Source organism: Hypomesus transpacificus, chromosome 14 (assembly GCF_021917145.1).
Source record: "Hypomesus transpacificus isolate Combined female chromosome 14, fHypTra1, whole genome shotgun sequence".
Lineage (NCBI taxonomy): Eukaryota > Metazoa > Chordata > Actinopteri > Osmeriformes > Osmeridae > Hypomesus > Hypomesus transpacificus.
The window spans coordinates 5,726,299-5,797,486 of NC_061073.1; the positions used below are offsets into that span (position 1 = coordinate 5,726,299).

Sequence of the window (71,188 nt, forward strand, 5' to 3'; positions counted from 1 at the left end):
TGTCACAAATACAGCTGCATAAACACACTTGCACACACACACACACACACACACATACACACACACTCACAAACACACAAGCACACCTATGTGCTTTCTGTCTCTCACTTTCCTGTTGGCTTTGTTTTTGTTCATCCAAATATGCCTTGGTCTGCCTTCTGTAAGCCCATACAGCTCTGCTCGTGCTGACTGGGTTAGAGCATTCTTTCTCTGTCAGTGGTGTGTGGGAGGGAGAAAGCCAAGTTTTGCCAAATGGGGTAAAGGTGGGTCTTGGGCAGGAGACGTTGAGTTTAGATCTAGGCCCTCGACTGCTGAAATAATAGAATTCACAGCAAAGATACAGCTGGAATCGCTGGTGCAGATCACCTTACTGTGAAAGAGAGACTGATAGCAGCAGGAAAGCAAATGAACATGTGTCAGCCATCTGGAGAACTCACCCAAACACGATGCATCCTCTGAACTGAAACAAAGGAGTCCTTTTAGTTTTTGCAAATATTTGTTCCTTTTTGTCTTGTTTTTTAACTGCACCTGCATGCCCAAGATGTTTCATGTTGCCATAACTATATCTGAAATCAGTTATTTAATATCATTTATCTTGTTCTGCTAAGCCTTACACTACACATTCATGCTACAGATTTTGAGAATATCAGTGTTTTAACTAGCCCTGTGTTCTGGCTCTACAAATAATGGCAAAACATTTGTTGTTTCCTTAGAGGAGGCACTTCGTGCTGCATGTGGTTTGTCACATTATATACATTGTTAATCTCACAGTTTGACTGCAAATTTGGGTAAATACACTGGATACAGTGGAACAAGCAAGGCTCATACTCTCATACGTCTTTCCTCCTTTTTTAGCATACTGTTTTCTTTCACACATTAGATTCATAAAAAGTAGCTTCCATATCACTCAAGGGAAACCCAAAGCATGCACACATCTGCACATGGTATGCCGGTTGTTGAAATTGGTCCCTTTTGGAGTTAAGTAAATGTTTACTTGCTAAATGATTGAGACCATTAACCCACACCACGTATATCCCAACACTTAATTTGGACAAACTGCATTTGGAAGACAATAAAATAAAATGTCAACCCTGTTCCTTAGCATAAATAGCAAATAAGCAGGGTTTATTTTAACTGCATATAGCATGTTGAATTAAATTTTCTGGTGAGAGTACCAGACTACATGTTGAGACAAAGAAGATAATGGCGCCACAGCCTGCAGGCAACTATGAGTCATTGGTATTATTTTGGCATTGGGAGATGTGTTGGGATTGAACCTCATTCTGTTTCATTTCTTTTGGCTAAAAGGTCTGTCTATCTGTGTCAACTGCTGCTGCTATGTCACAAAGAGCTGACAAAAACACCAATGTTCTCAGCCCTCTTCTTTCGTTAACACCTGACTAAACACTGGCCCCAAATGTCTCCATCCCTCATACTTCTACACCAGTCTGGTTCAGGCAATGCATCTGCAAGTAAGAGACCCATCCAAAGTGTTAATCTTAATAGTGACTTTACAATTTATCATTCCAGCATGTAACTCATTCTGCATATTATTTAAACTCTTTGCTCTTTCAGGATTTATATAGCTAAGTTAATTATATTAGATTCTGACAATAGCTAGGGACAATTGTGCACGGACCACGTTTAGGGACTTACAAACTACGTTAAAGCAATTACATTATCATCTTACAGAAAACAATCAATAACACTATGATTTAGCCCTGAAGAAAGGTCTGTTGTCTGGCTGGGGTGGTGGATATCTCTCGAAGTAATTTTCCTGTAATCAGCTGTCTGTGGGCTCTTTAATTAATATGGACCCTGAGCGCTGACATTTCCATGCCTCATTAACGAGACACAGACTACTTTATGGAGACAGAGTGGACTACATGGGTGTAGAAGGAAATGAACATGTATCACGTAGAGTTCCATGACACTGGACAAGAATAGCAGCAGTTTTCTTAAATGTTCTGGAAAATCTGATGTGTAGTATTTACGTGACAGCATATAATTAAATAGCATGATCAGATTAAAACAATTTGCAACACTATGTCATCAAGCCACTGCAACATTCTCAGCTATTTTGATCATTACACCCTAGTGTGTACACTACACATATATTTATATGTAAAGATCTACTTACAAAAGTAATATTTTTGCTTCATTGGCTGAGGCTAGTGATAGTCTCTAAACTTTGATCAAGCAATTGAAACATAGTGTTAGCTACAAGCACAGTTAGGTGATTATAATTTACAGTGTATATGTGCCATAAGGTTTTAACAATAATATGTGTGTGAAAACGGACAGTCCCATAAATAGAAAATGTAGGAAGCAGCTTTTCTAAGGGAGTTAATTTGTGAAGAAGAGAGATCCCGGTGAAACAGTGTCTGTAAGAGTTTCAGTCCATCCCATGGGCTGATAAAAAAAACATTAGATCATATTTGGATTTTGGGTTAATGACTTGAATCCAGCCTCTTTATTTACCAGCCCAGACTATCGCTGTAAAGGTCTTTGTCCTTACAGGAGAAAACCAGCAGCATCAGCAAAGAATGTGAGCTGTGATGTCATTGGGATGAAACATCAAGAACAGCCAGTTCTGTATGATGATTCCAAATCAGTCTCCGGATCACACAAACAGCTTTGAAAAGCCCTGTTTTTCACCATCGCCAGAGCATTAAAGCTGCAAAATAATTCCTGGCTGACGATTATTGGCTTGCAGCTGAAATAACTCTAGCTCTTGCTGCGGCCATTGTGACAGGATGCCACAAAAGGAAGGGTAAGACTTAGACCCTGCAGCTGTGCACACAGGACGACACTACGGGACGCTAGTAAAGTTCAACAGCCAAGCCGGAGAAACAAAGAAATAAAAGGGCTCCAAAGAATGTCAGACCTATTGCTTATTTTCCAATGCCAAAGTCCCAGATGTTGGTGACGTTCAACTTTATGTGGAAACAAACATAATGTTGGGTTAACAGACTGTGGATCACACTGAAACTGATCTGCATTCCCCCAGGTGTCTGCTCCCTTGTTGAGAGACATGTTATTGTGTCATCACTCTGTGTTTCCATTAGTCAGTAGTGGATGTAGAAGATGAAATATCAGGGAATCCATGACTGCCTATGAATGAGGCTCTCAACCAATCCCTGGGTCTTGTACTTGAATGCTTTAGCACACAAAAAGCCCCATACAGCAATCAAAGAGATAGATACATTTCATCAAATGTTATGCATTATTCAACCAACACCAACATGCACCCATACAGCTCTACCAAATTGTGTCAATCACAGCTTCAGCTTTACTTATCTGTCGTTGTATCATAGACAATACTTATAGACACAATTGTCACATACCCGGACACATGGAGTTTTTACAAAACACCTTCAAATGCATTTATAATAAGAGTCCAATCTATCATTTTGTCTTCACAGTTTTATATTATTCAATATGTATGGTTAGTTCATACATTTGAATCAGATTTGGAATTGCAAATCCTAGCAGAAGCTTCTCCCTAGAGTGCGGTTCAGTATATTGCAGCACAGATACCCCTGAGGAAAAATATGTTTTTCTGTGAAATGCTTCTGTGTCATTTTCTTTGGTGCATAGTCATTTCCTCTTTTACATAATGTGACAAAAGGTTATTGCCATAGTCTCATTTACCATTAAAGGCTACATCCACAATTTAGAGCTTGCGATATAGAGTATCTGTGGGATGAATAAATGATTAGAGACAACTTTAAAAAACAATGCACAAGACAAACATGTGCATTGTACTGTATATGTCGATCATTTTGAGTTCATCTGCAAAGCTATGATGCGAATGACTCCTGCTCAATGATAACGCCAACATAATATCCAAGCCCATTCAAAAACATATATTATTGTTACTTTATATGTGGATTTTAGGAAGTAAGACAAAAAACATCTGTTATAATAACTGACTCTTGTGCTGTACATCTTCTATTAACAAAACCTTGTGGTTTAACTGAACTAGAGCTGTTTTTACAAAACTCCTGTCGAACATCATTCAAAATGGCAATTCTTTTCTGGGGTGGCTACGCATTTACCTCATGGTCGTTCAGTTGGATATGCAGTGTCATTCATTCTGACCATGCTAGGACTAATTAAACTAACAGTATATTCACATTCTCTTCTGGTTTAGTGCATGTCTAGAATTAAACAGTGTGAATAATTCTCACAGGATTGATGTCTGGGTTTTTGAAAAAAGACTCACCTTCACTGCCTTGAATGTGAAAGTGTTTTTTATAATGAGGGTTTAGGCATTCTAGCCCATTCCTCTGTGTGTGGAAGGCTCTGCCAATTTGCAAGCTTCCTGCATTGATATTGTTCTTGTCTATATCCGAGTAATTCTGTGCAGTGCCTGAACTCTACACATCACTGGCAAATAGATTTTGGAATTCACTCTCACACCTTATCATCAATGACAGTGATTCTGAGCACACTGTATTCATTTAAGATGTCTGTCATTAACATAAATCCTTTGAGACCAATCTCATTTGGGCTTTGTGGTAGCCATGACAAAGATTCACAGTATCAAGGATGGGAACATGAGATCATTCAGCTGAAAGAAACTCCAAAACTCCCATCTTAAAACATAGCATTACTTTGTAGACTGCAGTATAACAACAAGCATACTGTTATATGGTTCAAGACTAAATTCACTGCAAAGTCTGTGGAATGAATCAATCAACAATATAGCCTACCTTCCAAAACACTGTGCAGATTCACATGCTCTCAGTCAAAACTTTGACTGCTGTGGGACTTGCTTTACCACCTCTGATCCCTCTCTTGATCCACCATGATGGAAGTGTCTGCCCAGATGGACGTTTTGGCAAGATTTGTTGTCAGTGGGACCAGACTTGGATCCTCCACAGTAAAAGAATGGATGTCCATACATTGTTAGGCTTTGAACATTAAACAATCAAATATATCTCTCTACAATGCTTGTACTATTTAGAGAGAATTTGGAGTGTTGCCTTTTATAATGTTTTTTCAAACATTGCCTTTTACAGTATAATCAAGGAATCTCAAGATTTTAATACACAAGTACCAAAGGGAATAGTTGTTGTTTGTCCTTAGAAACTTGCAATACGAATTGCAAACAAACATAATTACAGTCACCTGTCAACTGTTGAGAATTATGTTGATGAATTTTTCATGAAGTCCACGTGAGCAGGAATTATCTCATTAAACACTGTGTGGAAGAGCGATAAATGAACATATTTATTTCAGTTGGCACAGAAATCACAGGAGGGATTGTGCTTCTCAGACAACCTTGACAAATCTGTCTGGAATATGTCTGAAAATGTCCTGTCACTTTTGCAAATTTAGACAACTTCCTGATTCATTCTTGCAGCCTAATTGTCACACATGGCCACAGGTAGGGACAGCTGTGTTTCTACAGCAGCATCATGTCCTTTCCTTAAAATGGCTTTGAAAAGCCTGTATACAACTGTGTTCACGACTCAGCTCACAAAACGTGTCACATTTCCTAATTAGTTCGCAAATCCTGCAAAACAACTATGGGCACTTAAAACATACCCACAACTTGGGCCTAATTTAACAAATAAATTATGTTTCCTGCACTCATTAGTTTTCCCATGCACACAAATCACATTGTGGAATTCCCCCCAAGCAAAAGAGCCAAGGCTGAGAATGTCAACAAACCTGTATACTTAAAGAGGCCATCATTGCAAGTTTAGATTTATATGAAGTAAATGATCAACAGATGATTTTAATACTGTCTTTTTGAATATATTTGTATTTATTTTTACATATTTATTACACATTTGGACTCTCTTGGACAATCTGAACAGCCAGGCAGGCATACAGGAAAGTTTACATGTGACATTATTTTCATCCCAACCCCAATTCAATCCATAACTCCAAACTAAATACACACATACGTGTAGCTGCAATTTACTTTTGCTGCTTCTTCTGTAAATACAGGTAAATATTTTTCTTGATCGGTCTGCTGTGTAGTGATTAATTACAATGATTGGTTTATCTGTTACCACAGTTGTTTTATCTTTTGTTGTCTCTTGTGTGACCCTAGTCCTTTCTACTGGCCCACTGCTCTTTATCAGCTCTTGTCAAGGTGGAACAAATGCTGACCCAACCTTGCCACAACTACAATGACATATAAGGTTGTTTAAAGAAACTCCAATGTTGGACCTCTGTGAAGGCATGGATCTTACAGCCTAGGTGTAATAGGCCAATACAACCACTATCAGAATCTTCCTGCCAAAACGGAATGGAAAAGCCAAAATTCAAAGGAAATCATAAGACCCCAAGGGTGAGCTGTATTGATCCTCCCTTTCATTTCAGTTGCTAATAGTTACATGGTTGATTGTGTTTGATTTGTTTGAGCCAATCTGAAAGTCAATGAGTAGGACATCTCAATAGCTCATCACCCTCCCCCCTCCCCTATTTATTTTTAGAAATAAATCGTTCAGCAAATCCCTGCGTCTACCACTGCTTCCAACTGCCTATTTTGGTAAAGCAAGGCAGCCCCTACACCAGCTGTGTTTGAGGCAGGGGTCAGTATCCGGCACTTCTAAAGCCATTCTTTTCACACTGGGGTGGCAACCTTTCATGTGTAAGCTGTTACATCAATGTAAAAATGCTGCTTTTCAATGGCCATCAGTGAAGAGTGGATCTGAGCTGTGACCGATGAAATGACTGCATTGCTATGTCATCAGCAATTCAGGTTCAGACTGTAATTCCTATTGCATGACTGTCAAGAAGCTATGTAAATACTATATTTTTTCTGAAATGGTCTCCAAGATGTGTTTATGACCACACACATAGCAGTTCTATCATATCAGGTTTGTGTATATGGGTTGGTGTTACATTTAATTCCTTTAGCAGACGTTTTTATTCAAAGCGATGCAAAGATCAAGGATCAGAAGTGCATAGTTCTACAGTATTTCAGTGGTTAGTCAAGGGGTCAGGGGGGTAGATAGCTGAGCGGTAAAATAATCTGTCTTTTAATCAGTAGGTTGCCGGTTTGATTCCCGGCTGTGTCACATGTTGTTGTGTCCTTGGGTAGGGCACTTCACCCGACTTGCATCAGGGGGAATGTCCCTGTACTTAGTGTAAGTCGCTCTGGATAAGAGCGTCTGCTAAATGACTAAATGTAAGGAAGAGTCTGCATTCATTGCCACATCGTCAAGAAACCATATTTCTGCAACCAGGCATGGAGAACTAAAAATAATACTACAGTGCAACAAAAACGTCTAGATTACTTAATTACAGTGCAACAATGTGTTTACGTGTTAAGAAACCTTGTAAATGACTTCTACCACGATACAGTTTGTTTCTTGCCACCCACAACTATAACTGACCAACAGAGGAAGGGGTATGCTACTTAAAGATCAAAGTGTCCATCCCCTGACTTGGGGAGGTACGGTTGTTTGAATGTAATCACTTGTGTAATACATTTTCCTGATCAGAGGGAGACTGGAGCAGAATGATCCATTCCTCCTCACAGTTATGGGGTGGGGGCTGGCCTTGTACCTCTTGCAGAGGGGGAAGGAAATTTGAGTTTGATCCTAAAACACAGGTGCAGCCATATGTTTTCCCGTTCTGTTGGTGTCTACTTCTGTCTTTGAATGTACCTTTGATTTCTATTGCGCCAAATTCTGTTTCTAACACTTTTGTGATTTTTGTATTTGTTTATGCTCTTGTCATCAGTGATGTCCAGCCCCTTTTGCTGTTTGTCCTTCAGTCCAGGCTTGCTTTAAATCTGAGTTGACAAGAGTTTGTTTGATGAACACAAATCACAATATCACAATTTTGGACCCATAAATTGCATGGGTAAGCCTAGGCCTATATGTAGACTACAGTTTAATGTAACAATGTTTTTAACGAAGTCCGTTTGTGGAGGAGGAGCACAAGCCAGTCTGTCAATTGTAATATTAAAATTAGTTTCAGAAGCATGTGTGTGAATACTGTATTGAAACCCTTTCCGTCTACGGGTTTAGTTATTGTGTCAAATGGCGTGTGTGATAGGAGAGGGGTTTCAGAGGCGTCATGCTGAGCCGATCATTGTCTCTCTCACACTTTCTAACTAGCTGTTTCACAACGCTGAGGCGAGGAACGAGCCAGCTATATCAGCAGTAGGCTACATGCGGATGAAAAGCAGCGGTGCCCCGAGGGCTCTTTCTTTCAACGTCGATAGCTTTTTCTCCAAACCAGTTGCTGGAATACAAACACATGGATGATAAGAGTTGGAGTCAAAGGATTTGTAAAATTTGTAACTGTTTCTCGTTGTCGTGGACTAAATGACCGATTGGCAGATGAACAGTTGAAATGAGTCGACGAGACCAGACTAGCCCATCTCGATTGAGTATTATCAAGTGATATACTTTCAAGCCACTACCGTTTACCTGGATCCATCACGAAGGACAACATGCGTGCAAGGGTGCATTTTCCACCGATTTTGACAACGGTCTGTGCATGTGCTGTTGGAGTAATCTGACTACTTATGCGTAGGCTACTTTGGTGAGATTTCTGGGGTCTTCATTCGCCTTTGCCCGTTCTCCCGCAGCCTAATTCTAGCCGAGTTTGGAGAGCTCCATGCATTCGCGAAGGTTAGTGATATGCGCTTTGTACCTTGCACATGGCATGCATTTTAAATACGCTTCCAAAAGTAGAGATGTGTGTTGCCAATAATCTAGTAGGCCTATAACAGCGTTTCTTAAAGCTTTCAAATTTTCGGCGCGGACAAGTCTACTGTCAGTCTGTCACTCGCCCATCTCCAATGTAGCCTACATGATTGTTGACCTTAACAAATGTCTTTCATCTCATATTTGAAACACTCAACAACAACAAATGTGTCAAGCTAATTATCTACCTGATATTATCTTACTTTATTTAACAGAAACAAACCTCATATAGGCTAAACAAGCTCTACGTGAAAACGAAATCATTATTATTGGAATCATATTTCCATTAGGCCTACCTTATTGTAGCCTATAACACGCATTAAATTGACTTGTCTCTTTTCATTCTGGCTACGTATTTATCAGCAAGTTGGCTACGTAAGTCTGTATTAGTCTACAGGACTAGATATCTATTCCCAAGACTGATTAAGCAGCTTTAACATGGACAAAAAAATGTGTAGCCTAAATGCATCTGGATAGTGGCTGAACTGTCGGCCGACTGTCGGTTGCTATATTGTTATTAGACTACAGCGGCAATTTGGCAGGTCACCATGTCGTGTCCTCCACATTTACAATCAACTGACCCCATGTGCGTTTGTCATAATGTGGGGTTTCATATTCAGAATGAAAAGCGCCATCTATTGGAAAACTGTGCAATATACTCGCATGTGAGATTGCTAATACTACATTTTCATATTTCAGCGCAATCCCTGTTGTAGCCGATTGAACAGAACCGGGTCTAAAGGCCTGTGGATTTCAATTGACGAGGGCATACAGTAGGATTTACTCCACTGCATGAGACTTGTCCCCCTTGTAGGCTAAACCCAGAATGTCTGAACTGAATTATGAGTTTTGTCGGCCACAGCATTCATATGGCTACTAGTGTGTAGTAGTAGATTTGGATGTTGGCACCATTTAACAGATTATTGATGCAGTCTTGTCTTAGTTCCTGACAAATTAGATCAATTTGATTTTTTTTTCCTGAATTGCACCAACAATTCAACTTACATACTAAACACTTTGTGCCATTAGACACCTGAACTGCCTGACATGAAACAGCAAAGTGATAGATGAGCTTGGCCAGATTTGACAACAGATGGATTTCAATGCACTAAAATACACCACCTCAATGTGATTTACTTCAGTAATGACCCTCAACTCCCCAAGACAATCCATTTAGCAGCATTGTAATGTTTGTTAACCATCTGATGTTACAGGTAGCTGTTATAAGCCCAACCATGTAATTTTCTGTATCTTCAATTGTAGTTCCAATTCAGAACACCATACTAATAATTTCCCTGTAACCAAGTGCTTTAACTCTACATAATGTTTTGTGTGTAGGCTAATGTAAAGGATATGTGGTCTTATATGAAGCTATAGCCTACACCAGTAGGCTATCCACACCAGTTTGGACATTTAGACCTAGTTTTAAAATGCCACAACAATGTGTTCCTTAACTGTGTTTGTATTTACTTTAGTAAAATGTATTAGGAATAACCTCATTGTGTAACATAATTGACAAATACATTAGGATAAACCTTTTCTGCACCTAATGACCAACTATTTGTTGGCTACTTATATATGATTTGTGGCTATTAGCCTGCTGTTAGTATGTAGTTACGCTATTAAGACCCAAGGCTTTTCAATCCTACAATGCAACATTAAAGAACACGGTTTGCATTGTGTGACATTAATAATCATGATTATATAAATATTACCAAAACACGAAAAAGCATGGATGAGAGGCTTAGCCAGAAATGTTTGGTCTACACACTCTTAATTTCTTACATCTTTAGCAACACATAGCCATCTATTCCAAGACATTATACCTCTCTACAGTCTACTATGTATAGGTTAACATAATACATGCAACAATTCAAAACAGGTTCTTAGTATGACTGTGGGTCAACGTGACTTCAACGCATATGACGAACAAGCCCGCACACTGAAGCGTAACTTGAAACTGAGAAGGGGCTGAGGGCTGCTATAACGCCTTCTCATTGGTCCAGTCAGTAGTACGCTGCACCCTGTTGACACTCCCTAAATGGAAGATCGATTGCCAGCTTTTACTGTGTTTTTGAGAAGTAAGAATGCATTGAATAGCTTGCAAACTGGAGAGAGTGAATTTAACATTGGATCGTTGTGCATTCGTCTGTACTCAAAGAATGATATCGACAATTTCTCAACAGTTATGAGATTCCACCAAAACTTTTTTTCTTCAACTTGATTTGGTTTGGACAGGGATAGGAGAGAAGTGCGACCCCGATCTGGATGGATGGTTATGGGGAAAGGAGCAGGATTCTCGGCGCTTCAAGTCGGCTGGATCCTTGTTTTGTTTCTTTCCCTCTTTCCTTCGGGTAAGTTCTTAAAGTATAAAGTGGTGTAACCACACATTATGTTTAATTGACGTATTCAAGTAAGTATCGTTAGTATTTAACTCTCATGAAGAGGTGCTACCTGGGCTACTGGGCTAATACGTAGTAGCCAAATAGTTGCCTGACACATCGTGTCCTGTTTTCTCAGCAACAAAAAATAAATGTTTGTTGCCACAAAACATGCTTTGACAAATAGGCAGGGTGTGTGGTTCTACTTTAAGCGTGGTTTACATGCCTGGAATGTTATTAACGTTAACATTTAAGTTACACGGGCAACTTAACTTATTTCAGGGATGATTCAAGACAAATCCTTGTCAAATATGTCTGTTTTTTGTGTTATCTCTAGATTTGAGTAAACTGAATCTTAGTTCATAATATCCTATTCTATAGCGTCGTAGCGCAGTAGGCTGGCTACCTTCAGCTACTAAAACCCCGTGGTAGTGTTTTGTTTGGGGGAGGGGGACACTATAGGATTGCAGATTAATTCCTCATCAAGATTTTTTTACTTTCACCTTTTGTTTGAGATCTAAATAGACAGACATAATATTGTGGACGGATCACATGTATCCCGTTCACAGTGTCATTTTCTAATGAGCGGAGTTGGTTAATTTAAGTTGTCAACTAATCTCCCCCATAAAGACTTGAAAATGCCTCAACATCTCAAGAGTCGCTTCACTCAACTCAATTTTCACTTTTGGCAACTCTTATCGTCCTCTCTTTCAAGTCACTTAGGCCTACTGTCAAACAAAGAGTGATACGCCTCATGTGTGACTTCAAGGTGTTGAGACATTAGATCAGTGTTTTTTTATTTTCAGTATAGAATGGAACACTTCAATGACCGATTGGCAGATGAACAGTTGAAATGAGTCGACGAGACCAGACTAGCCCATCTCGATTGAGTATTATCAAGTGATATACTTTCAAGCCACTACCGTTTACCTGGATCCATCACGAAGGACAACATGCGTGCAAGGGTGCATTTTCCACCGATTTTGACAACGGTCTGTGCATGTGCTGTTGGAGTAATCTGACTACTTACGCGTAGGCTACTTTGGTGAGATTTCTGGGGTCTTCATTCGCCTTTGCCCGTTCTCCCGCAGCCTAAGTCTAGCCGAGTTTGGAGAGCTCCATGCATTCGCGAAGGTTAGTGATATGCGCTTTGTACCTTGCACATGGCATGCATTTTAAATACGCTTCCAAAAGTAGAGATTTGTGTTGCCAATAATCTAGTAGGCCTATAACAGCGTTTCTTAAAGCTTTCAAATTTTCGGCGCGGACAAGTCTACTGTCAGTCTGTCACTCGCCCATCTCCAATGTAGCCTACATGATTGTTGACCTTAACAAATGTCTTTCATCTCATATTTGAAACACTCAACAACAACAAATGTGTCAAGCTAATTATCTACCTGATATTATCCTACTTTATTTAACAGAAACAAACCTCATATAGGCTAAACAAGCTCTACGTGAAAACGAAATCATTTTTATTGGAATCATATTTCCATTAGGCCTACCTTATTGTAGCCTATAACACGCATTAAATTGACTTGTCTCTTTTCATTCTGGCTACGTATTTATCAGCAAGTTGGCTACGTAAGTCTGTATTAGGCTACAGGACTAGATATCTATTCCCAAGACTGATTAAGCAGCTTTAACAAATAGGCAGGGTGTGTGGTTCTACTTTAAGCGTGGTTTACATGCCTGGAATGTTATTAACGTTAACATTTAAGTTACACGGGGCAACTTGACTTATTTCAGGGATGATTCAAGACAAATCCTTGTCAAATATGTCTGTTTTTTTGTGTTATCTCTAGATTTGAGTAAACTGAATCTTAGTTCATAATATCCTATTCTATAGCGTCGTAGCGCAGTAGGCTGGCTACCTTCAGCTACTAAAACCCCGTGGTAGTGTTTTGTTTGGGGGAGGGGGACACTATAGGATTGCAGATTAATTCCACATCAAGATTTTTTTTACTTTCACCTTTTGTTTGAGATCTAAATAGACAGACATAATATTGTGGACGGATCACATGTATCCCGTTCACAGTGTCATTTTCTAATGAGCGGAGTTGGTTAATTTAAGTTGTGACTAATCTCCCCCATAAAGACTTGAAAATGCCTCAACATCTCAAGGGTCGCTTCACTCAACTCAATTTTCACTTTTGGCAACTCTTATCGTCCTCTCTTTCAAGTCACTTAGGCCTACTGTCAAACAAAGAGTGATACGCTGTGTTGGTTGTTGACGTTTATTTAAGATTAAGATTAGTTTATTGCCATTTATCAGATAGATGGTAAATGCCTTTTGTTGCTGTGTGGCGGGAGGGTTGACGATGTGGGGGTTGGAGGAGTTGTGCGTGTGGTGAAGCCATCAGCAAGCCATTATTCAACCTCATGTGTGACTTCAAGGTGTTGACACATTAGATCAGTGTTTTTTTATTTTCAGTGTAGAATGGAACACTTCAACAGTTTTTGTGTGTTTTAAAGTATACTGTATGTCAATCAGTGAAATCCTAGGCCAGTAATAAAATATTGGATGATTAGATAAAGTGTAGATAGTTGTGTAGTTACACATGTGCAAAGTCAATGTGAATAAATTCATTTCAGTTTGTTAGAAATCATAAAAAAAATAATGTGTAAGTTAAGAAGCATTCACGTGAAATAACTGTTATGGATCTTGTCATAGTGCAGAGGTGCATTCATTATTTCTTATGCTCCAAACCAATAAGTCATGTAATTTAAGTCAGGGAGAATGCTTTTTGTAAATTATGTTACTCTTTGATTACCGTCATCTAAAATGGACAGGTGGAAATCTTATATATCCAGTTTGACCTGTGGAATGGTGAGACCTCCTTTCTGTTTCACCCTCTGGTCCTGGACCAGCTTCTTTCTGGAGATCCTGTTCCTTTTAAGGGAGCATTCAGGGCCTCTAGCCTCCCCCACCCCAACTCCAATGCTGATGAAACTCAACCTAATCCCTTCACACAGGGCTAATATATGACTCCGCTGGTATCCTTGCAATGGCAAATTACATTGTCTTCATTCACAGACAAAACCCCCTCCTGGTTCACTGATGCAAAGTCACCACCCCCACTCCCCAGCTTCCAGTCATTGGTGTCTCTCTTAGTATTCTGTATGGTTCTTTAGCCAGGACAAACCTTTTATGTAGTTGTATGCTGTTCATATGTCTATAGAATGGTTGCCCTTATGCATGTTGACAACAACAATCTGCTCTGTAAAAACATACATCTTCATTCAAGGGTTCTTATGCACCAGATACCTACACATGCACAAGTGAATGAACAGTGATCATTTTGTGAATTTGGCCTTTTCTCATTTGAATCTCTAGTTTGGTCAAAACTGAAACACATTTTTAAATTGAGAACCTGTGTACATAATGGAGCTAACACTACAGGCACTTGGAAAAACCGTCTTTGGGGAAACTTCTTTATTTTTATATTGAACAGAGTAGTTCAATAGAAATGCATGATCAGTTTTTTTCAGAACAAAGGATTTGTCAAGAACAGCTTTTGATTTTCTGAAGGAATCTGAAAGCATGGCACTTTAGCTGCATTTGAAAGTTCAAATGTAGACAAGGGATACATATTACCATGACTCTATTTAATGGACTACGCTGGGTTTCTCCAGAGTTTGTTCTAAAGCTGTCTTGTCCTCCTCCATAGTGAGTCTGCAGTGCAAGATCCTCAGGTGTAACTCTGAGTTCTGGGCATCCACAAGCTCTGGCCCAGAGGAGGAGTTCTGTACGGCGCTGCGAGCTTACAACAGCTGTGTACGGCGGACAGCACGTACCTGCAGGGGTGACCTGGCCTACCACTCAGCCCAGCATGGCATTGAAGACCTCATGAGCCAGCACAACTGCTCCAAGGAGGGGCCTACCTCACAACCTCGGACCCGCACCCCGCACCCGCCACCCCCACTTCAGCCTGAGCCAGACAGCCAGGAGCGTTCAGATGGGCCGGAGGTATGCCACTACGAGCGGAGCCTTCCCAAACATGCAGCTCCACCCAACTACACCCACTGTGGCTTCTTTGGAGACCCACATCTTCGCACCTTCAGTGACGACTTCCAGACCTGCAAGGTAGAGGGGGCTTGGCCTCTCATCCACAACAAGTACCTGTCTGTCCAGGTGACCAACACCCCTGTCGTGCCTGGTTCCTCTGCTACTGCCACCAGCAAGGTGAGATCTTCTGTACTGTTCTGTTGACACAACTCTCTGTTAACATGAATACAAAGCAAGTACCTATAGTATATACTTAATATATACAGTAGTTATTCATGCAGCTAGTTTGTAATTGTTGTCATACAATAATATTATATAAATATGTATCTGTAGAATTTGAGCTATTTTATTATGCTAATTATTTGGAGTTGGGGTTAGGCATACATCATTTTTAAATGGAAGGCTTTCTGTTACTTTTTAAATAATTAGAGTTGTACACATAGTCGTGGAACTCTTAATAGCATGGACTCTGGTTAGTGTTGGACTGTGTCCACAGCTGAAGAACAGGCAATGCACCAAACAATTGCCGAGATCTTGATAAGCTTTACTAATGATATGCCACTTTTGTAAAAGCAGGAAAACATCAAGTGCTTTCTCCTTTTGCTTTTACTTTAGACAACTAAGACTAATGTGAGGCCGGCTTTGTAGCAGTCTTAATGCCTATCATTGTGTGTATGTGAGTTTTAAAAACTGTTGTTTTAACTAAGTGCTCAAACCATGCAGGAAACTGCAGTATTTTCTCCACATTAGTTGGCCCTCGTACCTCATAAATTATCATTGTTTTGTTTCACGGTACATTGGGCAGCCTGGAGGGCTGCCCCTGAAATGGCTGTCTGTAGAACATAAGGTGAAAACAAAGAGCTAGCAGCATTAGTAGCAAATTCACTTATATGCTATCCACAGTGGGTCCGGTTTTGGCAGTCCCTTGCAGAGTATCCTGACTGGAGGCTGTACGGCGAGACATAAGAGGACTTTGTTCGTAATCATGTAGAGCACAGACCAATTTTCTATAATCAAGATCTCCTAATGATGCTCTATTTAGCATTCAAGACTTTTTTGTGCACTTGAAGTAATGATATTTTTACATAGCTGCACTCTGTACCCGGAAGCAAAGGAGACAGGTTTTTAAGTTCTTCAGTCTGGATAAAGGGAAAACAAGGCAGCCCTATGCCACCTGTACAAACAAGAGGCATTAGTTCTGTGTTGTGCAGACCCCTACTGCAGAGGGAACCGTCTGGAGCAACACTACTTTCACACAGAAGATGGGTTGTGTCTAAATGTGTGTCTCATATATATTAAATATTAGTTAAATATATTAGTTCAGTTCGAAATTATTGCTAGACATTTTAACTCTTTAAAATGTTTAAGTTTTAAACTTTAACGTTTAACTCTAAGTTAAACGTTAACTCTTTTAACGTTTAGTTTAACTCTAAAGATAAAAGAGAGCAAGTGGACAAACAAATGCAGACAACCATGTGGTGAGGGATTGGGGTAGAGGAGGTCTTGACTAGGTAATAACAGGGCATTTATGGAGCTCTATTTACCCCTTCCCCCATCCCTTCCCCTCCATCCCCAGTGCTGCCAGATCAGAGCCCCCTGGCTGTCCTGGGGTCACTTCTGTGACAACGGCTCACTGGCGTCCTAATGAAACCATGCAAGCCGAGTAGTGTCCAGCCTTACTTAATTAGCCGCAGAGCACGCTCTTCCCTCCTGGCTCGCTGCCACTCCCCGAAGCACAGTTCTGGGGTTCAGAGGCAGGTTCCTCAGCACTATGAATGGCTCGTCTTTGTGTCTGCAAACTGGGGCCTGATTTAACATGGCCTAGACCCATGTTTTTCTGAGGGCGTTTACTTTGGCCTCCCCCATGAGCTGTAGCTGAAATGTGACACTTAAGTGAGGTGGTGGGCTAGATGGGTCCAGTGATGTTCTCAAAGCAGAAGCACAAAGACACCTCCGAGCTATTTGTGGAGCACAACTACCAACTCATGTCTGCATAAAAGCGATGATTTGTCCTTTGGAATATATACCATACGTCATTTAGAATTCACACAATGAGCTAAAATACAATTAATCGAATGTCAGATGTCAAAATCTGATTCTATGGATGTTTGCTATATTTATTCCCAAAAAGAAGACAAGAACATGTATACCCAGCCTTTCCATTCTGTCAGTAACAAATATAACTTTGGGTTTCTCCTCATGTTCAGCTGACTATCATCTTCAAGAACTTCCAGGAATGTGTGGATCAGAAGATGTATCACGCAGAGACAGACGAGCTGCCTGCTGCATTCGCCGATGGCTCCAAGAACGGCGGTGAGCGCCACGGTGCCAACACCCTGCGCGTGGTGGAGAAAGTTCCGGGCCAGCACGTTGAGATCCAGGCACGCTACATCGGTACCACCATCGTGGTCCGGCAGGTGGGCCGCTACCTGACTTTCGCTGTGCGGATGCCGGAGGAAGTTGTGAACTCGGTGGAAGATCGAGACAACCAGGACCTGTACCTCTGCCTCCACGGCTGCCCTGCCAACCAACGAATCGATTTCAGGAGTTTCCGAGCCCGCGCTGCTGAGACCCATGGTCCAGGCAGGGTTAGGACTGGCAGCCCCCCCCATGGCTTTACCTACCAGTCAGCCATGACCAAGTGTAAAGAGCGCCTCCCGGTGGAGGATCTGTATTTCCAGTCCTGTGTGTTTGACCTGCTTTCCTCTGGTGACATCAACTTCACCATGGCGGCCTACTACGCCTTCGAGGACGTGAAAATGCTCCACTCCAACAAGGACAAATACCACCTTTATGAGAGGGATGCATTTCTGGGCAACTCTGCACCAAGGAGGCCATATTGTTCCCTTCCATTCACCCTACTCAACATCCTGGCTGTCTTGTTGTGGATTCAGTGTTGCTGCGTTGATCCATAGACCTCCACTAACTCCATCTTCATGTTTTACCTGTCAGTGAGTGGATGTGAAACCATGCTTTCACCGTGTTGTTCGTCAGCTCACTCTACCGCTCCAGCTGTCCTGAGTGACTGCTGGCTAGAGTAGTCCTACCAGCAGGGCCGACCACACCTCTCATGTGCATTCGAATCCATCTCAGCCATCGTCTCATTGTTTTTGTTGTTGTGCGTTGAATTCCAGTGCAGGTTCTAGTGGTAGCGGCAGGAGCGAGCCCTCCTCGCTCCCAGCTACAGTACGATAGCATGGTATTCAGTTGGTTTAAGGACTAGTTCTTTGATGACAAGCAGTGGTGAGAGAACCCAACTCCCCAGACCTCTAGACATTCAGCTGGGATTAAATCCCACATTCCCACCGGGGGCTGCATGCCTATGGGAAGCGGGATGAGATGATCTTCTGCAGAAAGAAGAGTTTGCTGATCTCCTCCCTCTCATTGGTGCCAAGCCAGAGGAGCTCTCTGTAGCTAATGAGAGGGGGCTACAGGACATGACAGGGGCTTTTGTTAACCTCTGGCTAGAAGTCGCTCCCTGTTTGTTTCGGCTTTTTCGGCACAGCACAGCACTCAGCCAAACGGATGTCAGAGCAGAGAGTCTCGTTGTCTGCTTTGGAGATTAATAGGTCATATTGTCAGGTCTTTTGTAACATTTTGTCTGTGTGTGTGTATGTATTTGCATGTATCTGTCATTACATACAGTGTGCGTGTGCGTGTGTGGTGTGCGTCTCAAAAGTGAAAGAAACTTTCTTTAGGAGACATAAATCCTACTGTCTTAATATTGCACCCAAGGTTCCCATATAGACCCGACATGGTGGTCTTGGGTCATTTAAAACTGCCTCTGTTGGCCAAGTAGTTACTTTTAAGTGAACAAGCGATAGTAAAAAGAAAAAAGGATTAATTATGTTGCAAAGATCCTCATTACACTCATTACATTACACTATTGCTGTTGTGATCAGACACCGTGTTTATAGTGATACGTGTCTTCTGCTAAAGGATGTAATTAAGAATGTAAATTATAGCACCATTAAGAATATAGCCCTGACCAATCTGTGATAGGGGGACAGAGATGCAAAAACTCAGTAATGTTTACAGAGTGGAGACTCATCTCTTTGTTCATTGATGAACCAACCAACACTCTTATACAATGGCTGACAGAGGGGCAAATTCTTTGAAGTGAATGTTGTCGTTTATTTCTTCAATCTCGACCGTCAACACTTACCAGCATAGGCGGAGGACGATGCCTGCATCTAGCTGAGAGAGGTATGGTCACACTGGGCACTCAGTCAAGAACCAGAGTTGGGCTTGTTTGTGAAAAAGGGTGTTGACATGGCTATGCTGTAGGGAACGTATGACTTGCATCTGTCTGTAGACCTGTGAATTTATGGCGTAAATCTTTGCCAAACAGCTAGCCCTTGTGCCAACTGTTTCCCATAAGCTGATTTTTTCTTCCATCTCTTTTTCTTTCTCTCTCTTTCTTTAGTCATTTACTGTTTGCTTGGTGTTAGAACTTTTCAAGATACTAACATAGTGGAAAGGCATATTCAAATCACAGTAGGATGCAGTCCTTGCTTTGTAACTTCCCACTTTGTCATTGCTCAGACAACTCTGTGGTATTGATCCACCATAACATCGATCTTACTAGTAAGTCATTTTATTAATTACTTGGAAGACTACATTTTCTCCACAGACATCAATAGTCACTTTGGATGGATTCATTTTGCACTGTTCCATTTCTGCAGAAAACATACCCTGAGTTCTTGTCTTTTTCACAATATGATACTTATTCTGTACAATACACAGTATTTCTGAGACAAAGCTAAAGGGTAATAATTCCCAACACTGAAGTATTTGGCAGGTCTAACTACTGCTATGGGAACATGGACAGGTGCAGATTGTCATTAGTCTGGGAAAATATCAACAAAGTGATCAAAGAAACAAAACTGATTGTAACATTGAATCTATGTTGATAGATGTAATATGCATTGTGAGTTTTACGTATGGTTCTACATGTGTAATGTGAGATTGTATATGTTTGTGAGCTGTTCTTCAGTTGGAATATTGTGTTTATTTGTTGTGTAGAATTTATGACTATAGTTTTGTATTTGAGAAAGGGTTTGGTGAATGTGAACTTTCTCAACAAACAAAAAAAGGAATTTGTAAAGACATGAACACCACAATATGTTACAAGTCGCAGGGATCATACCTCAGACCTTACGAATGTCAGTACGATCTCTGTGTAGCGTTGATAACCTCCGGGTTAGGTTTACAACACTCCACTTGCTTGAGATGAAACCAAACATCTTGGATTGCATTCACGCTGATAACTAAAAAGGGAATAGAAGAAAGGATTTTGTGGTGTTCATGTGTTTGATTTTGAAGCACTTTATGTTTTCTTTTTACTCAGCTCTTACTAGGTTTGAACTTGATTGTGAATAATAGAGGTTGTAAAAGTTGTAATGTTAAAACTACGGAGGAAAAAAAAAACATTTTCAGAATGGTAGACGCCTGAGAGATCAAACTGTGTTTGTATGTAGGAAAAAAGTGGTGCAACCCACCATCTGTTTATATTGTAAATTATTTATTGAATAAAAGATAATGTGTCTTGTTAATTCTGTTAGAGTTGTTTTTCTCTTCTACTTTTCTCAGCCAATCCGAGAGCATTTTTCAAAAAAGAATTATTTCACTATTAGCTTTGACTGCCACCTGGTGTACCATTGAGTAAACGCTTAAAATTAACTATTAATACCAAGAACACACTGTCAACACTTCAGTTTGTTGCATGAAGAATGGAGACCTTGTGAAACAGCTGGATTTGTGAGACCACAACCATGTAAGACTCTATCTTTCCAAGCTCAAAGTTATTTGTTTGTACCCAAACCAATCAGCATCCCATGAGCAACTATTGACAGCTGTGAGTGTGGTCCAAGTTAGCCTGTGATGGACACTTTTTTATGCCTGTCTTTTCCAAAATGTTTTCAAATATGACTTACCAGATGATTGTGTAACAAGCGAGTCAGGTTATGAGGTGTACTCCATAAATAAATGTAAATAAGATTTTACCTTAACATTTTTCAATTACCTGTGTACACTAACACATTTGATCTAAAATGGTTGTGTTCAATTCAATGAACTCTTCTGGATAAAGAAACACATTATCAAAGCTTTGGACAAGTTTCATAATGTAGGAAAGTTTATTACATGTATGCCTCATAAACATATTTACAGTCACATGAGTGTCTATGTCACAAATATAAATAATTCAGGCATGTTTTCAAGAACATACAATCTAGGAGCTGTAGAACAACATGGAAAAGGGTGGTGTTGGCTTGTTACTGTAACAGAGTTTGCCATTTCTCAAGAAAGGCCATTATACACAGATTCCTGTGTAATCATGTTTGTCATTCCCCCAAAATTCTCGAAGGGATGCAGCAAAAGCACATGACAAACTCAATAATTTTGTTCCCAACACCAGAACCCAATCCAATAAGCATCACTCAACTGTTGAAAAAAAATCTCAATAGAAGTGAGTGCGGAATACTGCAATCATTTGTGTGTATGTGACTACAGTGATGTCCATAAACCCATTTACAGAGCAATATATACACTGAAATAAGGCACAGATGGAGAAGCACACAGAAAAACACAGAATATCACGGACTGGAGCTGGGGCCAGTCTGGTTTGGCACTGGAACGAAAAGACCAATAATAGCCAATTACCAGGCATGCGTGTCCACTCCATTCTTCCTCGAACAATCTACTGAATTCTAATATTACCATCCCTGTTCATCAAAATGTATTCAACCCAAAAAGAACGTGTGAATGAGACTATCAGACATTTTAAATACTTTATAGGTGGAGCCAACCAGTAGTGCAGTGCTGAGAATAACATGAAGCTGAAGTAACATTCATACAGACATACAGATTCAAGAAAGGTGACAGAAATGGCTTTCCTCACACAGCTACAAAATAAAGCTTGAATGGACATTGTTGACAAAATTATAGTGTTATAGACCTTTGCACATAAAATTCAATACCCCCAATACTGGTGATAAGGTTATTTTCCCATTAGGTTATAACCCATCAGCAAATACTTTGGTCACTGTTGACTATGTGTTAAGATTGTAATGACGTATACATTATGCGAAATACAAAATGTCCTAAAACAATTTGAATAGTACTTGAGGACTAAGTAGCCTTGATTACCTATTATTCCTTGATGATTTTTAAAAGTGGATGCAACACCATTTCGATACCAGGAAAAAGTATATCTTGAAATATGATAATTCTAAACAACCTGGACAAGATGAAGATGAATTGACCGGTGAAGGTGTGATTCACATAATCCAATGCAGAATATCTTCCAATCACACCTGTTTAAAAGTAATTTAGTTTAACAAAAAGGCGTTGTTCCTTTGAGAATAATCCCATATCTATACCATTCAAAAGGCCAAATACTTGAGGCACTTTTTAAGAGTTTCAAGATCAGTCATCATTCATTTTTAGGCATCAAAACATTTTCATAATTAACAGTCCATGGGACCAATCCTCTTTAAGCATTACCCGGACCATCCAACACAGAACAAAAACAACCAAACAATAAAGCGTATCTTTCACATATTTGTTTCCTCACTTGTTGGGGCACAAGCATAGTATATTATCACAATCACACATTGGGGAAGGAGGGGGGTTTGCTGGTTTTCAGAGTTGGTGTCATCTCCCTTCCGAACAGTGAGGGCACAATCGACCCCGTCAGGCCTGTCCATCAGCAGCATGCGTCTTCGCCCCCTTCCTCGTTCGTTTCCCGATATGAGCCCCTCAAGTCCAGCCCCTCCGTTTGCGGCAAGGGGCTTCACAACTTCCTGTTGTTCCAGGTCCCATCTGGCCCGTCCCCCTTCTGCTCTGCAGGCCGCTCGAGTGGCGAGTGGGAGTCCTGGGGGGACTTGTGGGCCTGTGGGGAGCGTGGGTCCAACAACGGAGGGGGTTTGTCTGAGTGTAAGGGCCGGTAGTGCTCGGTCCCTGCTGGGGCCTGGCCGGGCCTGTGCTCGGGCATCCTTCTGAAGTCCTGAGCATGACCTCCTCCGCTCCCCTGGTGGTAGTTAGGACGGAACTCGTCCGAGCGTCTCCTTTTGGGGTCCGGGTGCCTGTAATGACAATCAAAATAAAAAAACTTACCTTTACAGATCAGACTTTTTACCATACCAGCTTTCGATTAACACAAATTCTATCCTGTGAAATTAACATGGATGGGAAAACGGTAAGTAACTCGCCTGTCGTAATAGGTGCGATGACCTCTGTGATCTCGGTCATTGTCATACTGGTCGTACGGCCTCTTCCGGGGGGAGCTGCTGCTACGGTAACTGCCAGAGCTGCGATAGGAGTCTCCATGGGGACGACGGTCGCCATAGTGATGGTCCTTGTATCGTGGCTGGTCATACGGGTGATGTCGATCCCCTTGCCAGGACTGGTTGCTGTTTCCAGGATAACTGTATTTACGTTCTCTCTGCCAGTCTCCCCTATCTGTAACGAACGGACCAACACATGCATGTTTTTAGAATGAAATCAGTGCAGCTTCATGAAACATTTGACAAAAATATCAAAAAGGTTGTATTCATCTCACCGTCATTTCCAAAGTGTCTCTTGCTGGCCTGGCTGTATGGTTCTCTGTGGTGTCCGTGCGGGCCTGGCCCAGAAGACTGGGCTATTCCTGGGTGAGACTTGGAGGACGGCTGGGTCCCCGTAGACTCTCGACTGGAGCCAGAGGTCTCGGACCTGATGGGCTTCTTCCTACCCGAGGGGTCATCCTTCTTCCTCTGGTCCTTCTAGAAAGGTCCCAGGGCATGTTAAGATCAGTCAGTACGACTCCAATGTTTAAGTCTTAAACATCTAACTGCTTTAGTACTGAGGTAATAGGAATACTAGCAGGGACAAACAGCTACTCACGTCTTCCTCGTGTGAACGCTTCTTCAGAGCCATTTTGTAAAGTTTGTGAAGTTTCCTCGCACCAAACTCCGTGAACTTGGACACAAAGATCCAGAGGTTTCTGAAGAGGACACAAGAACACACAATGGGGTTTCAAAACAGACATCGACCTCCCCTGAAAAATGACTAGTGAGCGTGGCTAGTTTCGTCCACGACTTACCGACGCCAGGTTTTGACGTCCTCCGGGTCGCTGTAGGACTTGAGGCACTCGGTGATGCGGTCTCCTATCTTCAGCAGGCATGTTCCTGTGTGCTGGAGCTGCTCCTGGACAGACAGGCCCTCGTCAGGCTTATCAAGCTGCTTTAGGGCCTTCTTAACTGGCCTCATGCGCTCCTTACACTGGGGGAAAACACAGTTTAACATGAAAATCTGTTTAACATCCTCCATTACCACATACATGAGTGAGGATGTCTGGGATGACTCAAATGAAGTTTTGTAGATAATATCATGGTAGCTGTTATTATTTTATTATGATATAATTTGTCTTGGACTTGTGGTCTCCATAATGGTTGTGTTTGAGCAGCAGAAGAGAGTGTAAATAACTGACTATGCTGAAGGTCTCCTGGTCCAGCTCCTCGTCCTCCTCTCCGATAGGAATGGGGTCGTTCCCAGCAGTGATGTGCACTGGCCCTTGGGGTTTGTTCCCTTTGGCTCCTTTAGCCTGAGAGGGTAAGAACACAAAAACAACCTTAGAGCACTACATGCAAACACCTCAAATACAATGACGCCCTGTTCAAACCCCTGTGAAAAAATCTATGATTATCTTTACATTCATCTGCAATGTCCAAAGACAAACAACAGAAACAAAAAACTGTTCCTGACAATTGTTCCAAAACAGGAAAGGTTAGTAAGTGTGAAATGGTATACGTGCACGACAACGATATGTGGCGCTCGCAACGGAAAAATACCTTATCTTTTTTGCCCTTGGGACGCTTTTTGTCTTTGTCCCCTTCTTTCTCTTTTTTTGAAGTTCCCTGTTTTTCTTTGTTCTCTTTGTTATCCTTCTTCTTCTGTCTCTTCTTTGATGGAGATTTCTCTGCTCCATCATCCTTTTAGACAAGGAAATGAACAAATAAATAAGCTGGAAGCAATTGCCGACCTTTAAATACAATTGGAATCGTGTTGCTGACGAGCTCTACATCAGTGTACTAGTATGGAATTCCACCGTCCCAAACACTCACCTTCACCTCCCCTTCCTCTGAGGGGTTGTCTGACAGACAGGGGGAGGAGATGTCATTGCCCTGCTCATCTTTAGGGGCCTTGTTCTCCTTCTTCACTCTGGGTTTTCTTTTCTTTGCTTTGGTCTAGTTGTGTGTGTGTGTGTGTGTGTGTGGGGGGGGGGGGGGGGGGAGATTAAACAGGTTAGTTAGCTTCCTTTGTGTAAGCTGTGATTCTCTCATCCTCCATTTTGCGGGTCAGCGGGTTCACGACAAGAGGTCGTTTTTCTACTCACCTCCTCTCCTGATTTAGACTGATCCTTAGTGTCCGCCTCCTTCTTCAGCAGCTTGAGGAGGTAGTCTGCCCTGGCCTGGAGCTGCTTCCCCTGGGGCTTCTTGTTCGGGTCATCAGGGAGGATCTATGAAAACAAACCGGATGTTAAACAAACACCCACTTCAACTGTCACGTTCACATATCCAGTGACGCCGTGAAAATTAACCTGTCTGTTTGTGCGTGTACCTTGTCGGCAAGTTTTATGTCGGGGTCGGTCTTGATCAGGTCCCAGTTGCCGTAGCCGTGTTCATAGATGCCCAGCAGGAGCTGCGTGTCGTCTTGTACCTCCCAGTCCACGTCGAAATGAGCCACTTTCACTCTGCAGGTCAACTGGAACCTGTGTCGAAGAAGATAGAAGAGTCAAACTTATTTTCTGCTGACATTTATGAGATTAAAAGGTTGTGTGATGCCCTATGTTATACTCCACGCTGGTGGCCAGCTTACTTGCTCCTCTCGGCGGGATTGGCCGGTACAGCTTTGTGCAGTGGCTCAAACTCCTCCTCGTGCTGGATGATGGACTTGGCGTTGACCTGCACTCCCGAGATCTTGATGTTGATCCCTCGGCGCTTCCCGGGACCTTTGGCTGAAGGAGCAAACACAGACGTTTCGATAAAAATAAACAAAAACGACGGGCGCACAAACACGGAGAGGTCAACGTTTGCACCAAGGAAAGAAGCGGACACGCACCTTCGCTGGGGTTCTCTTTGAGGTGCTCCTCGTGTTCTTGCACTGCAGTCACACAGCTGCTGTGGATAAGATCACCCAGTCTCTTCAGGTCCGCTATGGACTTGTCCACGAGCTCAGAGTCCCTGGCAACGCCCTCTAGTCTGTGAACGAAAGACACTGTTACGGTATAAACAACGGACCAACAGTCAAAGGGCTCACTTGCTGACCCGACTTAACAATGTATCGGTGGTAGCAGAGTGGTGAAGACCTTTCTAGAGGAGATCCGAACTTCTTGTACGCCTTAATGAAGCGTCGGATCTCGGCGTCGGTGAAACCTTCCACGTTGTTCTTGCGGGCTCTGGGCCGGCCCCTCTTCTTGGGCTTCTTGTCATCCTCACTGTCGTCGGTCTCGCTCTCGGAGCCCGACGAGCGGTGTTTCAGCTTGGAGCCCACGTCGCTGTCGCTGTCGTTGGCCTGCGCCTGGCAACAAGCACACGGCCATCAGACTACCTCTTTACTTAGAATGGAGACCCTTTTTGTCCATGCAGGAACCCACAAAACCTTTCGAGTTATTATGCAGGTATGAATATTCGTTCATGCACCACAAAGGATTTGGCGGAGTTCCAGAAGCTAATGATTCGTTAAGGAAACCTCTTGGGCAGTACATTAGGCACACATACACTACGCGCACAGTAGCACCACAAGGGGTAATATACCCGGAGGAGTACTCATTAAAATCCCATCAGACATCATACATGCAGAAAGCAGGAGAGGATGAGAGTGCGTAGCTCACCACCCCCACCACCAAGGGAACGTTACAAAGAGGTACCAGCACTGAAGTGTGTGTAAGAGAGAGACCAACAGAGAGAGGGAGAGAGAAACAGAGAGAGAAAATGAAAAGAAAGAAACAGAGAGAGCGAGAAAAATAAAGAAAGAGCACGAGAGAGAGAGAAACAAAGAGAGGAACCTGCATTAACGTCCCTCACCCTCTTGTTGGAGCTCCTGCTGCGGGGCAGCATGTAGATGTCCTCCATCTCCCTCTGTTTCTCCTCCTCCTCCAGCCGACGCCTCTGGTCCTCGGGGATGATGTCGTCCCAGTCCTTTACGGCCCTCCCCTCTATCTCGGGGGCGCTCTCCTCCATGTTGGAGAAGTTGGCCACCTGTTGGGAGGAGAAGAGGGCAGTGTCGTCAAGTGCAGGGTCGTAGAGCTACAGGTGTTTTCAAACCGAAGGCCTCGCTAAAGATTATACGAGCAAGCCTACCTTGAACTGAGAGAGGAGCTCATCTGTGGCACTCGATCCCTGGTCACTTTCTCGTGTTTCAGCCAATCGCAAGATCTCATCAATATCCATCTCCTGGGAGGGCAAAAACGTTGGGGTCAAATAACAATTTGCTTCTGGAAGGATTTCGTTTTCAAGTTTCGTGGGTGACCCTTTTGTAAATCTATGCAAAACCTTAAAACTTCTACTTTCTGAGTATACCTGTGGTTCAGACTCCTCTCCTTCTGCCTCTTTGAAAAGATCTCCTGCTCCAAACTTCAGGATGGCAGTCAGTTCCTCTTTGTTGAATGGGTTAGAACTGTAAAGCAGGCATCAACAATGAGTGCCTGATAGACTGTTTACCAAAGGCTCCTTCAAAAGACAGAGTATTCAGTTGGTTTACACACTTTGAATTTCCAGAGTTGTTCTCTAGAACAGTTCGACCAGTGGTGTCCATTCTTTGGATGACAAGATGATCCAAAACCATCTTCTTCTTGGCTCGCTCAATAATGTCCTCTTCCACTGTTCCCTTGGTGACCAATCGATAGATGTTCACCTGAGCAGCAAGAGGGACATTTTCAATATTCTAAACATGGAAAAGAATATCAAGAATCACGTGTCCTCCATAGTAATTGCGAGTCCAGGTTTTAGCTGTGCCCTACCTGTTTTTTCTGGCCAATTCTGTGAGCTCTGGCCTGAGCCTGCAGGTCATTCTGGGGGTTCCAGTCAGAATCAAAGATCACCACTGTGTCCGCAGATGCCAAGTTAATCCCCAAACCTCCAGCTCTAGTAGAAAGCAGGAAACAGAAGTCCTGGAAGGTAGAGGAGAAAAAAAACATCACCATCTTGAATCAACAACTCCAGACACACTTCATAAACACAGACAGCCAGTGAGACTCCTGTCAACTCCACTCTGACACAGATTTGGAGCTAGAAATTCCTACATCCAATAATGCACATTTTCCCTGCTCAGAGCTGCCGTGTACATCACATTCAATGAAATACTGTCTGGCATACCTCAGATCCTTCAGCATTAAAGTGGTCAAGGGCTTGTTTTCGGATTTCTCCCTTTATGGATCCGTCCAAGCGCTTGGGGGGGGGGGAGGGGGAGAGGAAGACAAAATGTTACATCTTGGGAGAGTTTTCCAAGCTTACACTCTTAAGGTTTCTTGTTGCACCACAGCGTTAAACATGGTGTTGTGGAATCCATGACTTTGATTACTGTCAAAGAACATTGCAACGGTTCACCCATGCTTAGACACAAGTCTGTATACTAGCTGCCCCGTTTCTCTGGGTTCCTTCCAGTTCTCATAAAAAAATTACTCGGATAAAATTAACCAGATTTGTTACAAGCCTGCTTGGTTATGTGTGCTGCAACACTGAAACCCGATCATGTAAGGTAGCACCTAAGCCAAGCTTGCCACAGCCCTGTGAGCATCCTCATTATGAACGCAGTCACTATCCACAGACAGGATATAATAGATGTAATGAGGACCAAAGAACAAGTGAAACATGGGAATGAGGCCATACAGGAGTGTTCTGAATAGCGTCTAGACTCCTCTGGGCTGGGGCTGGTGGGGGGGACGGGACGGGACACTCACCTGGAATGGGTAGCGCTTCTGGGCCAAGTACTCTGCCAGAATATCCAACATGCGCACCATCTGGGAGAAGATGAGGACACGGTTCCCTCGCTCACGGAGCCTGGTCAATAGCTTGTCCAGCAGCACCAGCTTCCCACTGCCCCTCACCAGGTTCTGTGGCACACACAGTAAGAAAGGTTGAAACAGACAACCAGCCAAACACAGGGAACCAGAGTCAATACACACATAAAAATGGCCTCAGGCGGAAGCCTATGTTTCGCTCAAACCTCTTGTCATCCATTATCGCTCGCCGCTGCCATGAGGCCTAGAGGCGTGCACCTCAAGCCATTGAGAGAGACAGTCAGTCGTACCTGCAGGTGTTCCTTCTGTGTCTCGTTCTCCCCCTCCTCCGGCTGCTTGATCAGGAAACCGTGGTTGCAGCACTTCTTCAGCTCCATGATGATGTTCAGGAACCCGGAGGAGCTGCCTCGAGTGCCTTTGGAAAGCGCTCTGTAGTTCCTGGTGAGGATCCACCTGTCAGACGCAGCAGAAGCGAGACGACAAGGAGGCAAATAGACAGAGAGGAAGCTTGCTTTAGACATGACACCAATCGTCAGCAGAGGAAGGCAGTCAGACGGAGAGCGAGATGGAGGGGTAATCTGGACAGGGTTTGGGCACGCACTTGTAGAACTGTTTCTGCTGGGCTGACATGTCCACGCGGAGGATCTGCTCCACCTTGGCAGGAAGGGACTTCTCCACATCCTTCTTGACGCGCCTCAGGAGGAAGGGCTCGAGGACCTTGTGGAGACTCTGGTAGCCGTTATCGCTCCCTTTCCCATGCTCATCGTCAAAGTCATCCCAACTTTCAAACCTGCAAACAAGAGCAGGAGAACACATGCGGTGTTGCTGTGACTTGAGGTGGCAAGCCAACGGAGATTGAGGGGAGTTGTCAGTTGAAGGGAAACGAGAGAGCCCTACTTGTCAGGCATCAGGAAGTGCAGTAGGGACCATAGCTCTTTGAGAGAGTTCTGAAGAGGAGTGCCAGTGATGAGCAGCCTGTGATTCGACCTGAAGTCCATGAGGGTCTTGTATAACAGCGAGTCATCGTTCTTCAGTCTATGGGCTTCGTCCACACCCAAAAAGGCCCAGTTGATGTTCCCCAAAACCCCCTGTAAGATAAGTCCGTTACAAATAAGACAAACTGGAAAAAAGGGCGCAACAACGTAAAATTTGAGCAATCACTTACTATAAAGTTATTGAAAAAGAACCCAGAATATTCTGATGCCTTACCTTGTCTTTCAGTAAAATTTCATACGTGGTCAAAAGTGCATTGAACTTGATTCTTTTTGTCTGGTGGTTTACCCACTCGTAGTCGCGGATCTGGTTAAGACAGAAAAATATTGAAGATGAACATTTCAGAGTCATCTTGGGAGCTCTCATAACAACTGCATGTTTGGTACGAGCGATGCTGCTTACTGATTTCCTACTCATAACATCCCCCAAATAGACCACCACGTTCATGTCAGGGGCCCAGGTTTCAAACTCCCTCTGCCAGGAGGTGAGTGTTGACAGGGGCACCACCACCAGGAAAGGCCCATAGAGCTGGTGCTGGTGGAAAAGGTAAGACAGGAAGGAGATGGTCTGGATGGTCTTTCCAAGACCCATCTCATCGGCAAGGATAACACTGTTGCACCTGCGGATCACAATTACAGATTGCTCATACTGCATATGCATGTATTTATGTAATGTATATATTTATTTATTGTTTTTTAATTTATAATACAGCACAGTTAAAGTATTGCTGATTCTCAGGTTGTTACCTGCACCAGGAATGGGCCAGCCAGTTGAGTCCATCTAACTGGTAATCTCTCAGCACCAGGTTCTCATTTCCAATGTACGTTGGTTGCTTTTTCAGTGCAACAAATCGAGGCCGTTGTTTCAACACCTGAGATCGACAATAGAGAACAACGTAGCACCACGATTAGGACACAGCACTGCATGTTGCTCTGCATCTTATGAAGGGCATTGGTCAGGTGGCGCTCTGTTTTCAGAGCTCTGTCAGCATTTCCTGCTGACCGCGTATTCACCTTGCACTCTTTGGAAGGGATTGTTTTGCTGGAGTCCCTGTTGCTGAAGTTATCTATGCAGCGCTGGAACTTCTTCTGAACCAGAGCTCCATCTTCCCAGCTGCACTCGGAGTAGGGAAGGCCCATCCACTTACACAAGTACTCAGGTTCATCAGACGACGACGCCGTCTTGTGACTGTGCGCTATTCAGGATAGAAAAAGAGAGTGTGGAGAGTGAACATGGCTTAATGTGGGGATCATACAGTACATATAGCAGTGGTAAGCGCACCTCCAACTTTCTGGATTGGACCAACTTACACGGAAAATCAATGGACCCTGGCATCTTCCCTGTTTTAGTTGCTGTTCAGAAGAAAAAACTAAATTAAAATGTTGCACATAAATATTTTTATATCAAATAATAAACATTTGATATTTTAATATATATGATACCATTTCCTGTTAAAACTATTTAGACACTTCTGGCAATTGAAAATACGCTTTCACAAACTTTTTACAGTGTTCTTACCAATGATTCGTTCCACAATTTGGAACTGCTTATTCAAGTCTGTGGTCAGTTCCATCTGGCAGTTGTAATATTCAATATCCTCTGGAGATGCTTTTCTAAACCTATAGAACATTACATGTGTCACCGGGTTTCAAACGGAGTACCAAAATACTTCAACAAAACGACTTATCGGCACCGGTCTCAGTTCCTCACCATGCCTTCAACTCATCATTCTTCCTTTTGAAGTTCTCCAGTTTTTTGGAACCCTTGACCTTCTGCTGAGTAAGAGAGTCAATGCTCTCCCAGGTGTTGTGAATGTAGGACCAGCCTTTCCATTTGATGAGGTAGTGGGTCTCACCCTCGTCTTTCTCTGGGTCAAAGTCTGCCCCAGGGTCCCCGTTGGCCTCCACAGCATACTGAGTAGTGGAAGCACCAGTCACTAACAGAAAAACAAACATATGCAATAGGAAGATGAGGGCATTTCTTATACGTTCCATAAGCTCTCTGTCTAGTAGACTTGTACTCTTAGTCTTTATTTTTTTAAGTGAGTAGTGATAAGATGCAATGTAGAGATTCACTACCTCCTTTCTTGCCGATCCTGATGTCCATGACCTTTTCTATGGTCTCACTGTCGTCATCTTGCTGCTCCTCAGCTACGTCCCCTACCATCTCTATCAGGTCATCAGAGTCCGTCTCAAAATCATTTTGATCCTCCTTATAACTGCAACACAAAACCAGCATGTGACAAGGGAGAATTAGCAAGAGATGAGGGCGCCTCAGTCCGAAAAGTTTGAAGCGGTTTACAAAAGCTATTTGGTTCCTTGTGAAACCAAAAACCTGCGTTATTATCAATGCAAAATGTGACGGTGAGAAATTAAATGATTTCCCTCAGTTAACTACAACATGGGGTCTGGGAAGCACCAGCATGTGTCACACCCGTGTCACACCTGACTTTTGCTGCCACTCTACGACGGGTTTGTCTCTTTGGGGTGTCATCTTCATCGTCGTCGTCGTCATCATCATCGTCATCTTCCTCGATGGATGACTCCTGTTTCCTGGTTTTCCTTCCTTTTTGAAGCTGCTGCTTCTTCACGGGGGTTGATTTAGTCTGAGGCCTGTAAAATATCAAAACACAAGGACAAGCACTTTCTATTAGGCAGGCTCCTTCAGTGTCTGTTTTTAAATCCAAACTTATAATGCACTGATATGCACTAGCGTTTCCCACTACCTCTTGAGTTGTAATGTTACTTATTTTACTGTCATTGACTGTTTGTATTTTGTTTTTACTATATATTTTTTGGTGTCTTTGTGCTTTTGTTTGGCACCTCGGTCAGCCTTGTTGTGTTAAAAGTGTGCTTTGTAAATAAAATGTACTTACTTACAAGCAGGCCACCATCACACTTAAAAAAACAACTGGAAAAGTTTCGTGCAATTGTCAATTCCCATCATTAAACTAAATTTCAGAAAGTTTATTTGAAAGTGCTTTGGTTGTGGTACTGATATTGCTGAGGATCCCCAAAGTAATCTAATACTCACTAAATTCTTCTCACTTTTTACTCAAATGTAAGAAATACTCTACATTTGGCAACGTCTCATTATGAAAACATTACAGTATGGTTGAGAATCCTAAACAGGTCATTCACATTTGCTCCCCGAAGCCAAAACACAGTGAAATTAAGACGACTGATCACACAATGAGAATGAAGTGAGTTGAGACAGACTAGACGAGCCATCTGAAGGCCAGCCTTCGCTACAGTCTTACCTTCTAGCAGGAAGACGTCTGGATCTAACTTTTTTTTCTTCTTGCTCACTGTCTGCACTGCTGGCATCCTCATCCTCCTCTTCATCATTTGAGTCATCATCTTTCCAGGTATTTCTTAACACAGAAATACCAACAGTTCACCCTCAAGGCCAATCATTGGACTAAAGTATAAAATTGGAGTCCATCTATTATGCCGAATTACATCATAACAGGCTTACTAATCACACTACCAAGTGTCACCACTAAAGTTCTCCGAGCTGCCTCAGTCTAGCCGGCTGAAACTCCCACTAATTTCAATTTGGAGTACAGACACCCAAATTTGAATGAACACAATGATAGGGAGCACTTACAAACACAGCACTGCACAGAACAATTATTGTGGAACATGAGTGAATGATGGGATCTGAATGGTCAGACTATTATGGAAAAGCACTCGGATCCAGAGAGCACTATAATATTTAGTGAGCAAGGAACTACGTGTTCAAAGTCGAACAACTAAAATATCATATAAAACCTCATTTCAAATATATGCCATTTTGTTTGAAGGAGTGCCAATACAGCAGCAAATATGTTGCCAGACTAGAAGCAATGTCAAATAAGATGGATTTAAGTGCTTGTAATACTCCCAAAGGAACAACAAAAATGAAACTGAATAACCATGCAAAAGATGTTGTCTTACACATTGCTGCAGTCTCAATACTTACTCTTTCTTTTTCGGACGTGGTCCTTTTCGTTTGGGACTTCCACCTTCAGACTCACTGCTGCCCTAAAATGTGCATATATTTGATTAAATCTCAACTAAATGGTTATTGGAAGATTCTCTATATTGTAGGGAAATATACACCGATCAGCCATGACATTATGAGCACTGACAGGTGAAGTGAATACCACGTATTGTCTTGCTATCATGGCACATGTCAGTGGGTGGGATATAATAGGCATTAAAGTTCACATTTTGTACTCAAAGTTAATGTGCAAGCGTGCAAGGGAAAATGGGCAAGCGTAAGGATTTGCGCAACTTTGACAAGGGCCAAATTGTGATGGCAAGACGACTAGGTCAGAGCATCTCCAAAACTGCAGCTTTTGTGGGGTGTTCCCAGTCTGCAGTGGCCGATACCCATCAAAAGCAATCCAAGGAAGGAAAAGCGGTGAACCAGCAACAGGGTCATGGGCAAGACTCACTGATGCGCATGGGGAGCAAAGGCTGGCCCATGTGGTACAATCCAACAAACGAGCTATTGTAGCTCAAAATAGTTGAAAAAGTGAAGGCTGGTTATGAAAGAAAGGTGTCAGAACACAGTGCATCGCAGTTTGTTGCATATGGGTTGTCCATGCTGACCCCGTCCACTGCCCCACCTCGCAACTTACAGGATTTAAAGGATCTGCTGCTAATATCTTGGTGCCAGATACCGCAGTACACCTTCAGAGGTCTAGTGGAGTCCATGCCTCAACAGGTCAAGGCTATTTTGGTAGCATAAGGGGGACCTACACAATATTAGGAAGGTGGTCATAATGTTATGGCTGATCAGTGTACTATGACATATTTCCATTTACTCCATGTCTCTTTGGTTTACAAATGTTTTGCATCTTCTTCAATAAGAGGGTCAGGGTTAAGCAGCTAACACCCATGCAGACTTATCCTGACATAGTTAAAGTGGATTTAAGATTCTGGAACGTATGGTGCCAAATGGTTATGAAAAACTGATTGTTACAATCGTTGCTTACACATCAAAACCACTAGATGGTGCAACTTTATAATTGATCAATATTTGAAACTGCAGTCTTTGCTGCACTACCAGATTCTCTTATTTTATTGTCAGTCCAAGAACAATTATTATGTTACTGTGGCTCCAATTTTGGTACATTGTGTAGCTTGTGTTGTGAGTATGCCGATATGCAATCTTGGGAATTCTGAAATGGTATATTTGAATATCAACTCTATGATCGGTGTTAACGTCTGTTGATTTCCATAGAAGTCCCATCATGGACCTCTTACCCCAGCTCCGATATTGAGACGGGCAGGTTCTTGTCTGCTGCGACTTGAGCGCCTGACTCCGTAGACATCGGGATGTTCTTCCCACATCTGTAATCAGAACGTAACGTCACCAAACGGAACCACACTTCATAATTACTAATATTCTAAATGTACACAGAAATACTGTAAAACGATCATAACTGCATAACTGGCCATGTGATTTAGACTACAAGTGCCTAGATGGCCTGCAACCTATGGAAATACGATTAATTCCAGGAAAGCAGTGGCCAATAATTAACTGGTTGGTAAGCCAGAAGTGACTTCTTCACCTTCTTTACATCTGCTAGACTGTCCTTCTTTCTAACTGGCTTGTCCTTCACATCAGTGGAATGTTGCTGGGACTTGGACCCTGTAGATTCACTCTCGGACTCCGAGTGGCTCTCAGATTCTGAGGAACTGTTGGAAGCAGAGTGGTGCAACGTTCTCCTCAGGCTGCCACGCTCACTCTCCGAGTGACTGCCTGATTCCGACCCTGAGTGGTTGGATTCTTCTGAAGCCGAGTGGCTACAGTATAAAAAAAAATGGTGCAGTAATTCAGACTTTCCCCTTTGATAGAGCTGGATAATGTTGATTATGCATTTCAAATAAAAACAAAAAAAGAACAAACCAAAGCTCTTAATTTTATATTCAGGAACATTCGATGGACAATTAATGTATTCCTTAAGTGTACAGATTTGTGATATTTACAGTAAATTTGACAGCAATACTGAACCATTCTTATGTTAATGACAACACTTTATGACAGCCCCACACATACTGAGGGGCTACAGACAGGAAAAGCATTAAAGAATCAACAAAAGAATCAACAGACTGAATAATAAAAACATGAAGGATTGTGTCATTGTAGTTTAGGAATAATTCGCCCCATTGAGTGTGATACAAATATATATAATATATATATATCTCAAACATGACAACTTAAAACATTGCATTTGCAACATTTATTGCATTTTCTCTCAAAACAATGTCAGAAAAGAATTGGCAGTCGAGTAGTTGACTGATCCGATCTGGCTGTGAACAAATACAGTACCCATAACAGACACTGGAGGGTGCACACCACCTGGCATTTCAAAATAGATCCCATAAGGGACTGCCATATTGGTTAAAATTGACACACACTACTCCCTATAGCATCTCATTAGCTATTTAAGCAATTTCAATGCATCTGTAATGATAAGTGTATCTTTTGATTACGTCGTTTACACTCTCTAGCATAAATAAGACGAGCGTGAATCTTTTAAAGGAGACTACGGATCATTTTAAATTTAACAATGATAGTTGTACATGATACAAGCCTAAATCTTATTTAACAGTGATATCAGCACCAGTTTCAAACCAAAATAAATAAATGTGTTTGCCATTTACGTTATCCAGACAGACTTGTCGGACTTGTCTGCCTGTCGGAGATTGAGAATGCAGCTCCTGCTGACCAAGTACGAAACCATCTCCTTCCTGAGTGAGGTCACAAATGGGAGGGACAAAAACCTAAACTCAATTACTATAGGCTTGTGGGTTGCTAGGTGGAACGTTAGCCTATCCCAGCTCAATGTACAAGCTTCTGACCTTTGAACCAACTTCCTGTTCCATCTTCCTGTAGTTCTGAGCACTTTCTAGCAGAAAGTCATACTAGCTATGCAGCACAATACAAGGGCCATTTTGGGTTTTTCTAAGTGACTTTCAGTACAATCTGTAAAATAGTGGCCTACATTGTTGAACCACTTCCTCTCATGCTATTCAACTACTATGTGACTCTATAGTGATCACAAACAAAGGGCAAACAGTGATACAGGACCTAATTTAGTGGTGCAGGACTTTCAGAATTGTGATAGGTTACTAAAATGGCTGCCATCTGCCCAGTCGAAGCACCCAGTCACAGCACCAATTCAGCACAAATGACCTTTCAACATGCACTACATATAGAAATCAAGACTGAGGGCAGAGTGAAAATGTGACAATGCTGGTATGGGTTTGTGGCTTGTAACTCTGTAATCAGCTGCCGTGAACAGTCACGAACAAAACTGTAGACTTGAATGCCTAAATTGTCATTTTACAGATTAAACATTTGCACTTACCATTTTTTAATTTACAATCTGTTGATAATTGTCTGACTGTGCTGAAAAACAATGGCTCTTGGGTCACAATGTATTGTACTTTCTCTTAATGTGGCACCCAAATAATCTGATCACATGAGTATGAGGTCATAATAATAATTTAATCTTTATTGATAAAAATACATTTGTTATTTCTGTTTTCACATTGAAAAAGTAGTTAATATTCTAAGTTTTAAGTCTAAAAAAACCAAAAATATGCCAACCACTGCCAAGCACTTGTAGGAATGCTATGAAAACTGAGAAATTGCCCCATCACAATTCACACTATGTGTTGTCAGAAAGTGGGAAAAGGAGAATCAAAAGATTGTGAGATAATGTTTTAGAACTTCATAGTAAGAATTGCTGACTTAACTCCAAACAAAGTATATATAACTGAAAGGTGTAGGCAAGACATGTTATAAGTAGCCTAATGAGGAAAATATGCTGTCTATATCAACATACACAATGTTACTGTTAAACTTTGACAGTTTGCCACTTTGCCTCTTGGCAAGAAAATCCCTATGTAATTTCTGGGTTTTTAATGAATGATGTATCATATTTAAGTCTCCAAGCAACAAAGTCAATGTAATGGTCGTAAGTATATAGCCTAGTTATAATTAAACCTACAGGTTTTTAACAGATTACAAGTCTCAAAACACATTGTGAAATACTTCACCCCCTATCCTAATCAAATACAATTCTACCTATAGCCTAGGTAACAAATCAGGAAATTTGACTTACATAGTTAATATGAATAAGGATCAGAGGTTATGTCACCAAAATGCATCTGTAAACCTTTCTTTACTCTAAATTAAGGTATAAATGCGTCTTCCTAACTGTCCTTAGAAATGCATAATGTTTTATAAATGAAAATCTTTATCTTAACAGTAAAATAAAGATGAATTATGAAGCATGTTTAAAGCCCATGTATCAATTGGAAATGCCCTCATAACACATTGACAATCAATACTATTTTTTTTTGTCTGGCACCACATGTTTCTGATGATGAATGAAAATGAAAGTGGTATATCAAATGTTCCACAATAAAGTCAACATACTATGGTAAAATGGTGCAATGCAGCTGACTAATAACATGTACTTGTACTTGACAAGGTCATATAGTACATGGTAGCAAAAAACAAAACAATTGTGATTGTGCATTTGAAAAGGCAGGCCATGAAGATCAACTCTTGTCATAACGATTGACAATGTACATTACATGGGCCTGAGAGATCAGTGTTAACTGTCAGAAATGCAGGGAAAATAAGGGTGTGGCTATTAAACACAACCAAGGTCATTGATATGAAACTGGTAAAAAATAATGTCATGTGTGTCCACAGGTGATCAACCAAGCTTGAAAATGTAAACAATCAAAACAATGTCAAAAAGGTTAAATATATTGAATCATACCTTGATGCATTGCTTTTAGTCGAACCTTCATCCTCTTGCTTTTTATTCTTGTTCTTCATCATTATTTATCTTGAAACTTTGAATTGGTGACCTTATGTCCTGGTATTCACTATAGAAAGTTAGAACAGGGATGAAGTCCCAAAAGCTTGTTTTTTTTCAGAGTGTAGTAAAAGCATTGACGTTGCGACATAGGGATTGGTAGATGCATTGTCTAGAATATATTATTTGAGACTTTTCAAATAAAAATAATGATAAACAAATGGCATGTCATGATTTGATTCGGTTAAAATCCAGTGATCCAGTGTTTCAATGATACCCACGTAACAAGCCACATGCATTAATTCTAACTGCGTCATCAGACAAAGAACTATGAAAACGTGATATAAAATTATAAATCACTTGAAAACAGCAGTAGTAAAATGTAAACATACCTATTCCATGTACAGTAAGGTATGATGCGATATTAGATTCACCTCCGCTATATTACTTATGTAATAATTGTGAAAATATAACAAAATAAGGTTGAGCAAAAACGAAAAACTACTTTAAACAAATAGGAACAAATATGTAGTTGTTATTTAAAAAGACAGTTAATTCTACTACAGTGCGAGAGAGACGGTAAGGCTTGGGCTCCTCACGGAGCACACTATAAATGGAGGCGCGCCATGGCTGCCAACCCAGGGTAGAGAAAACAACGACTCGCGCATACGCTGAGCAAAGACGTCCTTACACGACACAATAAAGCACTAAATGGCGTAGAAATATGCTCTAACTGATTAAAACATGAATCGTTAACCTTTTTCGAATATTAATGTCAAAATAGCCCCCCTCCTGAGGGATTTCAGTGAAGAGAAAAAGCTTGACAAAAGCCCAATGAACAGCTCCACTTCCCAAGGCTCATCCGCCATCTAGAGCTCCTTCCTAGCTCTGAAAAGCTTTGCCTTTGATTGACGTTATTTCCATTTACCCCACACTCAGGTGATGCTGTATAGTCCCTCCCCCCTATATTTTGTATTAAAAAGGCTCTCTTAAATCATGATGAATTTAAATGTATTTGTTTACTTTTTAGCTATTGAACATGGCTGTACGTGGAGTTATATCCACTCATGCTAAAAAGTCTTAGAATTGTATAATTGTACACTTTACTTTAGATCTAGACATCATTTCCTGTTCAGACAGGAACTAGTTCTATAGAAGCCATTTTGAAGTGACTTTGGCCCACTACAAACACAGCAATAAAAATATTTTGTCATCATTAAATACCTATTACAAATATAGTGGTAGAAAATAAAGTTGATTAATTAACGTCCGCAACTGAACCAGTGCTTAACTTCCACACAGATGTTTTATTTGTATTTATTTTTAAGTTATCCAGTCAAGAGCATTATTATGTGTAGGAAGCTTTTGGATATCGGCACTTTGGGCACCCGACCCTAAGGCTACGTCAACGGAAATACACATCTTGGAGGTCTTACAATGGAGGTTACTGCTAAACAACACCAACCAGAAATAGTTGATCCTTAAACTGAGAAACGTATCCAACAAAAACTCTTTTAGCTAGCTTACTGGCTTCCATCCCATTTTAGCCATAAAAGAATCATTGTTTTAGGGAAGCACCTAAACCCTAAAAGCTTTCTGATGTGGTTTGATTAGCCCTCTAGGGGGTGGCAGAAAGAGTCCTCACATAAGATAGGAAGGTAACATGAAATACATTCTTAAATAGAAAAATGCAAAAAATCCTTCATCAAGACTAAATTGCTGGATAAACTTCATGAGTAAAAAAAGTTTTTTGCTTAACGCCGATAAAATTTCGAGTTCCTGCATACGAAAATATGAACAAAATCAGAAAAGTTAAATGTATGTGCATTTTATTCAACATTCTAATTGAAAATGTACAGATAATTGAATTTGTATTTACAATTTTGATGCATTCAAGAAACGAGGAACATAGGTGTCAAAAATATTTTTCTAATGACCACAAGATTCCAACAAGGGGGATAGGTTTCCCCCAAGTGTAAAGCCACTTGTTGATCCTGATTTTTTAAAAGAGCTTTAAAAAAAAAAGGGAACTCCAAAATACGATAAAACTGAAAATCTTAGCCGCCATCTTCATCTCAACGTGTGTAGTCTCTGCGTCCATTGTGTCCATTTCAATGGGGTCTTAATGGAATCAAAAACAAAGGAAATTCAGTTGAACACCTAAGTTACATTCAGTTAATACAGTGTTTGAAATTCCATAAATTCAAAATTGCATGCATACAATTTAATATCTAAATAACTATGCTTATATACCGAGTAGCATAATGACAAGTTAGTCAATAAATAAAATTTCAGATGGCTTTAATATCTTAATACATAACAAACCATGAAAAAAATATCTTCTGTCAAAGCATTGACCATTCATGCTTAAGGACTGAATGCGTTCAGCATTGTTTATTCAAATAATTCACCATAAGATCAACTGGGCAACATTTATACTTTTATATTTGAAATATTGATGTTTTATGAAATACAATGAATCACTAACTTTTTAAATGGTGGATGGTATGAATTTATAGTATGAAGTATTTGTCCAACTTTATTTTCAAGCTACTCAATAATACCTTAACTGGCCACAAGGGGGCTCACTGAAACCAAAGTTTATGCTAGCCAGAGCCAAACTGAGGGTAACAAAAACATACCCTTTCATGCATTTCTTAAGTAATGCAGCTTGATTTTTACCTTGATGGAGGCACAAATATTTGTAACACCATTTATAACACCAAAACTATCTTTATAAAGCATAATGGAAAACTGCATGAACTTGTGATTGGCAAAACCAGCAAACAAGATTCCTATTGAGAAAGTACACAGACTAAACTATAACATCCAATAATACTTGGCCATCCTTAAACTTTCTCATAAAAACGGGAATTGACCAAGAAAACTCAACTAATTACAAATTGTTTACATTTCTGTTGAGAATGGATATGATACCCTTGATTGAATTCAACTGGAGTCCGTAGAACATCCAATCCATGCCCTGTTTCTCTGAGCCAAAGAAGGATGATTTGAAATTGTTTTTGTGATCCTCAACTTTTAAAAAGTGGTTAAGTAAAGGTTAGGTAAAATCTAAAAAATAATTGGCTCCAGTAGAAGCAGATTGGTTTTCAAATTGACCGTTGGTAAGGTATGGGAAGGTATTTCATTACCTTCTCAAGACACTCATATCAAGAAAACACTGCACATTACAGGTCCTGCTTAGTCTTCAATATGTTCAGTATTTGAGGTAGGCAAAATGAACATGTTGGTTGATTGGTTCTTGCAACAAAATCTAAAACAGAAAGCGCCTTTAGTTGCTGTGGATCTACCATTGCCAGAAAATAGTTCTGGATTGCTATGATGCTCCACACGTCAGTGTCACTACCACCCTGTCCTAGAATGCTTGGTAATAAGCATTACTATCTATCAAACACATTGTAAAAAATACCAACTAATGCAACAACATGTTATGAAACATTCTATAATCTAAGCTGATAATAATTACTGAGACTTACAGAGACGTCTTCTAGTTTCAATCGAGATGACAACAAGAAGTAAGTCCTCATGATTCTGTGTGGGATAAGACAAAAAATATGAAAAAGGGAAAAGGTTTGAGTGTTTCTGAAGCACTTGGTAGATTTTTTAAATATCAAATTAAGAAATGATCTTTTTGGATACATATGTTTAAGATATGGAAATAAAACATTTGACCATTCTGGACATCTGTTGTGTAATATCAGATTCATCTTTAGATGCGTGAGTTCTCAATATTTCCGACGGTCCCCACAGCGCAAGTTATTTTTCCGAAACGGCAGCTAGCTAGCTTTAGTTCGCTTTCGGGCTAACTAAACTGGCATAATACTCGTAGCAATGCCACTACCATGCTAGTGTTACTTGTTAGCTTTCTCATTTGTACATTTTGAAGTACTTAAGCGTTCGTCGCATCGTTTTTGTCAAATTTGAAAATATTCAATTAGAATTTTCGAATAACATATGCGCGTTACGCATGTTATTGGGACCCGCATTTGAACGATCACATGTGTGATGCTACTCCTTAACGGGTTAATAAGGTGAGCTAGCATCACCAGACAAATTCACTAATGTGAATGAGTGTGGAAGCCCTCAGTTCTTTTTTTCACTTTCCATGGGGCATTACCAATGGGCGCAGACCAAAATGCCTCTGGACGCAATTGGCTATATAACCAATCAGGGCAACAAAATGTTAGCTTGGTTATTTGGGAAAGCAGCGCTACTCTGTACAATCATCTTATTGAACCCACCCCTTATCAGATAAACAGTTGTGATTGGCCCAACGAGATTCTGGTTGAAGGGAAATTTGTTTGAATAAAGGGTGACCAGACCAACCTGCCAGAGTAAATAAAACATAACCCAGGGCTTGAAAATTCTCTCGAAATGGTCGCATATGCTCCCGAAATTGTATCTGTGCAATTGACAAAATATATTTTCTAGCATTTGTGCAAGTGCAAATAATCATTATGGTGCGACCTGTTTTAATTTCTTTACCAGACGCTCGCTAAATAGCCTACCGCACAGTATGTGACTGCTGTGAGCTATCTACAGAGACTAACGTTCTATCCAACATTACATAACTTTAATGCAGATTTTAGATGGGTTCAAATTTGCCATCAATCACTTCTTGTCACCACGCTCCGTTGTCATGTGACTGGAGCTCATGCTCAAAATTTGAAGAGCGGGAAAGACAATATAAAAATCTTTAGTGGGGGCTCCTAACTTGTTGGCAGCACCAGTGCTACCAAGTAAAAACATTTTAATAAGCCCTGTGACCTGGCAGATTGTCTGATCCCAAAGATAAAGGGAGGCACTAACATTGGGACATCAGAAAGACATTCTATCTCCTGTAGAAAAGACTTACATTGGCAAAATTAGCTACCTTTTAGGGGCGTTAAGGGTACTGTAAATGATTTGGATTGTACAAACATTTTAAGGACTTGTATACAATGCAGTTACCATTAGCATTACATTTAAGAGTTGCATTTTAAATTAACTTGTTGTATATAATATTCCTGGTCTTTATCTTGTTTTAAAAACAGACAAAGACATTATATATTTAGTTGAAAAGGCGTATTTTATTACAACCCATACACAATTCCAATTCACTTCATAAGTATTGCACATCGAATGGTTAGGATAAAAACGTAGACCATTTCAAAATTTTTGGGAAAGTAATTTCACGCAAATCGAAATGTAACAGTGGAAACGGAGAACATCAACGTTAAGGGGGTAGAGACTAATGGGGTGGACACTGAGGGGGTGGAGACTAACAGTGCGTGTCCACTGCAGCGACGCGATGCGAGCGACAACATGTTTTCCATTCATTTTGTATGGAGCCAGGCGAATCGCTTGTGTGGTGCATTGTGGGTAGCGACGCGACAGAGTTGAGATTTTCTCAACTTTATGCAAATGAGGAGCGATTTTTGCTAGCGATGGCCAATCGGAGTGTTTTCTTGTTTCCCGTAAAGTAGCAACCATGGTAAACATTTCTAGTTTTCTAGGTTCCAAGGTGGAGGAGAAACTAATCGTTTGTGTGGCCGCTTACCCAGTCCTGTACGATACATAGCTGTATTCGTACAGAGATGTTAATTTAAAAAAAAGATGCATGGCGCAAGGTTTGCAGAAGTTGTGGGTGCTTGTACTTTCAAATTCAGTTTAGTCACATTACGTAACTTCGTTCTGTGGTAAAGAGCTAGAGCTAGCTAGCCCGGCTGAAACTCCCTATCGTATCGACAGATTAGCAGAGACTGAGGAATATAGTAAAACGTTTTTTTACACATGTCAACGGGTATGTCTATTAAACAGTTGAATACAAGTTGTATTTTGATCGATGTTGCAACTACGTAAACCCAGGTATGCACACTTGGCCATGACAACTACAACAGTGACTTTAGAGAACTACATTCTACATTAATATGTTTGAAACGCCCCCGAGCGTGGTGAACTGTGGGAAGGCGAGCGATTCGCGTCGCTGCAGTGGACACGCACTGTAAGGCAAATCCTCTATTGTTTGGATCCTGGTCCTAAAAAGCCTGGCTGACTGACAAGATTTTAGAAAAATGTTTGATGGATTTCCAGAAACTAAAATGTCCAAAACAGTGTAAGGCTTTCTAAAAACTTGATACCACCATTCATTTGCCAGTATTCATGTAGCAGTCTGCATGATAATGCTTAATTAGGGTTCCAATAACAGTGACCACGCAATCCACTATTGTAGTTGTCTCCATTTTGAGGAACTGAAGAAACCTTCAATACCAGACTACAATATTAAAATTTCCGACCTTTGAAATGTATATGTACAAATAACCTCTACCACAGATGTTTTATTTAAAGTTAATTTAATTTAAATCATAATGCACTAAGTGCTTGCAGCAAGAATTAGGGATTTAGTCAAGTTTATAAAGTGAAATTAACTAAAAAAAATTAAGGAACAGTACCAGGGCCAAACACCAGTTGAAGTAAGATTTTGTTTCAACAAGATCTACAAATCTATAAATAGTATGAATTAATAATACCATACCATTCAATACCATTCATAGTCCAGTGATATATAATTTTTTCAAATATAGATATGAGGGACAATGTTAATACTTGTTAAATTTAGGTTAACGTGAAGATATATACTTACAAGTCTTGGTCACAGCAATTCTTCAAGTCTTCAATCTGGCCAACGGTAGAACTGACAAACCTTCAAAAGTTAGGAAGAAAACACACCAAAAAATAAAAGGGGAGAACAGCACAACCTACTGGTGAACCTTATATAACGGTAAATACAAACTCAAAACGCAAATTTAGCTATCACAACTTGTTTACACATTGACTTACCATTCCACAGGCTGATCATTTTTATTCTTTTACGTGTTTCTTCAACCAGTAGCGGTTCCTAAAACAAAAATAAATATGGTTATTATGTTGTCTGAGTCTAGCAAAATCCTTACCAACCAATGAAAATGACCTTAACAGCCTGAGTTAGTCATTTTTTATTATTTATGTAACCCATTTCAGTATCAGGCTACATCACATTCTTGTTTTTTGAAATTATTTTAAATATAAATTAGAAGGTGTACTACTCTTAAATGTTAATATCAACATTCCTGCATCTAGACTTATCTGAAACAGTTTTAAAACAGTAAACTCCTACACTAAACTAGTTTTCAATACATATTTCATGTAGATATTTCAATAAGATATTGACTGTGACCTTGGCATTAGAAAATACTAAGAAAATCACATGTATTGCTAGATAAATTACTTCACTTTCAAAGTAACATTCGCGATGTAAGTAAACATTTTACTTGAGATAGACTTCTAAACTGAAATAATAACCCAAAGAAATTTAAATTATTATTTAAGTGACTTTATTTCCATCAGTACCACAAAGAGTTAACAGCCAACACCCTGTTTTACATTCTAAATATATTTATACTCCAGAAATTAATTTTAATCTTGATTATCGATATAATGTGTATAAACTTTACATGGTCCAAATACTAAATCTACTCTTATATATATATCTTTTTTATTTCCTCTATAAATATATATTTATATCTATATAGCCTACCATAGTATTAAAATCTCAAAACAGGTTTACCTGCATTTGACCAGGGCATGGCTTCAAAGTTTTTTAACTTCGGTTTACAACTATTTTATTCAATGTATTAAGGAGATTGATTCTAATAAAAAACATTTAGAAGAAAAAAAAATCTGAATTCGTAGTAAACTTAAATTATTCGACATCTTACCACAGCCACATCACATTCTAATCAGTATTACACTTTAGAATGTACGTCTTTCAAGTGATTTCTATATATTTTATACTTCAGACCTCTTAGATCCAGACAAGGGCGTTTGCCCTTTCAAGGACAAAGCAAATTTTAACTGCGTAGGTTGGAAAACTCGTAAGTATTCCCACAAATGTGTGTCCTTTGAATGTAAACTTTACTCTCTTTAAACACAACGATATCCTCGAAGCATATTGTGAATTACAAATGCAAGATGATATGCCGTGAACAAAAAATATGTTTTATAATTCTTGGCTGAGGAACCATCATGGCCATTTTGACTACAGGGCTGTGAATCGTCGTTCTTTCCTCCATATTGGCTTATCCTTTCAACTCGTTTACAAGCATTTAAAGTAAGTTATCAATTTAATTCTTACCCATTTCCAGGAAAGGTGTTACCCCTTCTCATCTACACGGTCGGGTGCCGTATTTCTGGACATTTCTGGTTGTTTTTGTAGGATCTTCTCCCTGACAGCTGTGTACCCCATCTCCGTCTCCTTCTCAGTGCTGTCCTCTTCTGTGTGTCTTTCCCTCTAGCTTTGCGCTGTAATACTCAGCTTTGCCCCCTCCTCTCTCTCCCTCTCAACGTATCCGCACTCAGAAACAAATGAAACGCACTTGCACCCTAGGCAACACAGCCTTTTGTTTATTCCCTTTAACGCACGGTATTTATTTGATTATTTCCTTTTCACCAAATGTTACAAGCCAAACGTGTAGGCTACTGCTCATCAACGAATCGCTACACGATGGAAAACAACTCATCTTAAGACAATAATTAACTACAGTGTTGCTTTATCAGTCAACTAGTTGAGATGACCGACATCATTGAACATATTTTTACACAATGTTTGTTGTGCCAAGCCTATGCTATTTAATCAAAATAATAGCCCTGATACAAAAGCATAGGTCGGCAGCTGGGATCGAATTAGTTGCATACGTCAATAATAACACAATATCCTAGTCGCTGACGTGTTCTCCAGACACAGTAACAAGACGGGGACCTCCATTTTGAAAATATAACTGCTACTCCACCCCCATCATGAACCAATGAAATGCAAGCTGGAACCGCTCTTGCCTTACGACAGTGGAAGATTTCTTTAAAAAGACTCCCTGTCTGGCAACAAAACTGTAATGCCGAAATGAAACATTGGGAAAAATGCAGATTCCCTCGAGATTCCTACGATCTCTGAGGAAATCGTATTGAATGAAATCATCACGGTTGTGCTTTAGGCTAAGTTATTTATTACTTAGAATTGAGTTGGCACTGTGTCCAATGTATATCCAAAATAGGACAAAATAACCCGAACATCAAAGAACAGCGCGAGGAAGATTTGTTGTGACAGTTAAGACAGAAATACTTGAGGTGATGTGGGACATCAGGTAAAGTGGGACAGCTATGCATTTTGATGATTTGTAATGTATAAAACCGACCTCCAATCCCAAAAAGATGATGACTCGTAACTACTACACTTATAGTCACTATGCAGTGGTTTTGATTTGTCTGACTTCATCAGAGTAGGCGTGATCTGGCTTGACGGTCCGTATGGCAAAAACGCTTCTGAAGTTCAGCGGCATATGACTATTTCTCAATAAGGCTGGCAAAGGAATTTAAATTAAGTTACAATGAGTAGGCTACTATTGCAGCAAAATGAAGGGATTTAACCACATACTGAAACACACACAAAAATGTGTAAAATAATGCTTTGTTAACAACAACGAAAAACACGTTTGTGACTGTCCCACAGTGGGACAGTCCCACACTGTCCCACTGTCTCAGGCTACCTGATCATGTCAGGTAATGTGGCACAGCATTCTTCAGGTAAAGTGAGACATCTAGTAATTCTTTGTTTATGCTATAAAAGTAATTTAATTTGACAGTTTATAAAAAATTATAAGCATCACACAGCACTTAGGTTCCCAACTAAATAACACTTTACACTGGCATCGAACCAACGCTTTTAGACTTTTTGTGTGACCACTAACGCTATAGGCCAACGAAATGCTAACGCATCGTGGCATCGAGACTGCAGGTCACTAAGGTTTACATCAGTTAGGCTACACTTTCTGCCTATTGTATAAGTCAAACCCCACAACTAAATCAATCTTGCCACACCCTTGCACCTAGCATTGTTGTCTACAAACTTTTATTATTAATATTAGCATAGGCTACTACGCTGACAGACAATGACTGTCCCACTTTACCACACAAGCTGTCCCACATTACCTGAAAATGCTGCCTGAGTGAGAGAGGGGGTGTTGTTATGTTTGAAAGTGTGTAGCTCCTAAAATACTGTGTCCTATTCCTATTTAATTCCAACATGAAAATGTTCCTAAGCCCTAAAACATTTTACAGAAACACCACTGGGGTAAGTTAACAGTTGTTTTGTAAGTCTACTGGAGCCTCTACAAAAAGTGTCCCACATTACCTGAAATCACCCTACTTATAGGCTACACGTTTGTCATTACATTATGATCCACTACAAATCAACACTTTAAACTCTAGTTAGATTTAACATCGATCAGTCTGATTAAACAGTATCGGTAGTTTAATATTATCTTATGCAACAAATGACTCTCCCCTACTTCTTATTGGATAAGGATCATGTCTGTTGGCTATATGCTGAACAAGACTACTGCCATCTAGTGGGCGTTATTTGGGAAAAAGTGTCCCGGTGTTGTATCACCCGAAGCATGACTCTGGATTGGCAACCCCTCGCGTGAGCGCGCGCGAATCAGAGAGTGACGGATTTCGTCTGCATCGGGTGATACAATACCGGGTTGAGCTGTTAATTTGGCTCAGCTCACAGTCCAGGGGCCCTTTCTCCGTCGGTCGCTTGTTACATCCAAGAACAAATGACACATTGAAGATGACATCATCGTGCTAATCATGATTGGCTAATGCGGTTCTTCCAACACCCTTGTTGTTTATGATTAGTACCTATAGCTGGATTGAGTTATGCGTTGGTCTAAAAGGGGGTATCGATAGGAGAAACTCTCCATTAGCAACGCTGCTATTGGCTGCTCATAAGTCTATGCTGCTCACCATCGCCAAAAAGAGCGTGTTTTCCGCAACAGAGCCAAACAGAGCAAGAGCTTTCTCGAAGGTTAGGCGCTAGGCTACTCCAAATTGGAAGATTTAATCCACCTCAAAGTCTGCAAAATACAGGAGAAGGCTGGCATTAAGTAGCAGACAAATTAAATGTAAGCTAGTGACCACGTTAGATGTTTTATCGCTTATTTGGCTATTGTTGGCTATAGGCGTATTGTCTTTATATTTCCTTATTTTCATAATTAGTTTATCATCTAATGTCATATAATAATTTAATGTGGTTCCAACAAATTATTTATGTAAAAGACACGAGAAAACTGATAGGCTATCTCTCAAAAAGTGTAGGCCTAGCCTGTATAGACCAATTATTTGTTTGTAAACATTCGGGATGCGCGCGCAATGTGGTTGCAGAAAACCGGGAAAAGATTTTAAAACGGCAAAAGGACCACACGGATCATACATATAGTTAGATTTAAAAAGGTCGAGGAGGATTAGCCTGGCTCTGCCCTCCTACGTACTTCCGCTCAATTTGGATTTTGCTTCTGTACTAGGTCTGGGATGTCGGTTCTGAAGTCGGTTTCCAGAAACAAATTTTTTGTAGGTCCAATCAGCGAACAGAGGGAGTGGCTGAGAACGATGTTGTCGTGCACTTGTTTGAGTAGTTCAGTAATGGCGGCGGAGAAAGATGCGAGCGAAACTATTCTGCGGTTGTGGCAACGCTGCCGAATATAGGTTAAAGCCGGAGCAAGAACATTCCTTGCTGAGTTTTGTTGGTGGCCATGATGTTGTGGCCCTCCTCCCCACGGGGCTCGGGAAAAGTTTGATTTTCCAGCTACGGCAGCTAGCTCCGTTACAGTAGTGGTGAAGGAGTTGGCTAAGGCGAACGCTTGCGATTGGCTATGGCAAATCAGAGTGGCTCTGGGTAGATCCAATAGTTTTAAACTTCAACAGAGGACCCGCCTTCAAGGAAGTTAAGGTTTGTCAATGGAGACATCCCAGACCCTCTGTACAAATGAAATGTACGAGGGTCTGGTTAGGACCAGGCTAGAGGAGAATAGCCTTTAAGAGAGAAAACGATTCCCCAGTAATCTGTCACATCAGAATTTTGATTTGGATCAAATCATCGAAAGTCTTGAAATTTGAGTGAGAATGTCGCCCAGTAGACCGCATAGTCGGGCGGCAGCAATGTCTTAACGTCATGTCACAAAGTTGTGATTTGTTTTAAACTGTCAATTTGAGTGAGATTGCGTCCCCGTTTTGACGTTAGCATCAGTCAGATTTGGGTCCCTCACTGGCAGTTTGCACAATGTTGTATTTCACTCCATTCTACACCAGAAATGTCTGGGAGGACTGCCTATTGCAGATACGAGCCTGCTATCTCGGATTTGCTTTAACCAAACCTATTTCATTCTAGCCTGGCTGCCAGCCAAATTTATCCCCGCCCACAAAAAAAGTTGGTCGGGAAGTTGGGTCTGGAGGGACTCGATTGCGGAAAAACTATATCCGAACAGGAGCTGTTCGGACCAATTAAATTGTCAGGGCGGGCTTTATACGATGATGGACAGATGATCAACAGTAACGTAATCAACAACGTCACCAAAGAGCGCTTGGGTTGAATTTGTTTTCAACAAACAACATATTACGTTGCTCTGATTGGTTGTAGGTCTATCCAATTGAGCGAAGAGGCATTTGTTTTACGAGCTCGGTTGACACACGCCCCATAGTCACAGCCCAACGGAGAGTTTTCAGACTCATATTCTGACTAGAATTATGAGTATGACATCGTCAGGCTAATTTTATTAATCATTTGCCTGAGAATGCGACCTCCGTTAGCCAGGCTAGTTTTGCCCCAGCCAGCATAGTTTTGCCCATTCACTCGATTCTACCCCAAAAACGTAAGGGAGGACTGCCTGTTGTAGATACGAGCCTGCTGATGATAGCCAGCATCTCGGATTTCTTTAACTGAGCCTGTTTCATTCGTCATTTGCCTGAGAAAGCGACCTCCGTTAGCCAGGCTAGTTTTGCCCGATCACTTGGACAGGCTATTTAAAGGTATCAGGGTCAAGTGACTTTTGTGCATAGAAAAGTGAAACGTAAATGTATTTGTCCAAAGGACAAGTGCCTCAAAAAGTTAATGTCAAGCCCTGCAATCCAGTGGCCAGAGATATATGATGACTGGATCGACACTCCAAGTGTAATAGACCACAACCGACATGCGCAGTTGAGCCTGCTTGACAGTCGTGTGACGTAGGGTGATAATTGGTCTATCGCTGGGCTAATTGGTCTATCATGCAATGTGTGATTAATATTAAATTCTGCTAATTATTTTGGCACCTTTTGCAACAGATTGTTGTTGTAAAAACGGACAAGACATGGCTATGACAGACTTCCTGTATCATCTGCTTGTAAAGGTACAATCAAATCCTGTTTATCACACAAAATAAACCTGCTCCCATTCAGGTTTAGTTTACGGACCGGTTGCTATGACAGCAAGCAACGAATTAGCTTCGAAGAACCGAACAATCCAAGATCATGACAAATCGTCAACAATCAAATCCAGCTAACTAAGCTAGCGATGTATGGAGAAGGGGCCCCAGGCTGGATGTAGTGCAGTTTAATAATAGGTGGTGTGCGGTTTGTTTACGGTGGTATTTAGGCACCTTCAACAAATTAAATTAGTTAGAATCAAAGAGCTGAAAGGTCAATTGGACCTGGGTCGTGAAGAATTAACATATGCCTATCCCAGCAACACTGAAGGAGGCTGAATCAAAATGAGGTTACTCTGTATGTATGACAAAAATAAATAGACTCATTAGCTATCTTATTAGTTCACCAGCCAACGACATGAATGTGCTAGAGTTTCTGAAAGACAGCAAATCAGTTATTTCAGAGATTAGATTAGGCTACAACGTATACGAGATTATTATTTTATCTCACTGAATTGTATTTCACGATACTCACACACTACAGTAGGCCACCCATTGAACAAACGTCTGGGACCCACCGTATTGCCCTATAGGCTAACGTCAGGAACGGTGGCCGCCAGATCTCTTCCGGTTGGACATAATCCCCAACCCTGGTTGCGCGTAGCCTACTCTATGCAATCGGGAAACATCACAGCAAATCTCGGTGCGCGTTGAATGCAAGGACAAGGAACTACGTCCGCGACCAGCGAGAACCGCAATAATTTGGAATTATTAAATACGTATGAAAAAAGGATATTGACAAACATTACTGGAAATATTTGTGAAATGTCTCATTCATCGTAGCATTTCTCTACATGTCGCTGTAAAAGGAAGGAGAGACTGTTCGGCAATCTAGGGGAATATTACAGTTGCAGGATGGTGGCATACAATTTAGTTCTCTCGTTCATCATTGCGGTTGTTTGGGAAGTTGTATGCGAACCACAAACACTACCTTCACCAGCAACGCATTTTAATTCAACATTATCCATCCACGAGGAGGATCTGTCCAAGAATGGCACTAACACAACTACCGAATCACGAAAGTCATCAATCTTGACACATCTCCCTACACTGAAAAGTACTGTATTTTTGATCTGCGTGTTAACAGCTGTTCTCATCACGTGCCTGGTCATCAAAGTGTGCAGGTAGGGTGACAGCCAGTACCATAGGACAGACTCGTTGTAGGCTACTAATAATATACTAAAACAGATTTTTTATTCTAACATTATAGGTAGCCAATAATTGTAGAATCCAGTATGTGCGTCATTGGTGATTGTTCCACGCTGTGTTTGATGCCTGGCAAATAGATGAGTTGGTTTTAGGTGTTTTCTTTAAACATCAACTTTTCAGTCAAAGTTTAAGTGGGATGTGTGAGGCTATGTGAAGCAGCAGTATTTCTGCGACTGATACACAATAGCATACATCAGATATTTTTGAAGCAGTATCCTATAGTTGGACATCATAGGCAACATATAGCCAGACAGTCTATCTACAAACCATGATGTACAACTATGCTAAGCACCCTTGGGTGAAGTCTTATTGTGTAACTTTCTGTTGAACCATAGATCTGGAAGGAGAATCAGAAAAACACGAAAGTATGACATCATCACTACACCTGCAGAGCGAGTAGAGATGGCGCCCTTGAATGAGGAGAATGAAGATGAGGACGACTCTACCCTCTTTGATGTCAAATACAAGTAAAATAGTTACAGGAGTCAACTAGGGCTTAATATGAATTAGATGGCTCTCAACTGCATATACTTGAGATTTATTCTGATAGATTTATTCTGATTATTGTTAATGTGCATTTGCCTTTTGTAGTATTGGTTAGTTGACACCACTAACCAAACAACATTATCCTGTCAACGTTTGTCCTGTGCATTTTTTTTCTTCCTGTGAACAGGACCACTTTATCTGTGGTATGTTCAATCATAATTCAAAACTAATGTGCAAGGCCTTCCTTCATACCATCCAATTTGACAAAAATTAGGACAAAATTAGAACGCAAGGACGTAACATCCATTCAAGTTAAATAAATAAATAAAATTACATGGTAACAATAATGTTTTTGCCTAAAATGTTGTCAATAAATGTTTTGTGCATGGAAAGCCCCACACATTAGCAATTAGTAAATGTGGCTAGAGCAATGTTTACGTTTCCAATTCTAACATGTGTATGAAGTAGAGTTTATGCAGAGTTACCTGACTAATTGGTCAACAGGCTGCAATAACAATTATTAATGCCAATTAACACTGATCCAGCATGCACGCTTGCAGCAGCTCTTTGTATATGCTTGAATTAGAATTTTTTTGCAAGAGCTCGAGTGTTGACATTGGGGTTTTCCCTTCTGTCCTTTCAATTGTTCCTCAACACTAGTCCTACTTCCTTTGAGGAAAAAGGGGCCTCCTGTTTACCTGGAATTTTACACTTGCATGGACCACACATGTGCAGGCTCATTTCCACCCACACCCAAGTGAGAGCAGATTTTATGGTTGAAGATATGTGAAAAGTTAACTCTTTTGAGAGAATAACATATACATAAAGGCTCAATTTATCATAAATGTATGTGTGTGGAACTCAGTTTTATGTTCAACTAATATACACAGTTTTACACGATTTTACTACAAAAGTTAGTAAAATTGTTTTTTGCTGTATACCAGAAACAAATTTGCCTAATTCTAAAGGAAACTATAGTCTACACAACTTGCAAATAGGATAACTTTACTGTGCCAAGCATAACTACATTTTGTTAAAAAACAGTATTGCAGTGTAAGAATTTATGAATTCTCCTTACATAGACCTTTTCTTTTCAGGTGAATATAAAAACTACATGAAGACAACTGGACATTTTGGTGACACTGTTTTTGTTTGTAACAATAACAAAACTAACAACACTTTTCTACTCTATGGTCAAGAGGTTGTTTCATCAGTTCAATGGAAGTAATCTATATCATCCAACCTTGGATAAAGAGATTTATGCACAACACGGTTTACTGGTTTATAAAATCTTCAGCCTACAGATTGTTTATGGCTGTCTTTGAGACACTAGGCTAGAAGAATTAAACACTTATGTCTGAAAGTATTTCCCAAATAACCAAAATATCTCCAAAAACATTGATCCTGTGGTTTCATTTTGTAAAATGTAATTTCAGAATTGTATCATACTTTATGATGATGTTTGTCACATCTACCGTTAGGACAGGATTCGTTTTATTTTGTTAGTCATTACACCACCTTACAGGGTTATGGGTTATAGGATTGTATTGAACTATGTAGTCATTTGAGACTAGAACACAATTCAAATACCTAAATAAATAGAATTGCTGCTGCTGTTGGAAATATTCTGACCCCACCCTTAACACTTCTAGCAATTTTATTGTAATATAAGATTCCCCATTCCTAAACATAACAATTGTAATAATAGTGTGTTATAAAGATATTCATATTTTGCATTCAATTATGAAATACTTATTTACCACCATAGTAAGTTATTCTTTTAATCAAGTTTAATCAAGGTTTAATCAAGGTTTTTTTAAGACCAAATGTCACCCACTAACCACTTAGTTGTTCGATGCTGTATACTGTCTGATTCATTCTGTCCTCATTGGTGTATGTGTCTTATTGTATATGTGTTAGAGTTTCCTGTTTATGCTGCTAAGCTTATATTCTATGTCCGTATGTGGGGCTCTCAAAGAAATCAGGTTGTAGTTTTAGTTTTGGAAATGTGTATATTTTTTCAAGGAGATATACTGTTGTTTTAGAGTGACAGATGTTTCATCTTTGACATTTAGATATTTACTTCGAATGGGTCAACGTTTAGCATTATCATGTTGCAAGTTTTGTCTTTTGCTGTTATTTGGTGCCATCAAGCCCATGTAGGACAAAGTGTGTTGTTATTAATTCCCAAGGAACTAAAAAGATTCCACTCATGTTCTGAGTTAATGCTGTATCTTCAGAATCCTTGTATGCAGAGGATTCACACTGGGAATTGAAGACTCCCCTGTTTAGTCTCAGTGCAGAGCTTTTAGATGCTTATGTCAAACATTTCAACAAATGGCGCACTGTGAAAGTTGTTTCGTAGTATGTCAGGGTTTGGAGGCAGGTTATTATATTGGAGGAGGAGACATTTTTTGGGAAATTCTGCTGCTAAGTATGCAATGAGTAAGTTGTGTGATTCTTTTTTTTAATGATTTTGTTTTGATAAACCTGAGACATTTTCTTTAAAAAAAGGTTTGCCTTTTAAATGACAAAAACATCACTTCAAGTCAATTTACACTTCATGTAAATTCAAATCACTAAAACATAGTCATGGGTTGTACTTACGTAACGTAATTATAATATTGATTAGTATGTTGATTATTTTGTATAAAAAAAATATTTAGCCAAAGTTTACTGTTGTGTATTTGGTTTATATTTTGGCGGATTAATATAGCACCCATTATTTGTTCTGTTGTGTAATACAATGTTCTCTCACGCTGATGATATTCTGATGAAAATGTGTTTCTAGCGCTGTATTTGGATGTATTTATAGTTCATATAGTTGTATAGTCTCGTGTCCCACCATGTTTCTGAGAGGCTTTATTGAAATGTTTATTTGAAATGAATCAACTGGTTCAAGCAGCTTTTCCTCTTGTTAATGCAATTTCAAGGTTGTCCTGCTACGGTGGCCTGTAGCTAATTATCTTAATCTCTGACCCTCCCCCAACTCCTATGGCACCTAAGTCACAGTATTTCCATATCTGAAAACTTTCATCAGAAAGACATTCAACATTATAGTATTGATAACCACCCATTGGCTGGCTCCATGGTTGTCCCATTCAAGTAAAACATTGATAAAAGTAGTCCCAACTCTCAACTATTGTAACCTGCTTTGGGGTAATTTCCTTCTATCTCAAGACTTACTAAGGTCCATGTAAATGGTCTGATAATTAACCTTTACATTGCGAAACTGTGACATGCACAACAAGTGTTCCTCACTTGTCATGAACAATAACGGTCTGCTTTGTATTAATTTCCCTGTCACTTCAGACCCAGACTTAATCATTACACACTAACTTTATTCTGTGGTAATAATGCAACCCAAGAGTAATATTATTGTGTATGGTATGTTTAAAATGAAATGTACTTAAGGATTTTGTATCAATCAAGATACAGCGTCCGTCTCCAAGCACAGTATATTATATTTAGAAAGACCTCTGAACAATAACATATTTTGACAGGGGCATATGTTAATATTTCTTTAGGATGTCCTATGAGTTGAGATCCCATGACAAATTCAGAGTGAAATAGTTTAGGGGTAATGGTCAAAGACTTTCTATTTTAGCTAAACACAGACTTGCTTTTTAGAAAAAGTGCTTTGATTATGCTGAATGGCCAACTGACATCTGCAGTACGTGACCTATTTTTAACTTAATTAGCAGCATAATAAGAGCAGCAAGTATATCAACAGGAGCATCTTGTCAAAACAACACTCTTTCAGAGACAAATTGCATGGCTAAGAGCACATGAGGGGCTGTTTATTTGACGCTCTGTTACTCTACAAATATTTCAAATATTTCTCCTAAATGCAATTAACATTTCCTCTGATAACATTTTCACTCTTTCAAAACTCATATGATGGAAATATCTTGACCAACTTTTGAAAAGAAATCTTCTACAAGTGAAATACAATTCTGCCGCACAGGTAGAAAAGCTAATCAAAATGGTAGCATTCTAACAACTAAAAAAGACACAAAACCATTTATCCTTTAACATTTTAATACATAACTTTGGCAGCAGCACAGTGGGATGTGAGTTATAACTGATTTCTTATTTTTTGCTTCCTGGATTGAGTAGGATTTTAACATTTCAAACAGTCTCATTCATACTCCTTGGTATAAGAAAGCTGTATATTAGAATGAAACCATTTGCATCACCTTTGTTGTATTGTATGACTCCTTTTGTACCCTTCAAAATCACTGACCATGGGGTGATTATTGGTCTATGCATAGTCCACTTGGGTATAACTCTCCCAAGATATCAAAATTAATTACCACATACAAGCTTATTAAAGGAAACTGACAAGCGTATTAAAGGAAACTGACAATGTGACATGCAAATTATATTAAACACTTATAAAGAGTATGAATTAGGTGACATGAGATGTTTGAATCCTAGGCAACTTGATCAGCAGAGAGTGCATGTGCTTGAAAGAAAAGTAGACTGTCATAGCTACAGTGCTGTGAAAGATGTCAAAGCTATGTACAGGACAAAACATCGATAGCATTAGAGCCATAAAAGGTTATTCATATTATCTATATTCTAAGACCTTTCAGAAACTACATCACCATATAAAAAGTAACTTTTTGTTTTTAATAAATATGTCTAGTACGAGGCCTATTTCGGACCTTCAACACTATTCAGCGGCTCCGTTTTCTCAGTAGTAGAAATAACATTCCATTGAATATAGTTTTTAGTAGTACACCTACAATGGCTAATAAAAAACACATTCCACAGCAGATATTGTCTATTATCCAGGCGACCAGTGTGCTGTTGGTCTGGGCTATGTCAACTCTACTATGTGATCAGCTGGGTGTGTTCCATGTAAGACTGAGTTTGAATAGTTCATCCAGTTTGACAAGTCTCTACTGCTTCAGATTTCACTGCACTCAAGGTAAACTAATAATGTCAAGTATTTATCCTGGTTGACTGGAATCCTTGGCTCTCCTACAGAGTCCTCAAGTAAGGCAACTATTCGGCAGCACCTGGTATGGTTTCTTAACTAATCTCTATATGGGCTTTAAGAGAAGTGTAAAGTTTGATAATAGATCAAATAATTAGAGGATCAGACAATTACACAAACAGCAAATTTTTAAGTGTTAATTTGACTACAGAAATGGCTATATAGCTCAATCTTGACCAATAGTATATAAACAATAAATTGGTAAAATTAACATTCCAGTTGTTAAATGAACCTTGATATGTGCTGTGCACCTCTTATAGGTAATCTATGTATAAGACTGGGATGTCAGGAACTGGAGGCTGTTACTGGGAACTTGTAGGCCTTTTCACATGCAGTAGAACAATCTAATGAAACTAATTTAATTGAGAACTATATTGAGAGTATATCATATCAGTATTCCAAAGGAAAGAGTTTGATGATTTTACCAGGAACTAGAAGTCAACGGGTGAAGAAAAAACAACAACTGCATGGTGTGAGCTGTTTTCCTTTATCATAGGCACCTATTTTTTGCAACTTGGTATCAATCAACTGCTAGTTCCGGATCTGTCAACACTGGAGTGGCCTTTACAGCTCTCCTAAACACAATTTTGTAGGAAATGTCAATAGTGGAACAATCTTTTGTGCACATATTTTCTGAAGCTAAAAAGTTACATTATACACACAGTAATAACTACTTTTCACAGATTCACTAAAGTGCTGTTCAGAGTCACTTTCTTCTGAGACCGAAGAACATGGTCAGTTAGACGAGAGGAATTTCCCCAAAAGCTGAGAGGACACCATCATGGTGACACTCCTTGTTGAGCTTTCTGCTGTTCCCTTCTTGCTTCACAAGCACCAGTGTGGAGCCTCAGCGCCCCCTGCCTGTGGAGAGTGTTCAGGGTCCTGAACTCTAGTGGCATGGTGTGTGGACTGGAGTGGGATGTGTACTCATAGGTAAGAGTGTCGTAGTAGTGGTACTTTACTGGTATTCCATGTGGGTCACGAGCGAAAGGCCAGAAGCCATAGAGGTGTATCTCCTCACAGAAACGAGTGGCCATAGTATACATCAGTAGACCAGTGGTTGGCCTCTTAATCTGTACATTGTTAGTCAGCCAATACCTGTTGACAAACAAAAGAAGACAACACAACATTTTGTGAATATCGTCCCAATATTACATTCTGGGATAAGGCTGGAATCCAAGACTCTCTTTGGTTTGATTTCAGAATCAGATATCAATATTATTTGTTATATCTCAAGAAATATAAAAAAAGCCAAATGGTGTCTTTAATAATGCACATGAATGATGCCGACAGCCGTGCCCCAGCCTTATTTTGTCTGCCCTAGTCTTTCCCTGTGTTCTGTGTTTATTAGTTCCACCTGTGTCTTGTTGATTGTCTTTCAGTGGTGTTTTTAGAGCTGTGGAGTTCACCTGTGTCTTGTTTGGTTTGGTGTATTTATTCCCTGTCATTTGTTCAGTCTTGGTGAGTCGCTGTTGTATGTAGCGCGTTTCCTGTTGTTTGGTTTCTTGATGTCTATCCCTGTCTACGTGCTCCATTAAAGGCCTTTTGTTTTGAGTCCTGGATTGCCGATCTTTCTGCACAACTGATACAAGGATACTAAAGATACTGGCAATACCCATCAATACAAGAACAAGGAAAACACAAGGACTTAAAATGGACAGGGACACTGATAAGATATATTGGGACAATCAATAACAAGGTGAACGCTTTATTGAAAGTATTTCAAACAAGGCATGTTTTACATCTCCATTTTATTACCCCTAATTTAACCCTAACACTATTGGGCCACTATTGATCTACTTTATCAAACATGTAGAATATCATGTAACGCACAATATAATCACAGTTCGAAAAGACTGTGAATTTTTGTTGTATTGTTCTGCCCAGCTATTAAGTAAAATTGTGCATGGAATGCATATCCATTAGGAAGAACCCTCAAAACATTCCTAATCCTACTATAGCAGCCCACTCCTTCTTGAATGAGAGCCTAAAATAGGCATGTTTTCTCTGTTCATGTGCTGTCTGTCTAAGGGGAGTCAGATGGCTGAGCGGTGAGGGAGTCGGGCTAGTAATCAGAAGGTTGCTGGATCGATTCCCCGCTGTGCCAAATGACGTTGTGTCCTTGGGCAAGGCACTTCACCCTATTTGCGTATTCACACATCCCTCGTGTTTCAAAGAAAGGTGGTGGTGTTGCTATGTTATATAAAGCTAGCTTCAACCTCAGCCTAAAATCTGTCAATACCTTTAAATCATTTGAGATAATTTGTATGAAACCACCAACTACTTTAAAAAGGACTAATTCTACTACTGTTGCCCCCCCTCCTTCGTTTTGTATAGTTACTCTATACCGGCCCCCTGGCCCATACTCCCTCTTCCTTGAGGAATTTGCTGATTTTAGTGCTGATCTTGTGACATACACTGACAATATCTTAATTATGGGTGATTTTAACATTCATGTCGATGACCCAAAAGATCCTCTAAGTAAGGCCTTTACTGCTCTTATGGATTCCACAGGTCTCACTCAGGTGGTTTCTAAACCTACCCATCTTCACTCGCATACATTGGATTTAGTTCTCACGCGGGGAATCAAGATTAGTGATGTCATTGTTCATACCCACAATCCTATATTATCAGACCACTGCCTGGTAACCTTTAAAATGGATCTCTGCCAGAGCCTTGGAGGCACCCAGAATATTTCTATTAGCCGCTGCTTAACCCCAAATACAGCTCTGGAACTGGCTAGTATTCTACCCGCTGCACTAGAAGCACTTGATGTCCCGAATAAATCATTAAATGCTAAAACAAGGGATCTGAATTTGGTTCTTCAGCAATCCCTAGATTCTGTTGCTCCACTCAAACCAAGGAAAAGAATAGACAAGAAACTGGCTCCATGGTATTCAGAGGAAACCCGCACTCTCAAGAGGTCCACTAGAAAATTAGAGCGTAAGTGGCGTACCACTAAATTGGAGGTTTTCCGCCTGGCCTGGAAGGACAGCCAAATAGAGTACAATCAAGTCCTCATCAGGTCCAGATCAGAATATTTCTCTAAGTTGATTAGTAAGAACAAACACAACACTAAGTTCCTATTTGATACTGTTGCAAAACTCACTAAGAAAAGTACACTCTGTGTTAGTTCAGATCTCTCTCCCAATGATTTCTTAGATTTCTTTGACCAAAAAATCTATGCAATAAGGGACAAACTACAGACTAGTCCTGGAGGAGTGGCCATCAACACTGATTTTCCCTCTGTACCCAGCATTCTGCATGTTGAGACTCTCACTCACTTTAACCCTATTTCTATGGAAGCATTCATCAAGCTGATAGATTCCTCGAAACCCACTAGCTGCCTTCTCGATCCCCTCCCTGCCAAACTTTGTAGGGAACTTCTCCATATTATTGGACCGCCCATGCTTAGTATTATTAATGAATCTCTTGTAACTGGACAAGTCCCTGACGATTTCAAACAAGCTATTATCAAGCCCCTTCTTAAAAAACCAAACCTGGATCCAGGTTGTCTTAGCAATTACAGGCCCATTTCAAATTTGCCATCTCTCTCCAAAATTTTGGAAAAAGCTGTGGCAAAACAGCTCACTGAGCACATCAGGGCAAATCAGCTCTATGAACCTCTCCAGTCTGGATTTCGTCTTCACCACAGCACTGAAACTGCATTAGCCAAGGTAGTCAATGATCTATTATTAGCCTCTGACGCGGGCTTTAGCTCTGTCCTTGTTCTTCTAGACCTAAGTGCAGCTTTTGACACTGTAGATCATGAGATTCTCCTGGAACGTATGGAGAACTATGTTGGGATTTCTGGTACTTCACTTCAGTGGTTCAGATCGTATCTATCTGATAGATCACAATATGTCCACTATGATGGTTGCTCATCCAGCAGCTCCATTGTAAAATACGGAGTACCACAGGGTTCAGTTTTAGGCCCTCTGTTATTTTCACTCTATATGTTGCCTTTAGGAAACATAATTAGAAGTTTTGGGGTAGATTTTCACTGCTATGCAGATGATACTCAGCTATACATGTCTATAAAGCCGGGAGAGTTTCCACATGCTATGGAAACCTGTGTTTCCGGGTTGAAAACTTGGATGACTGCAAATTTCCTTCTTCTTAATTCGGATAAAACCGAGGTTCAAATTTTTGGTCCGAAAAAACACCGAAATAATTTATCCCATCTAACCTTAGACTTAGACGGCGTCAAAGTATCTCAAAGCCAGCTGGTAAAAAATCTGGGAGTCACAATGGACCCAGACCTTTCGTTTGAGTACCATATTAAGCAAATCACCAGAACAGCATTTTTCCATCTACGTAATATTGCCAAAATACGAAAATTCCTCTCAAAGGATGATGCTGAAAAACTAATACATGCTTTTGTTACGTCCCGATTGGACTACTGCAATGTGTTGTTCTCTGGCCTCCCAATTACCTACCTAAAAAACTTACAGCGGGTGCAAAATGCTGCTGCTAGACTATTGACTAAAACTAGAAAGTTTGATCATATAACATCGACTCTTATCTCTTTACACTGGCTCCCTATCCAAACCAGAGCTGATTTCAAAGTTCTACTACTAACTTACAAATCTCTGCATGGATTGGCACCACTGTACCTCTCCGGTCTCCTTGCACCCTATTGCCCCGCAAGGTCTCTAAGATCTCAAAATGCCGGCTATCTGGTAATACCCAAAGTTAAGAAAAAAACTGCTGGAGGTAGGGCGTTCTCATATAGAGCACCTCTTCTTTGGAACAAATTACCCATCTCAATTAAGGAAGCTGATACTGTCTCGACATTTAAAACTAGATTAAAAACGTTCTTGTTTAGTCAATTCTATGATTGTTAAAGGGAAGTATGTGTGTACTTTCTATGTAAACCTGGGATGTGTGCTTGCCTATGTGTGTATCACATGTAACTTTTAAATTTTAATTATAGCTTATGTTCACATTGCCCAGCTAGATGTTACAAATAAAGTAAACCTGTTACTGTATATTGTTAGTATTATTATTATTATAGTTCCGTTGCTGTATATTGTTACTGTTATAGTTTTTATTACTAGTTGGAGACAACGGGGGACTGGCTGTTTTCATCCTTATTCGTATAAGTATAACCTACTTTAGAGTTCTTTCCCCTGGAACAGATTTCATGTTCCAACTGAGGGGGGCTGTCGTTGTTTTGGTGTGTGGGGCTGCATCAAATACCCTTTTTGCTCTGTTAAATTGCTGCACTAGTCCACACTTGACCGGTGGGGATCTCATTCTATTTTGACTGTAACTGTTAGCTGCTCCTGGCATTCTCTAATCCCTGCTCTCCTCTCTGTCCCCCCCCCACACATTCCCTGTGGTGTGGGGGGTTTGAGCTGTCAGGACCTGCTTGGTCGTCGGTCTGCCAACGCTGAACCAGGTCGTCACCCGGAATCCAGTCTCCATGACGGCCAACAGCGAGTTTCCCGGTCCCATCCAACGTCTATAAAGCCGAACAATGGATTTTGGTGTTTCAAAACCCATTGACACTGTATGACTATGTTTAGCTTGTGTTCTGCTCCTCTCTCTTACCAACCGTCTCTGGAGGAGGGGATCCCTCTCTGAATTGCTCCTCCCAAGGTTTCTTCCATTTTTTCTCCCGGTGGGAGTTTTTCTGGGAGTTTTTCCTTGTCTTCCTTGAGGGTTTAGGTTGGTTGAGGGGCAGTTCTATGGGCGCATGTGAAGCCCTCTGTGACATGCTTGCGTGTAAAAAGGGCTATACAAATAAATTTGATTTGATTTGATTCACCCTACTTGCCTCGGGGGGAATGTCCCTGTACTTACTGTAAGTCGCTCTGGATAAGAGCGTCTGCTAAATGACTAAATGTAAATGTAATGTAATGTCTGACATCAGACAGTTGAGACACGCAGAGAAGAACCATATCTTGATAAGGGATGTGAAGGTCTAGGGCCAGCATTAAGTCCCATCTGGTGTCCTCAGTCACAGGCCTACAAATGGGACCCTGGAGACGGGCCGTTTGTGGTCTGGACAGACAAGAGGTCAGAGGTGGAGGCAAAGGTTGATCTATTTAAAGAGCATCCAGCCCTCAGAGATGCAGTGCCTCAGTAACCAAGATTCCTTTAAGAGAATGTTTCACATGTGCACTGTAAAGGCTATAGACATGCGCTGCATTCCTGAGAGCATTGTGTGCTCACATTTCTAATGATTTACTTTGCTCTCAAAGAAATGATAGGCATACTGTATAGTTAGCTAAAGGCTTATAGCATACACCCAAGGCTGCCCCTGACTAACTGCCCTCTTTTTGCAAACCCCTTGCAGCCAAGGAGGCCACACGGTACTTACTTGGTCACCAACGGCATCTGGTGAGTAGCTTTAATGTTTAATGTTTAAAAATAGAACCAGTGGACGCTGCTAGATTTAGAGCCTGTCAAGCCCTGGATTGTGGAGCTTACAGGTGTAGCCTACATAGAGATCCAATGGAGCCATCGTTGTCAGAAGACAGTCAAGGCAGGATCAAGAAAACCTGAAGTATTTAATTCTCAAAAACCAGGAACAAATACGGTATACTCAAGCACACATGACACTACACACACAAGACCAAACTAGACACAGGTGAAACAAACTGCAAACCTGACGCAGACACTTAAAACACAGGTGCAGCTAAGGACAGAACAGGGAAACACAAAGGCAGGGAAAAACCCGGCGCTCAAAACTAAACAATAACAGGAGTATGGCCACGGCCGTGAAGATCGTTCTGAAATGTACATTGTGTCCCTGCGGTATTTTGCTCTGTCTTACCCTCTGACAGCATGCAGCAGACGCAGGGAGGGGAATGCAGTGCGCACATCCACAGTGTGCAGGAGAATGAGTCGGATAGCCCACTCCACACGCTTCTCTCCACCCTTGGCCATGAAGGCCGGAATCCACAGGACACTGCCGCTGAGGCTCTTGAGCCTGCGCAGGAACCGCTCCCTACCGTCCTCATCAGCCAGGTCCTGGAAGGCCCTCTGGACAACCGAGGGGTTCATGGTGACCAGGTGGGTGTGCAGCCCTACGTCCCCAGCAAACTCCTCCACTGGGGCCAGGTTACATCTGTGGAGGAACAGACGACACAGACATCATTTACATTTAGTCATTTAGCAGACGTTCTTATCCAGAGTGACTTACAGTAAGTACAGGGACATTCTCCCCGAGGCAAGTAGGATGAGGTGCCTTGCCCAAGGACACAATGTCATTTGACACGGCCAGGAATCGAACCAACAACCTTCTGATTAATAGCCCGACTCCCTAACCGCTCAGCCATCTGACCCCATCTGACATCACACTAATGCTGCCACGTCTTCCAGTGGAGCCATTCTCATGAGTGCCACAGATCACTTGATACTCTCTTTTCACTGAAACTGATGGCTCCTGTACCTTCCTGCTTTGCCACTGATTATCAACACCAGAAATATCCAACGGAAAGGATTTCACCCTTGTTTCATTCATACGGTTGTTTTCTAACTCCATTGCTAAAGTTTTAAATTTGTTTCCGTTTTATCCATGTCTAATCATAAACCCCAGGGATTTGATGAATGGGGCAAGGGATATAAGGGGAGAACTACTGAATTTTTCCCAGCCTATGCAAATTCCTAAGCTTCTTTTAATTCAGCACACCCAGCTAACTGCCTGGTCAGAGACATGTTGCCTTGACCCAACCTAGCCACACCTGTCCTTCACTTGTCTGCTGAGCTCATTCCCCATAGAAGCCCTATAGAATTGAGAAATCGGAGAGAATATACATGGTCCAGCAACTCCAAAGAAAATTAGATCAATGTCACATTATCCATGCAGACACGTGTTGTGTTGCACAATATCCTGGATTGAACATGTGCAAATCCAGAAGATCAAATACTGTTCTATATAAAGGGTAAACTGCTTCCTAGGTTGGTCTGGACTGAAGAGGTATTTTTCAGGCAGTTTTTGGGCAGTTAAACTGCTAACTGTTAGCTGTTTTACCTCGTTAACCTATAGGTGCATATGAGTCCATCTTTGTGCATAGTTGCATTTGACAAAACTGTATTAAGCAATAAATTGCCCACTCAGAACCTCTTTTACTGACACACTATTACAGAATTGATGATGTTTATACGTTTAATTCTGTCCTAATAAGTGTCTCTGACACCATGGACCTGGTATAACTCCAAGAAGTCCATTACATTTCTGATGGATCGCCGTAGCTTTTTAAAAATGTGCTCAGCAAGTTGCTCGAATTGTTGCATCTTGTCTGAAGTAAAATGGCTCTGACGACTGTCATAATGATGAGTAAATTTTTGGTATACTGGCACTACTCCAACATGTAACTTGAAGGCAAGGCTTTGCAACTCAAGACTCTGCTTGTACTCTACATAAGAATCTCCCGAAACAAACCTTATTAGCCAAAATAGCTTATTTTGGCACCTACGAATCCATGACTTAAAAGTAAACAGTGACAAATTTTACCAGCATACAAGGACCTGAAAACATTAAGCTGTGTAATCTGCTCTCTCATTCGACAGCTGGTGTGGAAACCTTACCTGATGACAAAGTCATGAGAGTCAATCTCTGGGCCGCAGCTGCTGTTCAGCAGGATTCCAGAATTCCCCACGATGGCACACCGATGGTGGTGCTGGTTCTTCATGGGGGACGCAGTGGGGAGCAGGTGGTATAGGTTCTCTGATATGTTTGTAGTGCTCTGTCGGTCGAACACATAGTGGATGACATCTCCTGGCTTCAGAGTGCCCTTCAGAATGGAGATATCCCTCTCGGGATCAAAGAATTTCAAGATGTTTTTCCTACATGGGGGAATTAAAGAAACCTATGACTACATGTTTCTCCAGTTTGGTTCAATTTGAGAATATTTTCTATTTAGGTGCAGAAATCTTGTACCTGATTATTCTTGAAAGGGTCTTGTTGAAGGTCCAGTCATCTAGAGAGAGCTTGGTTGTATTATTGCAGCTTGAAGGAAGAATACTGATGGTATTCTTGCTCTCACTGGCTAATGGTGTTGCATTAATCTTCACTGCTGTAATTCTGAATTTTAACAAGGAAGAATTTAATTATGGATTGAAACTTTGTGTGTCAACATTCAAACCTGTGTCAAAGGAATGATTGTTATGCGTCAAAAACCCTGTGTTATCAACTGTTCAAGGTCATAAAGGTTCCCAAAACTTCATTAGTTGTTTTTGTTTCTATTAAAATAAAATAATAATAAAAATCTATTGGTATTTCTCCTGCCTTCAGGGTAAAACCCCAATAAAAAGTCAAGATACTGATACAATATGTTCATGTGCAAGAGACCTTGCAGTTATTTTACATGTCTGCATGTGCTAGTCTATCAGGTAGGCAAAAGCTGGTAGAATTGAATTGATTAATACAAATCCCAGTCAATTCTGGAGGCCCTCATGAGCCAAAGTAAACTAACCTGTTGGGCTGGGGTATGCTGCTGGGCCAGTAGAATTTTCTTGAACCTCCAATGTTCCTTGACCAAAAATTAATAATTATAGCCACCATCAAGAATGATTTATTACATTACTGTCAAATTAACATATTGATTTAGAAAATAGTGCAAAGTGCACTAGGTGTTTACTAGAATACCAGGCACCACATAATTCAAGCACTTAGAACCAAGTACCTGACACTGAAACAGAAATGCATTAAAAAATGTAAATCTTTGATGGCTTGTTTCCCCATAACAGAGGGGCATCTTGCCATATCCCTCAAACTAGTGCTGTGAATCTAAATGAGTATAAAATCCATCAGATGGGAAAAATCCATCAGATGGGAAATGAGCAACTGCTCCGTATACACAACATTTATTGGGTATTTATCATGAAGTTAATTGCTATTCATAACATAACATCTGTAGTAGCAGTGCACTTTGGAGCACCTCCCCAATACCTTGCTACTCTTTCAACCTGTTTGATAACCTATGTTGCCACACTAGAACTGTGCACCATACACCCGACATTTAACATTAAGTCAAGTCAATACCGCGCAAGAGTTTCTTTCTTACCTAGATTCTCATAGCACAAAAATCCACTAGGTAGGATACACAGTGTGATAAGAGGTTTTCTAATTAAGTGCGTAAAAGACAAATGAGTCATGTAAAATTGTGTTCTGTCCAAGAGATTCCAGTGAAAATACTAATGTGCCAGATGACAATGAGCCAACAGACAACAAACTTGTGTTTGATATATATCAAACTGAAAGTGCTGTCCATGTGCAATATAAAATTAGATTGCCTTCTGCAGGGTACCATTATGGCTGGGTAAAGGAAAAGTGTTCCTTATTTCTCCAGTTGTGGATCTCAACAAAAAAAACAGTTATCTCCTGTCTGCACAGCCAACTACAGAACAACCTACCATGACAGAAATGAAGCAGAAGTACAAACACACATGGAGTGTGGAACCAAACTGGAGATTTATTTGACACAATGCTCAGAGGGGCTCTGCTGTTCTAAATGATGAAAAATTGATTCAAGGTTTGGGTCTGAGGGGAAAATGGCTTCTTGGCTAGATTGTAATTCATCAAACAAAATACTATGTTAATGTACGTCTTTGGAGGTTAACGTAGACTAACTTTTATTCTGGTGTGCATATATAATTAGTAGATCCTCATAGCCAAATTCAGATTAGTTTGATATGTGGAGGAAGAACTCCACGTAACTGAACTCTCTCTCTCTCTTAACATTGCAATATCCAAACTATATTAAACCTTTAGCTGTAGTATATGAAATATACACCAACATTGTTCAATCTTACAGCCTAAAGGCAAATGTTAGAAAGTGAACCAATTATTCATGAAAATGCAAAAGTCAACAAGGAACCTTTACATCAAGTGATAACAAGCGTTGGAATTTAAAGCGTGCAAAACGTTATGCATGGTGAAATGCATTTCCTCAGCACCGCTACTTACGCAATTTCTTCCTCCAATTCAGAAATATCCGCGAAGATTAAAAACAATACTAGCAATGATACAATTCCGAACATCAATGTGCGATATTCTAACAGCATGACTGTTTTTCAGAACTACCCGCAGGTAAGAGCTCAAGCTATTCTATAGCTTCACTCTGAGGACTACGAGTCGATTGCACATCTTTGAGCTACTATCAATCGCCGACGCGTTTATTATCATGCACAATATCTTGGTCAACGAACATATCATTCGGTCTGAATGCCCCATTCCTCTTTGTCCCTCCAGCCGCGACACTGTTACGGGTACCTCTATTTCCCAGTCAAACTTTCAAAGCTAGTGCCTAACCATCGACATGAACATTGTCGTGGAAACAGCAGCCTATGTTGAAGAATTGGATTTTAAAGCTACAGCGCTTCAAATCTGTTCCTCACAGCTCTCCGTCTTCTGGTCTGCAACATTGGACATGCATGTCCATGGGCATTGATTGTGGTGAAGATCGCATCTGGATAGCATGTTTACACCTAGATTGCCGCGGTGTAAATAGAACTGTAATAAAAAGTTTTTTAGGCTAGACAAAAAAGGAATGACATTCCTGATCTGTTCTTATTGTCCAATCAAGTTTTTTGCTACAGTGTTTACTACAACGTTTTTTACATGAAACCTTGCAGTATTCTACAGCACAGTTCCTTTTTAATAGCCATGCTAAATCTATGCAAATTTATTTTGTCAGCTTGTTGGATGAGAGATTGAGGACCTTAGAATATCATGAAGTTCTGCTAGTATATGCTGCCTCTTGACAGGTGCTAAATTAGATATTTACGTATATTTTACATAAGGTTGCATGCTATAGTCTACCAGTGATACTCATGCAGACAATGGCATGACAGTAGCCTACATCTCCATTGTGAATTAGAAAGTATTGGACAAATCCATGTAAAATTGTACTTACCATTATACATGGGGTACATGGGTGACAATAGAAATAAAAAGTACTACTACTAATTTGAAATTTATTGTTTGGAGGATAACCCCTTGAGATGCAGCATCTCGTTTTCGAGGGGGTCCTCAAGACACAAGACAAAGACAAATACATGCACATTCAAACTCGCTCAAGTTCCCCCACTCCCAGACCTCACCCATCCCACCGACTCTTTATTGAATACATATTGTAATATTGAGAGGTATATATACACATATACATACATACACATATACATACATATATATGCACACATATACACAAACCTTCACCCGTACACACGTACAATATTTATACATAAAAAAATAAAAATAAAAATAAAAAGAAAGAAAAAGAAAAAAAGAAAGAAAAGTCC

The 71,188-nt window shown here is 40.6% G+C and overlaps 4 protein-coding genes across 10 annotated transcripts; 2 read left to right on the forward strand and 2 right to left on the reverse strand.

Annotated features, from left to right (window-relative positions):
- Nucleotides 1–7,884: 7,884 nt before the first annotated feature.
- rgma (repulsive guidance molecule BMP co-receptor a) lies at nt 7,885–20,629 on the forward strand. 3 transcript variants are annotated; one of them, XM_047033814.1, is made up of 4 exons: nt 7,885–8,520; nt 10,923–11,038; nt 14,737–15,251; nt 17,282–20,629. In XM_047033814.1, exons 1-4 carry the CDS (start codon nt 8,504–8,506, stop codon nt 17,987–17,989), a joined length of 1,356 nt encoding a protein of 451 aa, XP_046889770.1. In that variant the 5' UTR covers nt 7,885–8,503; the 3' UTR covers nt 17,990–20,629. The 3 variants fall into 3 exon arrangements, with proteins under 3 accessions (XP_046889770.1, XP_046889771.1, XP_046889772.1); XM_047033815.1 differs by having other exon boundaries at nt 7,886–8,609; XM_047033816.1 differs by lacking the exon at nt 7,885–8,520 and adding an exon at nt 10,628–10,765.
- Nucleotides 20,630–21,851: 1,222 nt separating this feature from the next.
- Nucleotides 21,852–48,159, reverse strand: chd2 (chromodomain helicase DNA binding protein 2). Of its 5 annotated transcripts, none has more exons than XM_047033936.1 (43): nt 47,076–48,159; nt 45,743–45,800; nt 45,546–45,605; nt 42,400–42,454; nt 42,055–42,176; nt 39,295–41,023; nt 38,864–38,972; nt 35,633–35,867; nt 35,325–35,411; nt 34,033–34,094; nt 33,329–33,442; nt 32,514–32,681; nt 32,148–32,287; nt 31,780–32,005; nt 31,588–31,688; nt 31,380–31,421; nt 31,083–31,264; nt 30,816–30,940; nt 30,472–30,688; nt 30,286–30,375; nt 29,974–30,164; nt 29,678–29,866; nt 29,367–29,529; nt 29,017–29,169; nt 28,433–28,504; nt 28,078–28,227; nt 27,823–27,971; nt 27,638–27,734; nt 27,419–27,511; nt 27,143–27,316; nt 26,425–26,636; nt 26,178–26,317; nt 25,935–26,073; nt 25,677–25,827; nt 25,453–25,575; nt 25,181–25,303; nt 24,908–25,048; nt 24,547–24,660; nt 24,160–24,338; nt 23,961–24,060; nt 23,638–23,839; nt 23,288–23,537; nt 21,852–23,161 (listed from the first exon to the last, which is right to left on the reverse strand). In XM_047033936.1, the coding sequence occupies exons 7-43, from the start codon at nt 38,923–38,925 to the stop codon at nt 22,870–22,872; spliced, it is 5,448 nt and encodes a 1,815-aa protein (XP_046889892.1). In that variant the 5' UTR covers nt 38,926–38,972; nt 39,295–41,023; nt 42,055–42,176; nt 42,400–42,454; nt 45,546–45,605; nt 45,743–45,800; nt 47,076–48,159; the 3' UTR covers nt 21,852–22,869. The 5 variants fall into 5 exon arrangements, with proteins under 5 accessions (XP_046889892.1, XP_046889894.1, XP_046889891.1 ...); XM_047033938.1 differs by lacking the exon at nt 42,055–42,176 and having other exon boundaries at nt 39,295–39,349; nt 39,660–41,023; nt 47,076–47,806; XM_047033935.1 differs by having other exon boundaries at nt 42,055–42,454; nt 47,076–48,142.
- A 4,654-nt stretch (nt 48,160–52,813) lies between these two features.
- fam174b (family with sequence similarity 174 member B) lies at nt 52,814–56,832 on the forward strand. Its single transcript, XM_047033939.1, has 4 exons — nt 52,814–53,357; nt 53,778–53,909; nt 54,589–54,685; nt 55,026–56,832. Exons 1-4 carry the CDS (start codon nt 53,089–53,091, stop codon nt 55,044–55,046), a joined length of 519 nt encoding a protein of 172 aa, XP_046889895.1. The 5' UTR covers nt 52,814–53,088; the 3' UTR covers nt 55,047–56,832.
- Nucleotides 56,833–58,885: 2,053 nt separating this feature from the next.
- On the reverse strand, nt 58,886–70,207 carry st8sia2 (ST8 alpha-N-acetyl-neuraminide alpha-2,8-sialyltransferase 2). The gene is made up of 6 exons (XM_047033940.1): nt 69,855–70,207; nt 68,362–68,418; nt 67,827–67,970; nt 67,475–67,732; nt 65,718–66,011; nt 58,886–60,031 (listed from the first exon to the last, which is right to left on the reverse strand). The coding sequence occupies exons 1-6, from the start codon at nt 69,950–69,952 to the stop codon at nt 59,713–59,715; spliced, it is 1,170 nt and encodes a 389-aa protein (XP_046889896.1). The 5' UTR covers nt 69,953–70,207; the 3' UTR covers nt 58,886–59,712.
- Between the last annotated feature and the right edge of the window lie 981 nt (nt 70,208–71,188).

Excerpts from the sequence above, each read along its gene's own strand:
- rgma (XM_047033814.1), top strand. Across the intron at positions 11,039-14,736 it reads TCTTTCCCTCTTTCCTTCGG|TGAGTCTGCAGTGCAAGATC; the intron begins GTAAGTTCTTAA and ends CCTCCTCCATAG. Across the intron at positions 15,252-17,281 it reads CTGCTACTGCCACCAGCAAG|CTGACTATCATCTTCAAGAA; the intron begins GTGAGATCTTCT and ends CCTCATGTTCAG.
- chd2 (XM_047033936.1), bottom strand. The coding sequence starts at position 38,925 with ATGATGAAGAACAAGAATAAAAAGCAAGAGGATGAAGGTTCGACTAAA. Across the intron at positions 26,074-26,177 it reads CAAAGAGAACCCCAGCGAAG|CCAAAGGTCCCGGGAAGCGC; the intron begins GTGCGTGTCCGC and ends TTGCTCCTTCAG. Across the intron at positions 23,162-23,287 it reads CATCGCACCTATTACGACAG|GCACCCGGACCCCAAAAGGA; the intron begins GCGAGTTACTTA and ends TTGTCATTACAG.
- fam174b (XM_047033939.1), top strand. The coding sequence starts at position 53,089 with ATGGTGGCATACAATTTAGTTCTCTCGTTCATCATTGCGGTTGTTTGG. Across the intron at positions 53,358-53,777 it reads CTGGTCATCAAAGTGTGCAG|ATCTGGAAGGAGAATCAGAA; the intron begins GTAGGGTGACAG and ends GTTGAACCATAG. Across the intron at positions 54,686-55,025 it reads TCATTTCCACCCACACCCAA|GTGAATATAAAAACTACATG; the intron begins GTGAGAGCAGAT and ends TTTTCTTTTCAG.
- st8sia2 (XM_047033940.1), bottom strand. The coding sequence starts at position 69,952 with ATGCTGTTAGAATATCGCACATTGATGTTCGGAATTGTATCATTGCTA. Across the intron at positions 67,971-68,361 it reads AGCATACCCCAGCCCAACAG|AATTACAGCAGTGAAGATTA; the intron begins GTTAGTTTACTT and ends GTTAAAATTCAG. Across the intron at positions 67,733-67,826 it reads ACCCTTTCAAGAATAATCAG|GAAAAACATCTTGAAATTCT; the intron begins GTACAAGATTTC and ends TCCCCCATGTAG.